The sequence below is a fragment of the Cryptomeria japonica genome, chromosome 8 (genome assembly GCF_030272615.1).
Source record: "Cryptomeria japonica chromosome 8, Sugi_1.0, whole genome shotgun sequence".
Taxonomy (NCBI): Eukaryota; Viridiplantae; Streptophyta; class Pinopsida; order Cupressales; family Cupressaceae; genus Cryptomeria; species Cryptomeria japonica.
The window spans coordinates 300,316,202-300,388,290 of NC_081412.1; the positions used below are offsets into that span (position 1 = coordinate 300,316,202).

Genomic DNA, 72,089 nt, shown 5'->3' on the forward strand with positions numbered 1-72,089 from the left:
CAGTTGTATAGACGGTTGCAAAATTTGAAACAAAAAGACATGGATGCGAAGACATACATAGAAAAGTTCTACAAACTAAGCATTAGATCAAGCCACATGGAAGAAGATGTTGACAAAGTTGCAAGGTATTTGAATGGGATAAAGTATAGCCTACAAAATGAACTAAGTCTCACAAGTCTAAGAACAATCAAAGAATGCTATCAGGTGGTATTGAAGGCTGAAGAAAAGTTGAAGATGAAACAAAAGAAAATGAGTAGAGGTAGGGAAAGGAAAAGTTTCACGAGAAGATGGACTTTTGTTGGTAGAGGACAATCCCAAAAGTCTCAAGGAGAGACAAGCAATACCCAAGAACAAATAGAAGATTCAAGAGGCAGTTTTAGGGGAAGAAGATCAAACTTTAGGTGTAGATTTGAGAGTAGAGAAGGATCAAGTGGATTCACTAGAAAGTGTTACAAATGTAATAAATTTGCAGGCCATCAAGCATGTCAATGCCCTGAAGAAAAGTCTACTACTTCAGTTAGAAGTGAAAGGAGGAATCAAATTGCACAATGTGAGGATAATGAAAGTGTCAATTCTCCATTAAACAACATTGATCCAAAAGTTGGAGAATCCTCGCTAATGAGAAGAACCTTGATCAAAGTGCCAATGGAGAAGGAACCACCTCAAAGAAAGTCACTCTTCAAGACTACATACAAATGCCAAGGTAAATGTTGTAAAATTGTCATTGATTCTAGTAGTACTAACAACTTGGTTTATGTTGAAATGGTAGATAATTTAAAGTTGAAAAGATTACCTCATGCCACTCTATACAAGGTCTCTTGGTTAAACAAAGGGTAGCAAGTGTTAGTGAATGAGAAAAGTTGGGTAGAATTCCATTTAGGGGGATATAAGGACAAGGTCTTGTGTGACATTATTGCTATGGATGTTTACCATATGTTACTTGGTAGGGCATGGCAGTATGATAGGAAAACATTCCATGATGGAAGGAAAAACACATATGTCATAGAGAAGGATGGAGTCTCATACACTCTAACACCATTGAAAAAAGAATACAAAACACCACAAGTGGGATCTAGTGTGATGTTGGTTGGAGAAAAGGAATTCATAAAGATCATGAAAGAGAAGGAGATAGGATTTGCAATCATGATCAAGCCAAGGACTATTATGACATCAAAAAAGGTTGATGATTTGCCTACGGAGGCCCAAGATTTGTTGAGAAAAAATGTTGACATTATGGTTGATGAACTCCCAAACTCCCTACCACCAATGAGGGATATTAGCCATCATATTAACTTCATGTCCAGTTAGGAGTTGGATGTGATTCGCTACGTTAAAGAAGGGACGTTAACCTGAACCTATTTCCAATAAATTATCCCATTCCAATGAAATATCTCAGATTTTGATTGAGAGTCAAGGTAGAGGAGAAAATAAGAGTGGATTGAGTCGTATGAGGTACTCTCAATTATGGGGCTAGGCAAAGAAAACTTCTCCAAGTTGACCTATCCCGACTGAGGAGAACATCCCATTCAACATGGATAGAAACCACAGAGACTTGGTTCATGTTGATGCAACACTAGTGCCTTGGATTTGTGGTAGCGCCCTACCAGCAAACCAACAACGGTAAATCAAAGGAAGAGAGAGATTCTCTTTCTTAGATGACCTCCACCCTATTGTTCTATATTGGGTCAACTCTGGGGCCAAATAAACTATAGGGCACTAGATAGATAGTTTCTGCACAATTATTTCACATCTTTCTAAACTACGACACAATATTTCTTTCTCTTGATCTTTCTTTAACCCTTTCTCAATTATGTACATAACATGCCCAAGAAAGAAACTACTTGAAATTGGGTGGGAGAACCGATAGGTGGGAGGACCCCTAAAATTCTATGGTAGCAACAAATTGGTTGGGGAGGAAAGAAGGGAATGCTATCAATGATCAATGGATCTTGTAAGCATTCGGTCTTGAAAGGAAACATACTAGATAGATGTAGAGGGATGGAAAGAAGGTCATAAGATATAGTTGCAGATGTTGGAGTATGGTCTTGTCGTTGTGTTCCCTTTTCCTCTCGAAAGGTACCCTACTATAAATTACTAACTAACTAGAATCTAGAATTCTCGGACCATAGAATTGAGTAGGGCCCTCCCACTACCATGCTATGCCCCCACCCAACCCCACACATGCCCCATAGCCTCTTCCTCCAACTCCCCCAAAGGCCCTCCTCCAATTATAGTTGGGGATTATAGCGGGGCCACAATCACAAGTTGGTATATTCCTCCACAAGTGATTCAGGTTTCCCATGTGTGGGGTTGGGTAGGTGGTATAGTGGCCCACCCTTCTCGTCTAAAGTCAATTGGCTGAAGTTAGTTACTTAGCTTGAAAAAGATGTGCACTAATTATAGAGACATAAACAAGGTTAAAATCATATATAGATTCCAAATCCCAAGAATAGAAGATTTGACGGATTGTCTAAGTGGAGCAAGCTACTTTTCCACGATAGACCTCAAGAGTGGGTATCACCAAATCAGGATCAGACAAGGGAATGAATGGAAGACAACCTTTAAAACAAATGAAGGGCTCTATGAATGGCTTGTAATTCCTTTTTGTCTCTCAAATGCACCTAGTACCTTCATGAGGCTCATGAATGAAGTCCTGAAGCCTTTTATTGGTAAGTTTGTAGTGGTTTATCTTGATGATATTTTGGTTTTCAGTTCTAGTAAGGAAGAACATTTCCATCATTTGGATTTGGTTTGAGAAGGTTAAATGAGGAGAAACTAATGATAAATGTGAAAAAGGGTGAGTTTATGAAGACATAGTTTCTTTTATCTTGGGTTTATAGTCACCAAAGACACATTGAAGATGGATCTTAGTAAGGTGGAAGCAATCCTAAATTGGCCTACACCAAAATCAGTTGCTGATGTGAGAAGTCTCCATGAATTGGCAAGTTTCTATAGGAAATTTATAAGGAGTTTCAGTCATGTGTGTGCACCCATCATTGACACCATAAAGGGAGAGAGAAGAAAGAAGTTTGTTTGGACTAATGAGGCTGAAAAAAGCTTTCAATACTCGAAAAAAAGAGTAGCAAAGCAGCCCATATTAGCCTTGCTAGATTTCAATAAGGTGTTTACTATTGAGTGTGATGCTAGTGGCTATGCAAGAGGAGCAATGTTGAGTCAAGAGGGTAGGCCCATTGCCTTCTTTAGTGAAAAACTCAATGAGGCTAAGAAGAAATATTCCTCATATGATCTATAGATGTATGCTATGGTTCAATCTTTGAAGAAATGTAGACACTACCTTCTTGGACTAAAGAATTTATGGTCTATATAGACAACCATGCTCTCCAATTCCTCAATAACCAAGAGAAACTCAGTCATAGGCATGTCAAATGGGTGGAGTACTTGCAAAGTTTCACCTTCACCATCAAACATAAGAAGGGGCAGTCAAACAAGGTGGTTGATGCATTGAGTAGAAGGACACTAATGGTGCAAGAGATCCAATTGCAAAGTGTGGGGGTTGAAGCACTAAAAGGTATGTATGTAGATGATGTTGATTTCAAGGAGATTTATGCAACTTGTAACCAATCTTATGGCGTTTCTCATGAAATAATTTTTTATTTTTTTATTCAAGAGGGTTTGTTATTTAAAGGGGCTTAATTTTGTTTGCCCAAATGCTCAATGAGAAGAAATTTGATAAAGGGAAAACATAGTGGTAGTTTTGCAGGTCATTTTGGTCTTGATAAGACCTTGGAGCAGTTAAGAAGACACTATTTTTGGCCTAAAATACAAACTGATGTAAGGAAATTTGTTGAAAAATGCACTATTTGTCAAAAGGCCAAGGGATTGAGCACTAATGCAAGATTGTATCAGCTTCTTCCTATTCCAAATAGGCCTTGGGAATCTATAGGCATGGATTTTGTCATGGGGTTAACTAAAAAACAAAGGGGCTTTGATTCAGTGTATGTTATGGTTGACAGGTTCTAAAAAATGGCTCATTTCATCCACTACAAAAGCACTAATGATGCATCATACATTGCAGGTTTATTCTTCAAGGAAGGTAAGAATTCATGGTTTACCTCTTAGTATTGTTTCAGATAGAGATAGTAAGTTTATTGGACATTTTTGGAGAAGTTTATGGAAGAAACTTGGCACTAACCTTAGTTTCAGTTCTACCTACCATCCTCAAACTGATGGGAGAACCGAGGTGGTTAATAGGAGCCTTGGCAACCTCCTAAGATGTCTAACCAAAGATAATTCTACTCAATAGGATCTAATCTTTCCTCAAGCCAAGTTTGCATACAATGCTTCAGTGAATAGGTGTGGGTAAGAGTCCTTCTAAAATTGTTTATGGTTTGCAACCTAGAGGGGTCTTTGAGTTGAGGGATATCAATGGAATGGAGAGGATGAGTGTTGGGGGTGAGAAATTCGTTGTGGCTATGAAGGAGATTCATCAACAAGTTAAGGATCACCTACAAATAAGTTTTAACAAATACAAGAAAAGGGTTGATGCACAAAGGAGAGAAGTCAATTTCCAGGTTGGAAATTTGGTTCCAGACCATCTCAGGAAGAAGAGATTTCCCAATGGAAAATACTCCAAGTTGCAAATGAAGAAGATAAGGCCTTGTAGGGTTGTTCACAAGTTTGGTCCCAATGCATATGAGATTGAATTGCCAAGTGGGATTGGTATTTCACCTATGTATCTGACTTGTACCCTTATAAAGGGGATGTTGTTGCAGGTATTGTAGTAGGTTCACAAGCATAATCAGATGAAGAATGGTTCCAAGACCTTCCACCTAGCAGACCTATGGAGTTGGAGTGCATTATTGACACTAAGGAACTTGAGAAGACAAGGAACAAGATATATCTTCAATATTTAATCAAGTGGCGAGGTCTCCCCATGGAAGATTGGCATAACCCTAAACTTCACTCACTATTTTAAATATTTATTTGAAGTTGAATTAGAATGATTAGGAATGAATTTCTTTACAAATACTAGATAAATTATTTTCTTGACAAAAAAGTTACATTTAAAACTAAATTTTAAAATATTTATTTTAACTATTATGTTTCAAAATCAAATGTTTTCTTTAGATATATAAAATAAAAATAAAAAGAACAATAATTTTAAAGTGTATATATTTTATACATATAGAAAATGCTTTTATGGAAAAAAAAAAAAAAATATATATATATATATATATATATATATATATATATATATCTTTTTATTTATAAACTAAATGTCTTCTTGAAAATGATATATTTTATTATAAAGTAATAATAAAGGGAATAATCATGCATTAAATGCATGAAGGGAATAATTATGAAATGCATGAAGGTAGGCTTTCTATTTAAAAAGGAGAGTTTTCCAAATCATGGTAAGAGGAGATAACATTTCATTATTTTTGCAACATTATTTTACCAACAAAAGAACTTAAATCCCTCTTCTTGATTTTTGGATTTTGAGGAATGAATTGGTTTGCGGGTGGATTTGAATGGCGTTTGTTGCATTGGAGTAGGAATTGGGAGGTCTTCAATGCTGTCCAAGAATTGTACAAATTAGTTTGGTATGTTGGGAGTTCCTTGCATTTTCATTTTGGATAAAAATGAGGTACAGCTTCCCATATCTTCATTTTTTTCATCTTTTGAATTAAAATTTGTTGAAAATTGATTGTAGTGTGGTTTTAAGCATTCTCCCTTCTTAAATATGTTAATTGAATGAGTATATTATTTGTATGTTGTATATTTGGAAAATCATGGATTTATATGGGAAAATGTTGCTAAACTTTCATTAGATTATGGTAAGGGAAATTTGAATGCATTTTGTGTTGTTGGTTGCATGGAGATCAATGGGTTCTCTTAGATTTTGGTTTTGAGTATATGGGATTTTTAATCTTTTTTGAGGTCCATCAATGGAGGTTGGCCTCTTGGATTGGTTTTCATTGAAAAAGTGAATTTTATTCAAAAAATGGAATTTGGGTGTTTTAATGACATAGTTTAAAGTGGATTTATATTATAAATTTTTTTTTACTTGATTTGAATTTGTCTTCATTTGGTTATGGTCATGCTAAGATAAACTTTTAATCAAGTGAAAGGGGTTAATCAAGTTTAGTAAAATGACGAGTAATTCATGTACCTTAAGTATATACTTTCAATATGAATGCAGTTAAATAAGTCATTATAGATGTTTAAATCTATCTAAAAATTTATGGAAAAGGGATCAATGTCAATCTAAGAAATTAGCTTCAATGTCATCTACACAATTATTGACATGAAATAGTTGATTTAGGCAACTATATAACATCTTCATTTAACAACCTACTTGTAGTGTGGATATTAAGAACAATGATAGATAAAAATAGAAGTACTTATGTCAAAGTTGTTCTTTAGTGTTTGATCAAGAGTTCCTCGTGATAGTTGATAATGAACAACTCATTTAGACTTTAAGGTAGGGGACATAGATTAATGTATCATTTCAATGGAAAATTATAATACCATGATTCATGATCTTGGACATTATCATATATAATCGAATATCTTTATCTTATCAAGTAGTTTTCTATTATTCACATATGAGGAGTTGAGAATGAATTATTGTTTGAATCTTGCATGGTCTCAAGTTATTTCATAAAGATTAATGCTTACCTATGGTTTTATATGCTTATGTATGCTTCCTCAAGATTTTATGCTCCCTCTCATGCATGTTTGGAATATGAATGTGACATTGTTTTGGATGATTAAACTCAAAGAAGAATGTAAAAATTGACATGTTAGAGTTGGTTTGATATTGTTTTAAATGCTTGACTTATATTGATTTGGATGCTTGATCCATGCCTTCTTGGGTGATCAAGGAATTGATGTTCATGTTGTGAGCAATTGAGAGAAATGCAAATGTGTGTAATGAAAATCAAATGTGATTGATGCCTTGTGTGTAATCATGTGATTGCATTTGATCTCTTAGCATATTCTTACTAATTGAACCACTATGTTCCACACTCTCTTCCATAATATAGTACAAGTACATTAGTATCTTAGAATGTAGACACAATATGTCACACTATATTCCATCACCCTACCAATTTCGAGTTGCTAGACAACCTCGTGCAGGGTCAACGATTCTTTGTGTCATGAAGAACTCTGAGGAAGCATAATTGCTTCGTGGTTGGGCGGAAAAGCGCTCTAGCAATGTTCTCGCCCATGGTGTACTCGTGGGAGATAGATGTCAAAATCTCTTATTATGATTATCATCAGCTATGTACATCATGTAGTATTATAATCAATTTTATAAATGAAATAACTTCCTCATGTTTGACTATCTCTTAGCTCATGTACTTTGACAATACGTCAAAATATAATTTTATGTCTTTGTCTTAATATATAGTTGAGCAAGATGTGTCAATGTGTTCTTAATTATGTGTGATATTAAGTGTAATTATGCAATTTAATATTTTAACTAAATGGAGGTCCATACAAAGGATACATGGATGTCTAAGGATGCCATTGTCCAATATGGATGTACTATTGCAGATCTACACTCAAGTGGGACTTGAGTTCTTTTCCTCCCCTTGGGTGTATGATGTTGGGGCATTAGATGCCTCATAGCATGCAATTTGTCACTTTTTGGTTTTTAGTGTGTTTAGGTGTTTTTGGATGTAATAAGGACATTTAAGACCATTTTGGAAGGTTTCATACCAAGTTGTAAAAGTTGCTCAAATGTTGTCAATCTTGTCACATTTGTTGTATTTGTTACCAACTTGGTTAGTTGGTTGGTTGGATAGTTGAAGGTGGTTGGAAATGTATAGATTTGGTATGCCAACTTGAATGGAGGGGTTGGAGGACTGGATTTTGTGAATTTGGTGAATAAAAAACTTCATTTATGTGCATTTCCTCACGTGTCTGTTATTTCCTCTTGTACGAATTGTACATTCCATTTAATGACTTGAGACCATTTGGAGAAGGTCCCCATGTGAATATACTTTATTTTTCTTTTCGTAAATCATTGAATTTCATCCAATATTGTGAAAGCTAGAGCCTTTTCTTTCAAAATTGGTAAAAACCCTACCTAGGGTAACTAGTGGGTGAAATAAATGTGTAACTTTTCCCTCCACTAGTGAAAAAATCCACAAATGGGTGGAGAGGCCTATCATGATATGTTGTATCATATGCCATGTTTACAGGGTTCCATGTTGATATTTGCGCGTGCTTTAAATTGACTATGGGTCTGGTTAGAGTGTATGAATCATACTGTCAAGACAACAAGAAGACAATTTGGGTGAGAACATGCCTAAAATGGTTGATTTGTCACAAGTTACGATAGAGGGAATCTATCAAGAGTCCTCATAGAATGTCTCATTGTGTTCTAGACCATGCTAGGGAATTTGAAACAAATTATTTATGTGACAGTCATAAGAATACAATTTTGATAGTGTTAGTGCAGTAATGGATATTTGAACCAAATAATTCAAGGGTGTTTGTTGAAACTCATGTTGTATGTGAATGAGTTGTGTCACAATGGCTTGTAGACCGAAACTAAGGGTTTAAGCCTCAAGTTGGGATTGTGTGCTACTAGTGTTTCCCAAAGAGAAGAGCCGAAGTATGTCATTATTGGAAACTTTGCCTCATTTCTCAGGTCTTTGTTTTGGGATTGTAAGGGGACCTACCACCAATAGTCAAAAGGCCTAGGAGAAGTTGTCATACACATGTTGTGAAGTCTCCAAGGAAGAGTGTCCAAGAAAGGTTGAGGGGTTATATGGGAATGGTCAAAACCCAATGAGTCCTACTGCACCCCATGTTGAGATTGGTGAAACCTTTTGTAAGTCATGAGTATTTGTCTTGGTAGAGATCCTTACTCTACATCAATTCTTCCGTGTCTCCATGCTTGGGGGGCAAGAATAATATTTCAATTCTCTCTCTTTTTCAAAGATTGCCTTTTCCTTTGAGTTGCATTTTCCATAACCTGAGGTCATTGCTTACATAGAGTGATTCTCCACCCGAGTACATTTTTGTCCCTTGGTTGGACTTGTTCTTTGTTTGCATTGGTGTATCTTATTATGAACAATCTCCCCTTAGCAAATGTGTGCAATCTTTTACTAAGAATCTACTTTTTCCTAGCAATGGGTGGTTTGTTTTCTTAGTTTCCTTCTCCTTTCCAAAGACATTATCTTTATCAAAGATCCCCTCTACTTTTGGAGGTGAATATCTTTGGATAAAGATCTCTTCCTCCGTGCATCCCTCAAAAGGATCCCTTTACATTTGTTGCAAGATATCTCTTTTACAAGTATATTTTCCTTACTTATTAGAGTTATGACTCTTTAGCTTGGAGTTATGTTGCGTAAAGGATATCTCCTTGGCGATGAAGGTGTGTATATGTGTTTCTATCTTGCTTAAGATATCAACATACAACTATGTTGACATCTTAAGGGGGGGCATACATCACGACCTCCTTGTAACATATGCTCGATTCAAGTTGTGGATTTCCTTGCATAATTCCTTGCTTGGTTATCCATTTTCAATTAAGTTGCATATATCCTTGCATAATGCCTTGCTTGATTATCCTCTTTCAATTTAGGTTGTGGATTTCATTGCATAATGCCTTGCTTGGTTATCCTTTTTTCAATTCAAGTTGCATATTGCCTTGCTTGGTTATCCTTTTTCAATTCAAGTTGTGGATTTCCTTCTTTCAATTAAATATTGTGGATTTCTTTGCATGATTCTTTGTTGGGTTATTTATTGCACATCTTATATAGGTTGTTGCATATGCAAAGCCAGACCAAAGTCCTAGATGAGATGTTTAACTCCTAAAACCAAACAATGACATATATAGCAGGATGAGTTGACTAGCATAACACAACTTGCTAGACCTTTCAACCCTCCCCTTTTCAACTTCTTTAAGGTAGGTTGACTAGTATAGCATAACTTGCTAGAACTATCAACCCTCCTTGTGTTGCATTTTCGAATGAGTGGAACTAGCATAACACAACTTGCTAGACTATCATGACTCTTCCTTCGTGCATGGATCACACAACATAACACAACTTTTTGTCCCATGAAAATTCATATTTTTCGTGGATCACCTAGCATAGCACAACTTGCTAGCCTATGGAAGCCATGTTCCTTCTTGTTCTCTCTCATGGATCACCTAGCATAACACAACTTGCTAGCTTGTGGAATATATGTTCTCTCCTTTCTCCTCCACATGAGCTCATAGCTTTGCTAGTTATTGGATCAAGGTTTATCACTCGATGCATGCTCTTGCTTTTTCCATGTGACCATTGGTGTTCCTGTAATTTAGTTTTCCAAGAATGAGATTAGTGGAGCTAGGACATTTTGACTATCGAGATCACTTCAACTAGTTGATTGAACCTTTTTGTTTTGGTACTAACCCCTTTTGTTGTGTGTCTTTTGTCTTTGATTGTCTTTTTTTGGCTTTTTTGTCTTTGTCTTGTTTTGTGTATACTTGCATGTGATTGTACGAGTTAAGATCCTATGATTGGGGGCTTGATTCCTTGAAATTAGTGGTGTCTTATCTCTTTGTGATCTTGCTCCTAGTTACTTATATACCTATCTCTCTATTTCTCATCTTTCTACTTTACCATGAGTATTTGCATAGGCCCATACTCTTGTTAAAGTGGGGGCTAAATGTGGTGTCATAAATTGTAACCTGGAACAATTCACACCTCATTCTTGTGCCTCTACTTTAGCGTGTCCCATCTTGGTTTTCCCCTAGGTCCATTTTAGCCCTTTTTACTTCGAATTTGATGTCACCTAGCTACATAATTAAGTGGATCCCATGTTGGGACTATGCCTTCCTGATTGTCTACTTTTTTGCCCTGTTTTGGGAGGACAAGGGTGCCCCAGATGCCATGGTCTTCCTTAAACAAGTCCTATTTCAAATAGGTCGAGGCACTTTCCCTCCCCAATGAGTTTTGGTTCATGTGGCTCAATTTGATCATTAAAGGTCAGCCCAATCGGTAAATTACCTAAGGAACCCTATATAAAGACATCTTATCAATTCATTTTGATATCACTTTCATACCATATCATCTGACATTCACATCTTGAAGTTCTCAAGCATTCAAGGTAGGATTTTATCCCACCATATCCTTTCAACATCTTCAAGCATCATGGAGCAAATCTACATCATTTTTTATGCAAGCATGTGTGTTTGATTAAGTCATTCATTTTCATGTCAAGTCATGTTATTGCATCAACACTTGTGATCATATCTAAAGAGCATTGCATCATCAACTTCAATCAACTATTGCAAATATAAGGTATATCATTCAACATTTACTTCATAATTTCATATTTCAATTCAAGGTTAATTCCTAAACCAAGGTTTGACCTAGGAAAACTCTCATCAACAAACCTATTTTGATCATTTTGTGTGCTAAAAATTGACAAGAGTTGCGAGTGAGGAATCTAGCAAAGTAGACAACGACAATTAGACTCGTCTTTTGAAGGCATGAAAAGTGGAGGACCAAGATGGTCACCCCCTTGGTCCTGAGAATTTCAAACGACCTTCTGACAATAGATTTTGTGTGTCATCTTGATCTAGAAAATATCAAGTTTGTCTACCTTTGATATTTGAAGGACCAAGGCTATTCGCTCCCTTTGGTCCCAACAATTCCGCTCAAACTTTTTGTCACAAGTACTAATCTATTTGTAATTCTCAAATCTAAGTTTACAAATCCTGTAGTTCTATTACTATATTTTAGATCAATTTCTCATTGTTTGTTCTCTATCTAGAATTGCAATATAACCCTAATTCAAATTCAATTGCAACTCATATAAGGAGGATTAATTTGATCTGTATTTAGTCCTTTTAGGATTGGATAATCTCAAAGCTCCAATTAGGTCGGCTAGAATAGGGGATAGGCAATAACCCCAATAAGTCAGTCCAAAACATTTAATTGCGATAAAAACAATCCAATCTAGGAGATAGAGAGGACCACGTTAGTGCACATCCTCCAAAGTCAGTAGTGGCCCAAAAATTTAACTTCCAAATGAATTTACTCAATGTACATCACCATGAGACATATTAGGTCCTAGAGACAACTCATCATAACCGCCAATATTGGCACAAAGCCCCAAATGCATGGCATAAGCAAGAATATAGATCCAGTTGGCTAGATAACCACAAATCACCCTAAAAAACAACATCAAACAATACATGTAACACCAAAAAAGATAAACCAATGTCATGTAAACCACATAGAGACATTCCTTGAACATCCAACAACATTCCCAAATACTCATTTCATAATGTCATTCTAAAACAAGCTAGCCCAACCAATCTGCTACAAGGTTCTTCAATCCCTAATGCCTGGACAACATAGTCATGAGATAGAACACTGTCAAACATACTTGTGGAACACTTCATCACCTAGAATTTTAACTGAGACACTACACAGACGTTATAAACATTTCCTCCAAGCAATAGTAGTAGAAACGTCAATGTAGAAAAATGTTCTACATTTCTCGAACCAATCCTAACAAACATCCAAATTACTAACTTATTGTATTTACCAACAATACCTATTTCAACACCAGGGACCTCAAAAGATAGGAGTGCAACGTCCACAACAAAACCAAGACAAATCCAAAATTGCAAGACCACATCTACAAACATAGAGGAATGCAATGCATTTTCCTAGACAATCTACAACACTCTTTCCTGCACTTACATACTTCACCAACCAACAACTTTCAGAATATCCTTGTGACATCATTTGCTCACTTGGGAGCACCAAGGAGAGAACACACCATCCTATAACATACACTATCTCATCAACATACTTCTAATCCTCACCTTAATACTTCTAATCCTCATCTTAATGCTTCCAATCTTCATCTCAATGCTTCTAATCCTCATCTTAATATAATATCATCATGATACCATCTTCACTAACAACCAACAAGATATGACATCCAACCATCAATGTTCTTCAACATACCACATCATCATAAGCACCATTACAACATAATGAGTATAGACATCAAACACCAAGAAGGTGGTCATCTGTAACAAAGAACATCTACAACCATCATCCATCTACTCTCTACATCAATTAACACAATCTCAACACAACAATGAGCATATCATAAACAAAGGGTTGACATCAATAACAACACATAGTCATCAATGACAACAATTGCCAATATACCTAGCTTCTTTAAAATAAGCAATATCAATATCATCAAACGTGGATTTAAAATCATATCTGAATTTGTTTCTATAATCACATTTTCCATATCATTGAAAGGTGGATATAACTGGATTTGTATCTATAGTTACATTTTTCATATCATCGAAAGGTAAATTTGAAGACAACCTGGATTTGTTTTTATAATCATATTTTCTTTCGTATTCACCTCTTGCACATTTACATCATCTACATTCATATCATCCTTCATGGTCCTTTGAATGTTCTTCTCTCCAATAGTCATGGAACTAAATGCTTCGACATTCTTCATTTCTCGAATCATTGTTATTCTATATCTTGGTTGTTTTGTCTCCTCTCTATTTGTTTCTTTTTATTCAATGTCACGAACTTCCCATGTTTCCTTTTTTGACATTGTTTTGATCCCATGATTCCAAACCCTCTTGATAAATAAAATTTGATTTTTTACCTATTTCTCAATTGAAATCTCTAAAATTCTCAGTACAAAATTATCTTTAACACTTAATCCCTTGTTCCATAAATTCTAAAGTACAAACTCATGTGAAAACCCTCCTTTTCTATTCCTCTTCAAAATAATTCATGATGTACTTCATTCCACTTCATATTTGATCCAATGATTAACTTCTTCTAAAACACAATAGAATATGACATGCCAAGAGGCTGCATAAGGCAACAATTAATAAAAAATTGCATAAAAAGTTGTTGTCAATCATACAATGGTAAAGAGCAAGTTGCAAATAGACAATCCTAAGTTGTTTTCTAAAAATTAAAAAAGGTCAAAAAGGAAACAAGTACCCATTTTAGAAATGGATAGATGAGTACTTGTTGTTTAAATAATGGGTACATGTTATGTTTAATTTGAAAATATAACAAGTACTCATTTTAGAAACAAGTACTTATTACTTAAAATTTGAAATCTTGACCTGCGCTTTGCTTTGGGTTTCAGAATGGGAAAAGCATAGAGAGTCGACCCTTAGCCTTGTACTTGCAAGTAGAAGGTCATGGCAGTCTAAACAAAAAATAGTGACTTTAGACATGTTTGATTACCTTTTCTAAAAGAATTCTACAAAATTAAAACCTATTACAAATGACAGTGTCTAAATTCAATAATGTAAACTTTTTTACAATTGGATTATTATTTTATTTTTTTCAATTTTTTTTAATGAAATCGATCCATGAACTTGAAATAACATGTTTTCTTATTTTTTAATAACTTTTCAATATTTTACTTCTTTTCAAAATGATTTTTTTATTTTTAAAAAATTATTAATTTAGGTTTAATTATGATGGTCATATACAAGGGACTTTCAAAACAATAACTAGAGCCAATAAAAAAATTCTCAAAACTATTAAAAAAAATTATAAACAATATCCTCATCAATATTTAGTTTCTGACACATCTTTCAAAAAGATTCAAAAAAATACTTTTATTTAGATCAAAATAAGATGGTTGTACATGTGCATAGTATAGTACTAAAAGGTAACTTTTAAATAGTAGTTTTTAGACCCACCTATTAAAAATCATTTTGTATCATCTGAGTATTAAAATAAATTACACATTTGAAAATTACACTCAAAGTGCTACATTTCATATTAGTGAACTTTTTAAAAATTCCATCTTTAAGTGCTTCAAATTTTTAGATCAACTGTGACAAATTTTGAAAATCAAGAAAAATAACCACTTTTTAGCCAAAAAGTGGACTCAACTTCTTGCACCTACCCTACACTTGCGGCATCTTTGTTGTGAAAGAATCACCCTACATGTAACAACTCTTTGATAAACTAAAACCACTTTGGGGATAATATATTCTCTGCTTGATCCTCCTCTTGATGGATTGTAATAACTATAGGAATCATACCATGATCAACCAACATCATGCTTAACTCAAATAATGATCCTCTACACCCTCTAGAATGAAGTAGAAATGGGTTATGTGCATTAGTTTTGTTGACTTAGTATGTAACTCTCCCTTTGAATTGAGTTTCATCCTTCTTCATGGACAATGCAACTTGCAAGCCCAACAAACTCATGTAGTTGCTACACCTCTATATGGGTTTTATTTTAGCACGCACTCTAGCTAAAATAACAACAAACATTAGCTCTTGGATTTCACTTTGATATTGGATCTTGACCGACAATTCAAACCTTAATATGTGTTTCTTGTCTCCAACCTTGTACCTTGTAGTTGATTAGAAAACCACTACACAACATTTGGATGTTAGCAAAGCATGCACAATGAAAGGACCTACTTGGTATCACTTCCCTCCAATCTTAGAAAATGAATGACTTTGATACCACTTTCTCATGATCTTGGGGTAGCTATGTTTGCACTCTAGTACATCACATAAAGTGAGATGCTTTACCACTATCTTTATGTGCATCTAACTCTAATGGTTGCCTATGACATATGCATTAAATGATTTTAAAAAACAAACATTTTAAATGAAGAAAAAATATTTGCATCACATTCATAATAATCTACAACACAACATTACTTTTGAAAACCCCTTCAGTGGCTAGAAAACTCTAGGAAGAGTAAGCTATTCTCCTTATGTCACTATTCTATATTCATTCGTGTTTACAATGCTAAGATGAGACATAAATTACATTCATAGAATCTCGACATGGAGCATGATTGATAACCCTGCTTGCAACAATGGAAAATGAAGGGCTTCTAGCTCAATGCACATGTTTTATTGTTCACTTGCAATAGTCCAAAATTGTTGCATCAATCCTAATTATTTACCATACAACTTCTATTGAAAAGGGATGTTGAAAAGGTGTTGCTCCAACACCCTTGTAGTAACATTCTTTGTCTTCTTCCATCATATTTTCTCCACCAACCACATTCAACTCTCCAATCAGCTACATGACCTTAATCCTCAACTTGGCTAACTAGTTCTACATGGCTTTGGCAATCTTTGCTAGCATATAGCATAGTTTCAATTAGTTATCAAGTTCTCTACCAGCCATGGATGACTTTGACAAATGCAACCATATCCACATGACTCCAATGCTTCCTAATTTCGTATCTTCACTTTGCCAATCCACCAACTTTTTGCTCATATGGCTTTCCATACTTCAATAACAATTAGTCTTCCCCCTTACCTAATCGTCATATTTTGCCTTATGTCTTCACCTTCCACCTCTAGACCTTTTGCCCTTTTAAATTTGCTATTTAGAATGTAACAACAACTACCCAAGCCATTACACTGAACAACACAATTGTGGCCAACAATTTGACAAGGTTGCATAGGAAGGAAATGGCCACCTAAAACACCTTCGAATTAGGCACATAGCAATATTTATTACATGCTTAGTAATGTAGTTTTGATGCACTCATGAATGAGAATGATGGACGCCTACCAAATACTAAATGCATGCCAAAATGACTGCTTAAGCTTCTTATGTGCCAAAAAAAGATAATTGCTGCCCTATTGTCTGTCATTTGGTAAGATGCAAATGGTTGCATAGAAATGAACAGTCGCCATGAACTTGCCACCTCCATACGTTAGCTATCACTAGGTACCTATCTCCATGTGGTATTCCATCCTTGTTGGATGATGTCAAAATGCTTGCATTGGGTCATATTTGGAACATCACTGCAAGTAATACCATTAAACTAATTGATGTATTCTTACCGGTAAATAGAAGTAAAGATAGATATAGAATGAAGCCTATCACCTCTATTATTGTTGTGTGTGACTTGGCAATAATTTAAAACACTTGTGACATTTTCTACTGGTGAACATGCAACACCACAAGGCCTTTGCAAGTTGCTACCAGTGACTTGTACTCGTGTTGCAGGGGTCAACTAGTTTCTTGTAACTGTCTTTCCTCCTTGCTATGGATGACTTACAACTTGCTTCTGGAATTTTGCAAATTGAACCTACTTGTCCACCTACATTAACCCACTTTTCATACCACCATTTAAATAAAAGATTCTTTCTGAAATAGCATTGCTTATTTGCATATTCAATTTCCTACCATACAACATGCTACAATTCTATGGCATGCACTTGAAAGAGTAAGAACTTTATTGTTACACAGATGGAACATAACCTATTAAGACAGTTAGAAATCACAAAAATTGCCAATGAGAAGAAGACAAATTCACCCATGATGCGTCAATTGTTGCAAAATTCGAATGAAACTAATTCTGATATTTGAAATAAAGTTAAAGAAAATCAAAATGAAGCAACCATATCACTTCTTTTAACGCATAAATATGGCTGCATTTAAAGGCAAGGTTATTTTTAAAATATATTGATTGCTCCCAACACCTCAAAGATTCAAAGTTTTTAACATAAAACATGCTTCAGTTCTACCATAACGTGTTGCAAAAACTTCCAAGAAAATCGGACAATCTTAATTGTTACAGAGAGGAGACAAAATTCAATCGAGGCAAACACAGAAATCACAAAAACAGGCCATGAAGAAGATAAATTAATAGATGATGCTTCTGATATGCAAAATACAAATGCTTTCATTATGATCTTGAAAAAACATGGTTTCAAGAACACATCACAAAGTAAAAGGAGCCACCAGTCGATTGCCAAATCTAGTAATCAAGGAACTTCCGTGTTAAGCACAAGTAATCAAAGGCATCAGCTTGCTAGCATAATACAATAGCAGTAGTCAGAAAACTTTTCTGCTTTTCCAACTGTGCTTAATAAATTGCTTGAACAAGAAGGCAAATCAATTCAAAATACAATCTGAAGTTCAGAAATCAAAGAGTTTATTCTATTCTGAATACTATGTTTAATTTGCTGTCAAGAAATCAAAGAGCTTATGCTATTTGATTGAAACTCTGTTTTTAATCTGACAGTTCAGAAATGAAGGAGCGAATGCTGGAGTGCTGTATTCAATGCGAGAACTCAGAAGTCAAAGAAAATATATATTCTAAACTCGATATTCAATCCTGAAGTTTCAAAATCAAAGAGCTTCAGCAATTCTGAAAATCATACGTGTAACTAGAGATGGTTAAGTCTTGCGGAATACAGAAGTTCTAAACTAAAGATAAACTTCTGGCATTCAATATATCGGCATTTTGACCCGAAAAATGCAGAGAAACATTTTGTGGATCAGACAAATAAGGTATAAATAAATTAGGCACCTTCAAGGGGAGGAGCTATACGCCTGTAAATGGCCTGAAATGTTTGGCCTTCATTTCTTGCTACCTTCTGTCCTTCCTCGGTGGCAGTGGTCAAGAGCTTCACCACAGGATCTATTTTCAGTTCCTCTTGACCAACCTCTTCAAATAGAGGGTGTGCATCCAAGCAACCTTTCATCCATTCACCGAGCTCTTCGACGTCGGTTATAGTATAAAGAATTCCTCCGACAGCCATGGCATATGCATATTCTGCAAGCAAAGGAACAGTAATAACTCTGCGCCGGTGATTCTTCTCCTTGAAGTGTGGATCCGGGAAGAGAAAAAACATTTTCTGCAGCTGCCCCTTATCAAAATAATTCGGCAGGAACTTCATGGAATTTGTTCTCACTACAGAGATATTCTCATAATGCCCCGGATTTGCTTTTCTCAAAGCTAAAATTCTTTCTTTAACATACTCACTTACCTTGTCGCGGAGCTCCATGCCTATCATCAGGGTCGATGGGAAAATGGGTGAAAGCTGCACCAGAAGCCCACCAAAGCCGCAGCCAATGTCTGCAAAACGTATTTTCATTTCTTCACCAGTTGAGGCAGAACATGCGTTCGCGGGTGTCAAATCCTTAAAGTCTGAGACTTTCTGTGCTTCTTTAGCTTCACCGTTAGGGTTAGGGGCCGGAGATTCGTTGTCTTGGTGATTTTTTTTGGAGAAATATGCGGGAAAATGGTCGGCATAATCGAATTGAGCCGGACCGAGAGGTACAGGAAAGTGCGAATCGCTGAGAGGGTTGCTGTGTGCTCGCGCTCTGTAAAAACGCTTCCTTGGATGCTTCACGGACGCGCCATGCTCTCCAACATGCGACATTGCTCAAATTCGAGGGTTTCCTTGGACAAATGTAACTAAATGTGACGATTCTGCGGGTAAAACTTTTTAAAACTTTAATATAAAAGGCTCTATTAGGCTCGTGCTCCGAAACACAAAGTAAACCCTAATTTCCTCATATTTATGTCAAAAAAGACAGCCATTCTCGTTTTAGCCAGACTAAATAACTCGAGAGCCGCATCTACACACGGGACCAATTTAAAGCGTAAAACTGGTACTCGTGAGCTATGGATAATACGTCTACCTCAAACCAAACTACGCCAAATTTGACGGGATTTCAAGCAGACAAAACAGAAGAGCTTAATGATATCACACCTGTACTGGACCAACAATGCACAGAAAGCCGAGAAGAAGAAGAAACTGATCAGATTACTCACCAAGTACCGAGATTTAACGATAGTTGCGCTAGAGACCCGGCAGAAGCGTTGTTTTCTCTGTGCCCCGCGGCTCATGAGCTTCCTTTACGTCCTCCTCCTGCAATAGAAGCGAACTATGTTCAATATTACGTCGTAGGTAAAATTCGTTCAAATATTTTACACAAAACTGCTTAGTTTCTTATAATATTAAAATTTGGAAGTTAATGGATCTTTGGTGTTGGATTTTGAGTAGATTTTCTGAAGCCCGAGCACGATCAGTATATTTACAGACATGCAAACGGGTAAAACTTTGGCACTTAGAGATAATCTCCAAATATTAAAAGTCGAAGATTGTTTATCAAAATTATAAGATGAAGATATTAGGAATATCAAATGTATCAAATTTATTCTATATAAAATATCTGTGTAAAAAATGTAGAGTTTAATCTATATCTCATTAGTTGTACCGTTTGATTCAAGGCTATGCGTAATTGGCCTGGCATCCACGCATGTTGCTCTGGGAAAAAAGCCGGAGGTTAAAGCTGTGGACTTTAATGTTGGAAAATCAAGCCGAAGCAATATTAAGGTCACTGGAAAGCGAAAAAAGGTATCTTCCGCGATTTTTCCCCATAAAGAGTAAAATTAGCCTTTGTATATTCAGGCGCTAGCTTTTCGGTTCTGGCCCTCCGATGACTCTCTTAACTTATTTTCTTTATTCTGCCACCGGATAAGCTGTTTGCTGTGTGAAATTTAGTCAACGCGGTTGCTTTTGCCATTTGGTTTCCATTTTTGATTAAAAAAATTTTGGCAACAAGAACTTCCAGGCATCTGAAATGTGCCCCAAAAATTCAGTAAAAGGCACGGACAAGACTCAAAAGCCTATGAATTCCACAAAACATGCCTGGAAGCTGGAGGTTAGCTTTATGGAGATTCCATAAGTTGTTGGAAGCTTACCAGTATGTCCCGACCATTTCCTTATGAAATCTACCTTAAAGCTGTTTCCCGCCGCAGTGGATTCCATTAATCTCTGGAAGCTTCCCGGCATATCACAAACATTTCCTCCTGCATTTTTCTAACCTAGCCATCTCTGCTTTATAGAAAGTCACATTTTTTAAGCTTCTGGCGTTTCTCGACCTAGCCATCTTCGCTTCGTTACACCCATTTCCAATGTTTTGAGTACCCATTTCCAATTCTTATTTCAACATAGCCTGTAACATTTTCTTGTCTAAGCTAAGGTAACCAACTTTCTTTCACAGCCTAGACTGTGTATTGCATCAAATAATCGTATCGATTACCAGGTTTGTCCTTTGACTTAAAAATGATATCTCGTTTTCTCTCATTGGAACCCTCAGATCACTTTGGTACTCTGTAAACTTAAAACTACTTTGCATTCACATTAAATTATCCATCTCTTAATTAAAGAATATGTGACTTCTAAATTCAGGCTTATGTGGTCTGCAATGGCAAACTTCCTATAAAGCCAGCAAATTATTAACCATCATAACTATTTAACTATGTCCTGATAGATCTCAGAACGATATATTGCAACTGTCGTGCATTTCAATTAACTTGACAACAATGCTGCACTTCTAGAGAGTATCATTGAGTAATTAGAGGACTCAGCTACTATAGTTGGTTATATTAGATCCTATTTTTAGTAGAAGGGACTTGGATTATTTTGCTCTAGATGCTTCTTGGGTTTTATTTATTTAGTGTTTCCATGGGGCATCCTTATCTAATATCATTTTTTCCAGAATTTACTGCATTTAATTGGAGTCAATCTTGATGACCCACATATCATGAGTGCCGGTTCAGAAGAACCTACCTCTCATGAGCACTTTTATTCATCATATTCAATCTCAACACATCATTTTCTTATTTCAAATCCATATATGGTAGTTATTTCAAAGGTCTCATGAGTGGAAATTGTAGTAGATTTTTGGAAACATAATCATGGAATAATTGTTGAAGTAACTTTTTGAAGTGTATGTGTGTGGCTATGTTACACCAAGTCTCTAGGATGGCGTTGGCAAGGGATGGGGGATGCATTTTTGGGAGGCCATTTTTTGGGGGACAGCAAGGGACGGCTATTCAAAAATGTTAGAAATTCCAAATATTTGTATAGTAATATTGATAAGGCATTCAAATATATGCATTATAAATCCTTAACTTGTAATATTAGAGTTCAATTGAGATTTCACTTCAGAGTCAACAAACAAATCAACAAAATTTAATTACTTTCATTGTCAATGTGCATATAAATTATATAAAAACTTTAACAAAATGCCCAAAGGCTGCAAGTTTCAACTAGAATATGACAAAAAAAGAGAAAATTTTCTGCTGCCCTATTCAACATCTGCTAACACTGCATCAAAGTCAGGGTCTGAATCTGAGTCACTGCCAAAAGAGGCTGCTTCATCCAATGGAACCCCAACCAATCTCTTCTATGTGACCTCCTTATCAACCTGTGTGGCATCTTCAAGATTTCATCCCAATGTACTGCTAAAGTTTGACAATACTTGGGAGTCTTGATCTTGAAGCCGCAAATTGGTTGATGAGATGTCATCCTCAAAGGGGAATGTCCTTGAAGAGGTCCGTACTTTGTAAAGGCATCCTAAGTGATGACTTTGAGTGGCAGCCTGAGTGCCAGGAATAACAGGGGGACATTTTATTCCCCTCTTGGCACACCTATGATGTCCTCATTATGGGAATACACCCCAAAATTAAAAACCTTATTCTCTTCCTTGAGGAATATTAAGACAATGGTTTTCAAAAGACAAAGAAGCATGGGGTTCAATCTAGCTGAGTTAGAAGAGGAGAATTGAACCTGCATGGCATGGCGAGAGCAAAGTAGGAGGATCAAAAATGGAGTGAAGGGAAATTCAAAAATCAGATTAGAGAAATAAAAAGATGGAGGATGACGGTATGCAGAATGAATATGAGTTCATTCAAGCATTATAATATCTTCTGGAAAGAGAACATGAAATTTGTGGTCTAATGGAAAATGAACACAAAAGCTTCTTAGCTGAAATGGAGGAGACAGATAGTGATCTGTCTACTTCTCCTAATGGATCCCACTATGAACAAGACATATTTGGTCTTGATAAAGAAGAAATGGAAATAGGAAAGACATGATGAGAAATAGATCTATCTTCTCCAGCAATCTGAGTAAAACCAAGGAACTCCAGCCCCATTGTGCAATTCCAAAAAGACAAAAGGCTTCTACATATGAGCTAGGGTAAGAGGGGACAAGATTCTAATCAAGTAAGAATTCAAAACGAAGCAATGGAAAGTAGTTAGAAAAGGCTCATAATCTCTCCTAGATGATATGACACAGATATCCAAAAAAAGATTCAATCAATGAATTTCATTTCCTGAAACATCAAGGACATGCATGCACAAGCTTTAAAGGGACTGATCAAAGGTATGAAATTTGAAAAAATAAATATTCTACTCTTGCAATAAACTTGACTATCTAAAGATTTAATAGATCTAACATGTTCCAAGGTTTGGAAAATGGCTGATTTTATTGGGAGAAGACACAAAAGGAAAACCTTACAGGTTAGCCATATTATGGAACCCTAATTTGATTATTGTTCTGATTTAGATTTTTCTACAAATGAAATCACTTAATATGTTTGTAGCATAGAATTGCCTCTAGAGTTATTACTCACAAACTTCTATGGTCCAAGAAGGGAGTTGCTTCAAAATTTGTAAAGAAGAAGAAGAATATGTAGAGCTCAAAAATGGATAATGGGAGGAGACTTATATCACTCTTAGAGATCGAGGATAAGAGAGGAGGTCCCCTAAGAAATAAACGCTGCTAGGACCTACAAGACTTTGTCAACAACCTTGATTTTTGGGTATTAAACCCTCTTTTGGGTACTTTGCCTAGAATAATGGTTGAAAAGGTAGAGATCCAAAAACAGAAAGGCTGGACGAGTTGTTGGCAAAGAATGAATGGCTTTGTCCAAAATTATTTTAAATTGCAAATCTTGAAATTGGAGCGATCTAATAGCTGGATCTCAAAGGATGTGGCTTCTTCCATCCTTTTCCTTCAAATTTGAAAAGATGTGATTTGAGTGTTCAAGATTTGATATCTTGATTACAAAATAGTGGAACCATGGTCCCAACTGGATGAGTTTGAATCTGTTCAAGTTCACGGAAAAGATAAAATTTCTTTCATCTCAAGAAATGGAAAGGTGAGGTCTTCACAAACTTATTTGAAAATCCAAACACAAATATGAGAAGAGAGTTAAAAAGATTTTAGCCTATAATGGAGAAATATGGCTTCATAGACAACCTTCTATGAGAGCAAGTGGACACTATACACCTCCTAGATGAGATTTACATCAAGAAGATTTCTTTTGGAAACAAAGATCTTGAATCAAATGGCTTCGAGAAGGGAATCAAAACAAGTTCTTCCATCATAGTATGAAACTCAGACGTCAAAAGAACAAAATCGTGCATCATGAGACTATCAATGAGGAAATCTTTGGATCTCAAAGGCACGTTAAGAATGAAGTGCTCTGTTTTTAAAAAGATCTCCTTTTAGAGGATGAAGTGGATTGGGAATCGACACAAAAATCTTTGTCTGATAACATCCCTAAGCTTATCTTTTCCTAATTAAAATCAATCTCAAAAGATGAAGTTGAATCCCATTTTGACCTCAAAGGAACAATGTTTTTTATCCTAACAATTTCTCAATGCGATTCATTTAGCATTTTTGGGAAATGGTTAAAGCGGATCTAGCGACAATATAGGAGTACTTGTGGAAATCCCAAAAGGTTTTGAAAGCCTTCAATTTTACTTTAATTGCCATCATCCCCAAATCTTAGTATGCTTCCTCTTTGGACAACATTAGACCAATTTTTCTTTGAAATACAAGTTTCAAGATCATATCCAAATTCATTGCCAATAGTGTAATGTCTTCTTCCCTTTGGTCATCTCTTATGAGCAAGAAGGTTTTGTTGAGGGAAGGCAGATCATGAATGGTGCGAATGTAATCCTTAAAATTAGTGAAACATTCACTCATTGGCTTCTAGCCATAATAAGGTGTCTCTACTCAAATTGGATACCAAAGGCATATGATTGGGTCAATGGGGAGTTCATAGATCAAGTACTAGACAATTTTGGGTTCTCTAGGGAATGGCAAATGAGGGTCGAAGAATGCTATTCTTTCCCTAAATCCTTGGTTTTGATAAATGCCATGTGACAAGGTTTCTTCCTCTCTTCCGTAGGTCTATATGGAGGAAGCCTCTCACGTTTCGTTTTCTACATCATTATGGTTGAAGCCATGGGAAAAAATCTTTTGCAAAGGTGAGGAAGAATGATTCTAGGAAATAATTCAACCCTTTTAGGAAACTTAGTGACTCTTGCTCAATTTTCGGACAATGCTATGTTGACTTTGAATCCATCAATTAGGGAATGTAATAGAGTCAATACATTCCTTAAAGAGTATGAAAAGTTTTTTGGATAGAGCAACAACATAAATTGAAAGCCATTTTATCAATGTCGCATCCCCCTTTTGTTTTTAACCAAGCTTTGAGAATGCTGGAAAGTTTCCCTCCTCAAGAAATATCTAGGCATTCCTCTTTTTCAAGAAATAATGAAAGAATCGTTATGGGAAGTATTAATAAGCAGGATAAAAAACAAAATCTCATGTTATAAGGTAAAATGGATATCCTCAAAATGATGTCTCACCCTAGCAATGACTCTAGCATACCAATGGTCTATTCTCCAAGCTCCAAACAAGATACATAAAGAAATAAATAGAATCTTGAGAAATTTCTTCTAGCAAGGAAAAGGAGAAAAGACAAAATTCCCACTAGTTTCAGAGTCAAATGTTTGTCTTCCAATGGAATTAGGTGGCGCGGGATTGTGTAATTTGGAATGGACCAACATTGTTCTCTTTGCTAAACAAAGTTGGAGGATATACAATAATTCAGAGGCACTTTGGAGCAAGGTTTGATAGGGTCACTATCTTGATAGGGATAATCCAAAACTTTTCTTTGCTACATCCCTTCTTCCTAGAAGCTTGGGAAAGCATGAAAATACCTGTTTTCCCTTATTGCCATACTGATGCTGACCAAAGTTGTGGCAAAAATTGAAACCATAACAGCCAACAAGAACATAACAAAATAACAAGAGAAAAGAGAAGGCGGATATCAAAGAAGAATAAAGGTCACTAATATTCATGTTTTGTAGTATGTTTGTATAAAAAATCAGCCATAAACTCTACATGCCCATGATTTTCCCAAAAAAAGATCAAAACAAACTTGACATAAAATCCAAGGCCATTCTCATGAATTATCATTTGGTTTGCTTAACTTGTAAAGAACCACCATTTTCTCCTTCAAGTCAGACGCATTTGTTGACAAGTGTTGATTGCTAACTCAGTGATTTTGGGAGAATTCAATCATAATTTTAGCAACAAACTGAAAAAATCTTTCTATGAGTTTATCTGATAGGCTATTGTATTAGTTTTCTCCTTAATGGCCTTTGTCCTAGTGTACACTAAAAGGGCTGGTTAACCAATGCTAACATTGGTAAGTTGCCTCCACAATTTGAGGAGGAATGTTGCTGATTGAAATGAGAATTGCTAGTCATTGGGGGAGAATATTAACCTACTTCCCAAGATAACATGATGCTGCTGCCATGGCCACCATTGGCATCAATGATTAGGTCTTCCATATCAGGTCTCTTAGCCAAATAGTACCGTTCACAACATTCTTTGCTACAGCATTATGGTGTTCGAAACCTATGGATTGATGGCCCAGTGTAATGCCCCCTTTTGTAAATGCCCTAGTTTTTGCCCTAAAATCACAAATTCCATTCAAAAGTGAGATGTAAGATGGTTAGAGGTATAACTTTACCAATTAGATCCTGATTGAGACCCCTCAATCATGTTCGATATAACGTCAATCATTCCTACTACAGTTAGGAACATTATCTTAATCATCATTGTAGTTTACATAATGTGCATGTGGATTCCCTAAATAGCAAATCAGTAAGATCATGGTCCATGCATTATGCATCAGACCCAAACACTCATATAATGCACAGGGACTGTATGCTGAATATTCATTATTAATTCAGATTTCTACTTGATCCCCTTTCTCTTCCCTTTGTAAACTAATCATAGCCTTTACTAGGATGAAGTCGATGCACATATAAATTCGCTCAAGTCTTCCAATGTAATCTTGTTTTACATATGCTCACATCTACTTATAGGTCTTCTCATAAGCTCTCATAGGTCTTCTCATTAATCTTTCTTAAGTCTGCTTCTTTCTGTCTACTCATAAATCTCTTTAAATCTGCTCATAGGTATCCTTTAAGTCTGAATCTTATTCACTTCACCTCTCATATATTCTTCTATTAGACATCTACTCTAAGACTGCTCCTGTCATCTAATGTTTTTCCTATTTGAACCCTCCAACTTTCCTTACCCCCATCGCACCTTTTCATGAAGAGATATGATTCTCCCAAGGGAGACGGTCTTTTCATGTTTTTATTTTGCTTTTTAAACACTTTACAAAGGATGCGCTATTTCATGGGGAGTCGGCCCATATGGTGTCATTTTAATTCAAAGTCAACCCATATGATATTTAATTTTCTTCCACAGTCAGCCTTAACAATACATAATTAAATTTATTTGAATTCTTTTTACATCTTCTCATGGGCTGGCCAGCAAGTGAATAATATTAGGGTCAGCCACAATGATCTTTTTTAACTTATTTTCATCAAACTACAGGAGGTTGGCCAGATATAAGAATAGTGATGTCTTATAAATAAGACAATTTTCTAATAAGTGATATATATTAGGTTTGAGGAGATATCAGGGCAGTGACATGACACCCAGATGAATGGAAGTGTCCCAAGGGTTGGAGTTACCTTCACTAGTGGGGTTCATTGGTTGAGAATGTGATTTGTAAATGGTTGAGATTGGGAAGAATGATGTGAGGGCAGTTAAGAGAGAAGATGAGATGAAGTTGGAATGGATATAAATGATATAGATATACATATACACATACATGTATGTATAGATATGTATATAGATATAAAGAAAGGAATATCGTGTCAATAAGTGAGCGAAGCTGAAAGTTAAAGCATAAATAAAATTCTGGTTTTCTGAGCTCATCATTCATTAATGGTAGGATTCCTTCGTCACCAAGAATTATTTAGTACCATTAAAGATTTGTGTTGAGGGAGACATTTTACCCCCCAAATTAATTTAGGCTTTTGTTCTAGTATAGAACTTTGTCTATGGTTTTCTCTAGTTGCTTCATTACAATATGCCAGCCTCCTTTTTTTCTCCCTAGAAATTGTTAGGAATGATTCTTCAATAATTTAGTCATATCTCTCCTTTGGAGTAGAAAAACGAACCCTTAGAGCATACTAGCTATATGTTTAAGGAAATCGAGGAACCAAAATCTCAAAGAGGCTCATCCTTGTCTTGTTCACATCCTTGCTTCCCTTCTCAAATGGTGATTCCCCCTCCATTCCCACTTCATCTCATTTTCTCTCTTCCTTAACTGCCCTCACATCATTCTTCCCAATCTCAACCATTCACCATCACATTCTCAACCCATGAACCCTACTAGTGAAGGTAACTCCAACCCTTGGGGCACTTGCATTCATCTAGGCCATCAATCCACAAGTTTTAAATGCCATAATGTTGTCTATAAAGAAGATTGATTGACAATAAATTGACCTTTTTAACAAGTTTTGTATGGTTTGAAATGTATATGAAAGATTAGCTCTTTCTCATTACACAAGAAAAAGACTCAAGTTCAATTTGTTGCTAGAACACCTTTGGGTTCTTCAAATACATCTCCATATTACTATAGCAAATTAACTTCTTGTGTTGAGCATGATATTGGGTGTGTTGTCAATGCTAGCTAACTTTGATGCTTTGTTATTTCTAGGTGGACCATGACTAACAAAAAATTCTATGCATGCAATACGAGCTTCTTACATTGCTTGGAAGATACAAAAGTAACTTTGGTCTTCAAAAGGGATATCAAGATGTTGTAGATGAAATTGTTGAATTTGATAGACTAACATTGTGGCTTAGTTTTCTAGGTGTCATCTTTTTTTGAAGTTATAGCTGCGATAGAGATCTAAAATGATATATATTCTCCTCTCCAACGTCTCTTATTTAATTCGTGGCTTTAGTTACTGTTTTCTTTCTTGCATCGCTTTGACTGTTACTGTTTTCTTTCTTGCATCGCTTTGACTGTTGTCGGTGAGATGTCTATGTGGATGTCAGTGGAATATTTATGTGGTTGTCGGTGACTCTTCCCCTTCCATCATGGAGCCTCTTCACTTGCCTTGCGATTCTTTATGTATATCGCTCTTCTATTTTCGTGGTTGTCTTCTTCTTCGGCAGATTGATAGTCATATTGCTGGCTTCCAATTTTGTCTCGTAGCAAGTTGAGAATAATGTGTATGGAGTCTGTCAGATCAGTAATATTTTATGTTTTCTGTGTTCAGAGTTTATAGACTTATGAAGGTTTATAGAATGTATATGTGATGTATCATTTGACTTCATTGTCATGATTGATTTGTAGAGAATCAAACTTATCTTATCTTATTGTGATTGATAGTAATCTGAAACTATCAACAGTTGTATTCATTTTCAGAGATATAATAAAGTTCATTTTTGAGTGGGCTGGGTTTTTCACCCTCAAGTGGAGGGTTTTCCCAGGATAAATTATGTGTATCTTGTTTCAGATTTCTGTGTTGCTAAAACATTAATATGGTATCAGAGCAAAGTTCCTTCTATTTAGCCTAACCGCCTGAAGGTAGATCCTGTGCTTTTAAGGGAGTTCGATCAACAGGTTGCAGATGTCCAATCAGCTACTTGTCAGAACTTATGCATGCAATTTGAGTCTTTCTAAATGAAAGAGTTGCTACAATCTTCTGAACACGTTTCATCCTTTGTTGAGCTGTTGCTTCAGAAGCTGAGTGTTTCTTCTACTCGTGTATTCTCTATTCTTCAAGGATTTTGAAATCAAAACAGCTTCGGTGAAGGAATTGGCTTTTTTTAGCGATTTTCTTTGAAGGTGTTTTCTGAGCGATCGGTGCATGTAAATACGATTGTCGTTGAACTGAAGATAGATAGTGAGTGATGACGAGGGCCAAAGGCCACGCAGTCATTATCACTAGATGCTTTAGTATGGTTGAAAATTCCAATGCTGAGCAAGATTAGGAAAGAACATTGGTGGAAGACTAACTTATAGAGAGATAAGCATTTTCTTTGTGGTTGAATGATGTTCATGAATTTTTCATGTTGTTATTAATTCATGCTATATCATTGGGATAGTGAATCATGTTAATGTTTTAGCAACACAGAAATCTGAAACAAGATACACAGAATTTATCCTAGGAAAACCCTCCACTTGAGGGTGAAAAACCCAGCCCACTCAAAAATGAACTTTATTATATCCCTGAAAATGAATACAACTGATGATATTTTCAGATTACTATCAATCACAATAAGATAAGTTTGATTCTCTACAAATCAATCATGACAATGAAATCAAATGATACATCTCATAAGACTGAAAACTTTGAGTACGTAAAACATAAAATATAACTAATCTGTCAGACTACACATGCACAATATTCTCAAATCGCTCTCAAAATGAGAAGCCACCAATATATCTATCAATCTGCTGTAGAGGAAGAAGACCACAAAACTGAAGGAGCGGTGAATATAAAGAATCGAATTACAAAATGAAGAGACTCCATGATGAAGGGGAAGAGTCACCAACAAAGGAATGAAGAGACTCCACGGTGGAGAGGAATAGTCACTGACAGAGACTTGAAGAGACTCCATGGTGGAGAGGAAGAGTTGTCGACAGCTACAAAGATAATTCACTGAAATCCTCATAACCATCTCATCGACAACAAACAATAACTAAAGTCACAAATTAAATAAAGGACAATGAAGATCTTCTATCGCAGCTATAAATTTAACACTCCCTCTTAGCGAGAGAGATCTTCATTTCATCATCTCATGACAGATACTTACAACTACAATCAAAGAAAGTCAACATAGTCTCATCACAGATTTTATTCAATAAAGTTGTTATCTCATCGTAACAATATTCACCATAGCTACTCCTAGAGGATGAATGAAAACATAAATAAAAATCATAAAGTCATACACATGACTTCCACCATAGCTACTCCGTGAGGGTGGATCAAGGGATTTCACCTCGAACTTCTCTCATAGAGAAGAACTCATTAATCAAGGGATTTCACCTCGAATGTCTCTAGTAGAGAAGAACAAATTAATCAAGGGATTTCACCTCGAACTTCTCTCATAGAGAAGAACTCATTAATCAAAGGATTTCACCTCGAACTTCTCTTGTAGAGAAGAACTCATTAACAAGGGATTGCACCTCGAACTTCTCTCTCACAGAGAACTCATTAATCAAGGGATTTCACCTCAAACTTCTCTCGCAGAGAAGAACTCATTAATCAAGGGATTTCACCTCGAACTTCTCTCGCAGAGAAGAACTCATTAATCAAGGGATTTCACCTCGAACTTCTCTATCACAGAGAAAAATGTTTTAACCAAATCTTCATGACGAGGTAGCTACCTTTGAAGCTGAAATGCCATGCTTCCTCTGATGCTGAAATCAATCTTCTGACCTCCTTGTCCAAGGTTACTTCTGACGATATGTCAGACTCCCTCTAAATGTTGATTCTTCCTCTGTGAAGAAATACAAGCAATCTTCCTTCCTTGAATGCAATCTTTGATTCGTCCTTTTATAATTTTGCTCAGCAATGGAATTTCCATTCACTTGGATTGATCACACCAAAGCACCTAGTGATGATCTGATGGCTGTGTGGCCTTTGGCCCTCAACCATCACTCATCATCTATCCACAATATCTGCCCCGTGCATAGTTTAAGCATCATCTGAAGAACTGTCTTTAATACCATCCACAGCAAAGTGATGGACCAACCACATAAATGCGACAAAAATCCACCTGTAGCAGGGTGTGCCAGAATGCTAGGTTGCAATGCCCATCCTAGGACAAAAACACAAGATCTACCTTCAAGCGGTTAGGCTCTATAGGAGGAACCCGCTCTGATACCATGTTAATGTTTTAGCAACACGGAAATCTGAAACAAGATACACAGAATTTATCCTAGGAAAACCCTCCACTTGAGGGTGAAAAACCCAGCCCACTCAAAAATGAACTTTATTATATCTCTGAAAATGAATACAACTGATGATAGTTTCAGATTACTATCAATCACAATAAGATAAGTTTGATTCTCTACAAATCAATCATGACAATGAAGTCAAATGATACATCTCATAAGACTGAAAACTTTGAACACAAAAAACATTAAATATAACTGATTTGTCAGACTACACATGCACAATATTCTCAACTCGCTCTCAAAATGAGAAGCCACCAATATATCTATCAATCTACTGAAGAGGAAGAAGACCATGAAACTGAAGGAACGGTGAATATAAAGAATTGAATTACAAAATGAAGAGACTCCACGATGAAGGGGAAGAGTCATCAACAAAGGAATGAAGAGACTCCACGGTGTAGAGGAATAATCACCAGCAGAGACATGAAGAGACTCCACGGTGGAGAGGAAGAGTCACCGACAGCTACAAAGACAATTCACCGAAATCCTCATAACCATCTCACCGGCAGCAAACAATAACTAGGACGATGAAGATCTTCTATCGCAGCTATAAATTCAACAAATCATGTATGATTCTAGCATTAATATTTCTCTTCGAGATAGTCTTGAACTATTAGTAATCTCTCTTAATGCTTTCAAGACAGACTAGAGAGCATAAGGATGATGAGAGATTGCATTCAAGGAAGGAAGACCTTGATGATGGTTGCTATGAGATTGAGTTGGTGACTGTAGAGGTTTTCTTGAAGAGGAGGAATTACCACTCAGAGGGAGCCTCACTTTACAGCTTTAGAGGGAACCTGTCACTTCAGCTTCAAAGGGAGCTTGACTTTCAACTTTAGAGGGAGCCTGATTCTTTTAGCTTCAGAGGAAGCCATATCTTTAGGTTAATGAGTTCTTCTCTACGAGAGAAGTTCGAGGTGAAATCCCTTGTTAAGGAGTTCTTCTCTACGAGAGAAGTTCGAGGTGAAATCCCTTGTTCCACCCTCTAAGAGTAGCTATGGTGGATCCACCCTCTAGGAGTAGCCATGGTGGAAGTCATGCATGTGACTCTATGACTTTATTTTTTGTTTTCTGATTCACCCTCTAGAAGTAGCTATGGTGAATATTGTTATGATGAGATAACAACTTTATTGAATAAAATTTGTGGTGAGACTTTGTTGACTTTCTTTGATTGCAATTGTATGTACCTGTCATGAGATGATGAAATGAAGATCTCTCTCTTGCTAAGAGGGAGTATTGAAGTTATAGCTGCGATAGAGATCTAAAATGATATCTATTCTCCTCTCCAACATCTCTTATTTAATTCGTGGCTTCAATTACTGTTTTCTTTCTTGCATCGCTTTGATTGTTGTCAGTGAGATGTCTATGTGGAGGTCAGTGGAATATTTATGTGGCTGTCGGTGACTAGCCCTTCCATCGTGGAGCCTCTTCACTTGTGTGGCTGTCAGTGACTCTTCCCCTTCCATTGTGGAGCCTCTTCACTTGCCTTGCGATTCTTTATGTATATCGCTCTTCTAATTTTGTGGTTGTCTTCTTCTTCGGCAGATTGATAGTCATATTGCTGGCTTCCAATTTTGTCTCGTAGCAAGTTGAGAATAATGTGTATGGAGTCTGTCAGATCAGTAAAATTTTATGTTTTCTGTGTTCAGAGTTTTTAGACTTGTGAAGGTTTATAGAATGTATATGTGATGTATCATTTGACTTCATTGTCATGATTGATTTGTAGAGAATCAAACTTATCTTATCTTAAAGTGATTGATAGTAATCTGAAACTATCAACAGTTGTATTCATTTTCAGAGATATAATAAAGTTCATTTTTAAGTGGGCTGGGTTTTTCACCCTCAAGTGGAGGGTTTTCCCAGGATAAATTATGTGTATCTTGTTTCAGATTTCTGTGTTGCTAAAACATTAACATCTTTGTCATAGACAAACGACTCATTGAATAAAATGTTATAGTGGCACTACGTTTTAAGTGAGTATATTGCATATGTGCTTGATTCTATGGTCAAATGTGCACTAGTGATGGGACTTTGATATCCTTACCTTGATGGTGCCCTCCAAGGGAATATGGATGATAATGTGCTTTTGTTACATGGCATGGGTGCTTAACTAGATCTTGTGCAACAATGTAACTTTGCTTCCCACTATTGATGATGACATGAAGAGGTTGCCTTGTGATGAAACACTTGGTGTGAACAAATGCTCTTATTCCTTGAATGTGTTAGAAGTGGAATTACTAGTGGGATGATAGGTGGCATCTCAATCAATGTCTTCTTCTTGCATAGGTTTGTATGTGAATTGCACAATTGAAAATTGTTTTGCAATGCATTCATAATCATTGTGGGTGCTGGTCATGTGGCCTCTTCACTTCTTCCCTTGATTCCTCCTGCTTTTTTTTTGGAGTGGGTAATATAGCCTTTCATTGTGTTGAGAGTTTCTTTTGCTAATCTCCTTGGCATGGGGTTTTCACCCTTGCATTAGAGGTTTTACTTGTACCATGTACGAGCTTTCTCTTGCACATGGTGTCATAAGGGAAGGCACTCTTTTGCTTAATCTTGGCCTTTGCTTCAACTTTGTGCAATGATAATAGGATTTCCCTAATGTGTTAGAGCTCAAAACTTGCATCTTTACATAGATAAAGGTTAGGGACCACTAATATTCTTTAGAAGCTTATTCTACTCTATCAATAACTCTCAAGTATGCAAGTCATGCAAGTCATCTATATGGTTTTGTACAAGCTGATCCTTCCTTTGTCATAGCTACTAGAACTTCATGCACACATTCTTGTAGTGCTTCAAAGTATAGTACTCTTTGTGGACATCATTGTAAAGCTTTTCCCAAGTGTTCCTATGTTCAAAGTCTTGCTTGCATTGGGCATTGTAGGTATTCCTCTAATGTGCAATTAATGTAGACATCTTTAGTGTGGAAAGTTTATCTTCTTTGTATCAGTGAAGTAGATTATGGACATGTATACCTTAAGTTGTCCAATTTAAATATCCAATTATTTAGCATTGATATTGCCTTGGAAATTTGTGATGTTGAGATTTATATGTACTTTGAAAGGACCTTGATGTTGAAATGGTTAGTCTTTTGGTTAATATGCCACTAAATCTTCTAGGTGTGTGTTGTGTGTTGTGGTTCTTAGATTTGACATGGACTATGTAGCAACAATAGGTGTGGTGCTATGTGGCATGAAGGTTTGTTGACTTGTGCTAATAACCTCTATGCCATGTTTCAACTTAAAAGTGTTGATTGGATGGATTTTAGACCAAGTTATTGTATGGAAGAATGTTGATGTGCTAGAACGATAGCTTTGATATTCATGGTCATGTGGTTTACCCCGGAGGTTTCCTTACACAACCAAGGGTAGGACATGGATTGAAGCCTAGCTTGGATTATTGAAGGTCTTTTAGTATGTGTTTTCAGTTGTTTCTTGCTCATAAGTCAAATCTAAGTCCTTGTTTCCTATAATTGTTAATGTTGCCTTTGCCAATTCAAGCTAACACCTTTGCAAGATGTACAAAGGAGAATTTCAAGTGCATTAGACAAGTTCAATATGACAAAATTGGATATGTGGAAAGGTAGTGAAGTGTTAAGGTAGAGAATTGGTCATTAGGGTTTCTAAAACTTGTCTTGACAAATATATACTTTTTTGGTGTTTCAAGTTAGGAAAAGGTATACAAGTGGTCTAGAGCATATTGAAGAGAGAATGTCACACTAAAAGGTTAAAGTGTCAAAAATGACATTTATGTGCTTGGGTGTGCTTGAGGGAGAGCAAATATAATCTTTGGAGAGAAAATCACCTGTGTGAAAAGTGTATGCATTTTTCAAGGTCAATAACAAGTATATCACTTAAGTCACTTAACTTGCACTTTTCGCCTATGTTACCCCAAGTTTCCGGGATGGGGGCGGCAGGGGACGGGGGTACGCGTTTCCAGGACAGTGATTTTTTTTGCCAATTTTGGGGACGACTAGGGGACGGCTATATAAAAGTAGGGAAAATTAAAATAACTAGGGAAATTTAAAATATTCATATGAAAACATGGATAAAACATGCACATATCCATTATAGAACCTTAACATATAAGAACTAGTAGAGTTCTTATGGCAAATTTGTGTTAAATTGAGAGTCAAAGTCAAATTGCTTATAGAATTCATTGTCTATATGCAGAATTTATGGGGATGTCCCCTAGGAGTCCCCTGTCCCTGGGACGTCCCCGAGACGGGGACGGCTGAAAAAAATACCGGGGACGCGTCCCCGGGTAACATAGCTTTTCGCTTAAAGAACAAATGTCAGTGAAGAATTAGAATGAAAAGTGAAAAATTGACATTTAAATGGCTAGGGGCATCCAAAATAACTATCTCAATGGAGAAACTTAACAAAAGTGTAACTCTATCCCTTCTACTTGTGACCTAGTGAACTAAATATCAAAATGTAAGTTGCAAATTAAGCAAAAGTATATCCAAGTTAAAATGGTGTCAAAATTCACTTTAAGGGTCAAATGTCAATATGAAAATACATGAAGAAGTGTTCTAATATCTCCGAGCAGAGGTTTTGATGTCAAGTTGTCAATGGTGAAACTGACCAAAAAGTGCAATAAGTTCCCCAAGAGCACCCTAGACGACCTTCATGTCAGAATGTCAATGGGAAAATAGAAGTCTCATGTGCTTTTGGTATGCTTTGCCTCAAGGCCAGTTTCATCATTGTCTGTCCTTAGTCTTTTCAAGAAATGGACCTCAGGGAAAAACCCCTTGTTCTAGTAGAACCTAAAGAAGGAGATATCCATCCTTATCCATTGTCCTCTCATGCTGTTGTCTGATCATAAGCCCTACCTTCCACTTTTGATAACACAACCCTAGCCTCAGTTGTTAGTGCAAGTCTTTAAGATAAGTGAAGCTACATGTCTGATCACCAATAACCATCACCTCATAAATCATGAGTCCAGGGCTTCATTGACAGATTGTAGAGGTTTGAGGGTATAGATTATGCTACTGCTCGTGCTGCACTAGGATTGTTTGGGACTGCTATAGACTAGCTATTTTTAGCTACCATTGTTTTCTGCTGGATCTGCTTTTTATCTCTTATATTTTCTGAGAAGCTATTTTGGGACGAGCTTCTAGATCATCCATTCTAGAACATGTTATTTTAGGTGAACTTTTAGAAGGTCTATTTTTTTACTTTAACATAAATCTATTTGAAGGTTTCTTGATTTAGACGTTAAGTTTGTGGGCCAATTTGTACTTAAGCTTTCTTTGAGTGCAAGCAAATTATTCTTAGTTTTAGCAAACAACTTTGTACTTTAATTTCTCTTGAATAAATCGCTTTCAAAATCTTTTAAATCTTATAAATAAGTGCCATTTGCACTTAGATTTTCAATAGTAATTTTATGCATAATTGCTGCTAAGTTTTTTGTTTAGGAGTTGTCTTGAGTTATCTTATGCTTTGTGGATTGAATAACTCGGTGAAACAATGCAAGCTTTGCATTGCCATGTTCATTGAGATAGATAATTGTAGATTCGTATGCAGTTGTCTTATTCAATTTTCTGATTCATGTGTGTGCTGCTCTAAATGAAATTTAATTGTGTACTCATCTCCTTAGTCTTTGATTCTTGCTAGAAGAATTGAGTGTCCTTGCTTTTTCTAGATTAACTATCCACATTAGATAATAAATCAACTACCTTTTCTCTTGTGCAGAAGAGTCTCAAAACAAAAAGACAGGTTTACCTTCAGTTTGTTTCCTTTACATGCTAAAAGGAAATACCACTAGGTCCAGGTATTATTGTAATTTTCTGTGTCAGGAAATTTAGCATTTTCTTCATTCTTGAAAATGACCTTATCTACAATTTTGGAGAACAGTTTGACCTTACATGTTCAATTTTGTATTGTACCAAAAGGTACTAATTAAAATGCTAACAATATGCAATAGAGTTTATCCTCTTAATAGGCTGAGCAAGCAATTATGCATGAGGATGTTATGTTGATTAGTTCTATGAGTACCTTCCTAAACCTCTAGTATCTCATGTATGTAATTAATCTCTTATCGTTGGTTTAGACTTTTAGTGAGGTGAAAAAAGTGCCACCTAAATCTTGGAATTTGCCAAATATCTTTAGGGTATGAGGTTCCATGACCCTAGGTACCTCTAGCAAGAAAAATATAGATTTATTAAATAATAATTAAACATTAATTAGAAAAATATCTTTTCAAGCAATGGTTTTGCACTCTTAAAATCCTTTTTCTAGCTATTGAAAACATTCTCTATAGAATCATTCTAGAAACTTAGAAAACCATTTTTTCTTTTTCTTTTTTTAAATTTTTATGATCACCATCTGGCAAGTTGCTTGCCGAGCTATGATAAGTTACAAGGAATTTGAATTCCCTATGCTCGTTTAACTTAGTTTTGTTAGTGACTTAGCCAGAGTCACAATTCTGGACAACTGCAACCTATCTCCTACAATACTTTCAGCATTTGGTCCTCTAGTAATATATAGATGGGTTCAGCCTCAAAAGGGCTTCTTGGCACAAAAGCCTTCCACAGCTCCTGACAGCTGTCTGTTGAATCTGTTTTGTCATTGATGTCACGCGGAGGTGTGCTGATTTAGTTCAGAACTTGCCATGTGTGCAAGGTTATGCAGTTTCCGGTTTCAGTTCTGGATTCGCCATGTGTGGGGTCTAGTCCTAAGATTCATTTTCAGTTATTTTCCCAGGTGGCCGATTACATGCCTTTGTTTCAGACTTCTGTGTAAGTCGAATGTTGTTCTCCAGTGCACTCGTACTAGTCAGGGCCGTTTATGTCTGCACACTGTCTTCTTCCTAACCTGCCGTTTGCTGCCTGCGAAGTGCCATGTAGTGGTGGCCGTTTTGAACAACGAGATATGGCGGACTTTCAAAAACCAAGCTGTGAGAACCTTTCATGAGATGCGTTGTATGGAGATGTTTGGCTTCGTTTTTAATCTTGCTGAGAACTGCAGATACTTAAATAATGGTTCAGATGTAACTGAAAAGAATATATATCTTCAGTTTTTGATAAAAAATAGGAGGACGTATGGGTGTAGATGGGTGTGATAAAGTTGTTCAATTTTTTTAAAAAAATTGATTGTCTTGGACCTGTTCATGTGGCGTCCTTTTCGTAGTGGATATCCTTTGTTGTAACGCATCTGTTTAGGCGATTACTTCTGCAGATTTTCAGATGGTTCGAATTATTCTTCTGGCTCGAATACTGTTTGTTGTGTGTGATTCTTGCTCAGAAAAGAAGTATTTTTTTATGAGCGTTGTTGAAGTTTAAAAAATGTATGGGCGTTCAATTCTGAATATGGTGAAGTCTCTTTTCATTGGAAGGAATTTTTTTTACGTGGATGTTTGCTGAAGGATTCGACTGTTGAATATTTTTTTTACGGTGCTGTTGAATTTTTTTTTTACGGTGCTGTTGAAGATGCTCAGGCGTTTTTTTTAATGCATTCTCTGCAATAGTGGTGGATCGATAGAAAATATAAACCGCATGGAATCTACTGAACTGGACAGTTACTACTTACAGCTAAGGCCGTTTTTGTTGGATGTCTGTTTTTCTAAAACCTGCTTCTTCGCAGGAAGTTGGTGTGGGTGCATAGCCTTCTGATTGGTCACCGTTTCTGAAGGATGAGGAGATCTAAGCACTTCAATTTTGAGTGAGAACATGTCAGATGAAGCCTGAATGTGTATATGAATCAACACAGTGCGTGTGCTATCTTTGAATAAGCTTGATTAATATTTGAAAAAGTTCGAGGGTGTATTTTTTTTTTTAAAAAAGGGGGTAGATAATGTTCGAGCTGTGAGTATATACAATTGAAGAAGTGGTTCGTTTAAAAATGAGAGAATCAGAGAGACATTCTACAGTGAGAAGTTGCTTAGTGTTTTGTAACTTGTGGTTTGTGTGAGAAGTAGCAGTTTTATCAGAACATTGACGTTGAAAGTTTTGTATTTCGACCACATCTGAGTTGAATTGTTCAGAATACAGTGTTCAAGTTCTTACATGTGAAGTGGAGTCTGCACTTAATGTACAACCTGTTTGAGCTATAAGAGTGTTACTAGAGTTCAAGTAACACAGGGATATTAAAAGTCTTAATCTTCATTTCTGTATCTTGTGCTTATGAGCTGGTGCTCAGTCTAAGGTAGGAGCCTTTGTGTAAATGAGTTGATACTTTGTAAAGAGTTGTAGCTCTGTGCGTGAGTTGGTGCTCACTCTTGTAAACTTGGGTTGGTGCCCATGTTCATCTAATTGAAGTTAATTGTGCCGTGGTTTTTACCCTGTTGGGGTTTTCCACGAGATAAAAATTTTCTGTCTTTGTCTCTTTAGTTTCAAGCTGTTATTTTCTGCTCCATGTTTTAATTGCGTTAAACACTGAAAACACTGATTCACCCCCCTCTCAGTGTTTTTTTGCTGTTTGTTTCTCACTGTCAACCTTCAATAATGTACAGTCATGGACATGTGTGCACTCAACATTTAATGAATATGTAACATCTCTATAAATACATATTCGAAATGTTTTGCTAATCAATCTGCTTTATTGTGTATGCATTATACACAACCTTTTCTTGCCCATCACTATGGAAGGATAGAATGATACCAGTATGTAAGCTTCTTTTGGAATGACGTCATATATATGTATTAGCCATAGAAATGACCTTTTAGCAGATTTCAAGTTAATTCTATTTTATCTATATAATGTGGGTGTGATGTACAAAAATCAAGTACAGTTGAGTTATTAAGCTGATTCATAATTCTACATGCAGAATGCTCACTTTTTGGAGGCTAATTCAGCACTATGTAAAGTAATTGCTAATGACACATTTTATATCATCAGGTATGATCTTACCAGCAACTTAGTCTTGAGCTATTATTTCTTATTATGGACATTTTTATTCTCTGGTCCATATCTAAACTGCTTGATTCCAAAGAATTTTGATTTTTATGGTTACAATGGTGGATACAGATGCTGTGTTAGAGGCTCTCTTCTTGAAGTTAATGAGAGACTTATCAAGGAACCTGAGCTACTGAACAAATCTGTAAGTTCAAAGAGTTTCATCGTTGGATTAAGTACATGCTCATTAGAAATGAAATGTGTTATATGTTGCACTTAAATAAGTCATCCTCGAGACACTGATTGGTGCTTAAAATGACAAACATATATCCATGACGTGTTTGAAAGAAAGGGAAAATAATGAATAGAAATCAGATTGATGAGACATTTATCCAGAAAAAATACAAAAGAAACCTATGGAACCCACTGGTTGCATTTACTTGAAGTTTGAAAGGCTGTGTTAACAGATCCATTTTGTGCAAATCCTACAATCAATGCAGTCCATGAGACCACATTTCTTCAAGGCATTTTATGCAATAGTTCATGTGCCTCATTTATGCATTGACTTTCGCAAACATATCAACCAAGGTACTTGCAACTTCAACATATGACAAAAAAGATCCACTTTCAATCGTGCTTTGATGTATGTCCATACCTTGTTCTAAAGTTCCCAATTCATACCTTGTTCTAAAGTTTCCAATTACATTCATGGAGTATCGACAAGGATCAGAGGAAAATATGTTGGGAATGGTCCAATAAGAAAAAAATGCAAGAAAAAAAGAGGTTGGAGTTTTGGTGTTTTGGTGCCATTCATACTTACATACTCTTTTTATTGGCTCCAATTCTCTGCCCCAATCCTTCAAAATGTAGCTAAGTGTTGTATTTTTCAAACCATCGGGTCGTCGATGATTCCCCTTTTTGTCTACCTCTTTGAAGTTCTCCCATTCCTAGATCAATGAAGTCTAATGTCTATAAGCCAAACTATTCCTTCATTAAAATTTTGGCTTGTCGGCCACTACTTTGCTCCCATGACTTTTAAGCACCCTTTCCTTAGCCTTCCCAACCCTTGATCCCCTATGATGACATCATGCTAATGTTGTCATCCCTAATGATCTTTTGAAGTCTTTCCTCTTGTCATGCTTTCCCATCTTCCTCTGATGGTCCGACTCCCCATCTCCATTGCTTGAAAATTGCCTAAGTGTTTTTTAAAGTTCAAATGTTTCAACATTTCCTTTATTCCTTTGGCTCCTTGTTACACTGTGATGTCTCCACTCTAGTCAGTTTCTATGACTGATGGGTTAGTCTATTATTTTGGACTCTCGTAGGATAACATTCTGGATAGAGAGTCTCAGTGGTAGTTCCTGTTGGTATTGGACATAAGCCACATCCGGACCGACGATGGACTGGTCCAAGAGGGGCCAGTAGCTCAGTGGTAGAGCACTCCAGCAGCGTATGGAAGGTCCTAGGTTTGAGTCCTAGCTGGTCCATGTCTCAACATGGTATCAGAGCCAGGTCCAACCTAGGAGCCCCAAGCACACGAGAGGTGTGGCTTAAGGGGCGGTGTTGGTGTTGGAAATAAGCCACACCCGGACCAACGATGGATTGGTCCAAGAGGGGCCAGTAGCTCAGTGGTAGAGCACTCCAGCAGCGTATAGAAGGTCCTAGGTTCGAGTCCTAGCTGGTCCATGTCTCAACAGTTCCACTTCTTCAGTTCAGTCTTGGGTTCAGTTCCAGGGCCTTAGCGGTTAGTGTGTGGGCTTAGTTGAGGGACTTACTATTTTTAGTAAAGTCAATTTGGCAATTGTGCTATTTTTAGTTAGGGCGCCTGGACACATGGGGGTCATTCAGAATTGACTCTTGCTTCAAACGGCACGTCAAAAGACTGAATAACGAAGGAGATATTAATATTCTAGTGGTTAAGCTATTTTAATTAACTTATATGATTATTATAAAGTCATAAAGTGACTTTATTAAATTTTAAGCCACTTAATATTATAAAGTGATTTTTTATTAAATCACTTAAGTGATTTAGGTGCCCAACTATTGAACTATGCAAGTTAATTAAATACATTTTAATGTATTTAAAATGCATTTGGGTGTACTTTTGAGAATCGTGCCATTTGGGGGTTATAAGGGAATTGAAAGCAATTCAAACTCATTATTGATTATTTGAAATTGCTTTGCTTTGCTCTGTGGATTTTCTGAGATAAGGGTTTTAGAGGTTTTTCTATTGAAGAACGTTCATTCTTCATGGATCTGTGATTCTGAGGCTGTGAAAGATCAGCTGAACTATTGCAAACTAGGAGGGCTCATTCAGGAGTCTTTATGTGCTTCATCAGAGGTAAATGTATTTAGTTATTTGCAGATTTTGAATAAGAAGAGGGGCGTTCAGGTTTAGACGTCCCTTTTGCAGCATTTTGGATTCAATAAAGCAGCTGTACACTTCTCCTTTGCTGGTCGTACACCTTTCAGCTTGCCACGTGGGGTTCCAGGAAGGACGTTTTTGACTGGAGGCTGAAATGCCTCCCTTATTTGCATTTTGGTGACACTATCCTCAACGCCTAGCCTTGATAGGTTGATTCATCTACTTTCTGGCTTGGAGAAATTGTTTTCTGGACTTGTACACCTATTTTGGTCAGTTGCCCAGTTTTGGCTAGCAAACACTAGAATTCTTCATTTAAAATAAGCTAAGGACCTGTGGGTATGCAATTAGCAATAGAATTTATTGTAGCAGTTATCTTATTCATAATATAGTTGCAGTTGCTCTCAATTTCATTTCTATTTGGTTCTATGTGCAATTCTTGCCTGGCACGTGTTATTTTTAGCTTTAAATCTATTCAAAAACCTTGAAAATCCAAAAACACATCAGCAATAGTATTTCAGGAGAGTTAGAACCAACAGGGTTCTTACATACACATTCCCAATTCCTAAAGTCCAACATGTATTCTTTTCTAAGTGTTGGATTTTTCAGTTCATTGGGTTGTCAGTGGTTCCCTTATTCCCCTTTCTCTTTAAGTATCCCTTTCGTGGTCTTCTCTATCCTTGAAGCTTGAAATGCTTTATCAAACTTTTAGACTTCTCCATCATTCCATCCCCCATCAGACTTGTCACTCTAGCATGACCACCCCTAAAAGTTCGACATCCCCTTATCTTCATTTCACTAAATCTTTTGAAGTTCGAAGTTTCCTGTTCCCTTCTACCACTTTTTTCATCAATCAAAAAATATCTCCAATTCCCAATCCCCAACATTTCTCTTTCCCTTTTTGGGATTCTTGTTAAGTCCTTCAAAATTTTGGACTTTTCCTTGCCTTTGCCTTTCTTCTGTTGGTGTCATTTCCCTTTGCTAATGTCATCCATCCCAAGGCAATCTCATCCATGATGAAATCACCTTGATGTCATGTTGATGCCATCCTTTACCCAATGACATCATTGATGGCGTGATCATCAAAGGTTAGACTTTCAAAGTATCTCTTTCCCTTCTTTTCCATGGCATGCTCATTGATGGCGTCATCATCAAAGGTTAGACTTTCAAAGTATCTCTTTCCCTTCTTTTCCATGGTATGCAATAAAGTGGATCCTCAACACCTAATGCCCGATGAAGGAGTGCCTCGTTGGGGCATCGAAGATAGATATGCCTGCATTCTAGTTTTGATCAGTAAGCAATCCAAAGGATGCCTTGTAATGTCCCCACTTTGAAATAGAATTTAATAATAAATAATAATAATAAAATTTAAATATTAAAAATTAAATTAATATATAAAAGAATATAATTAAATATAATTATTAAAATATAATTAAGTTAATGAATGGTCAAAAGGCATGGAAGGAAAAGTTGCGACTCCCTCAACGATGAGATATAAAAGGGAGAAGAGAACCTCATTTGGGAGGGGGATAAATTGGAAATCAGAAGTGCACAACTGATTTAAATAAGAAGTGTAGATCTGATTATGAAAGGTTATGTCCCTTTCAAAGGGCAGAAATAATGAAAGAGTTGCACTCTTTCAAAAGGTGCTAATGGTGAAAGGGTGTGTCTCTTGCCAAAGCACATGCATGATGAAGAGGTGTGACCTCTCCCTCACATTGAGAGATATAAAGGGAAGGAATCAAAGCATCTAGTGTCATCACCATCAATCAGATCAGATCAGAACTATTATTAAGTTACAGGCAGTAACACCCTTGTTCTTGGTGGTATGCATGGGGATGTGTTTAATAAGTATGCTTAATATATGAAGCCCAATAATGTTCTTATGCAGAATTAATAGTAATATTAATATGGACTGCAATATGTATGACAGTCATACTTAATTTCATATATATTTATAATACATAAGAAATTAGTAGACTTATAGTCTAAATCATGTTATTATTGTTAGTACTTAAGAAGATGAGAATGAGATGTTCCAAAGAGGAGCAGTCTAAATCCAAGCAATAGGTTAAGTCCCAAGATAGGGTGGAGATCAGCGACCCATAAGCCTTGAGGGTATAGACCTAAGATAGGTAAGGGCTTGGATCTGTAAACTTTGAGAGAACCTATTGTATTTGGTCTCTAAGCGCTTTGGTAACATACATAGACCCTTCTCCCTTAAAACTGAAGTAGTAGCAGGGTCTGATATCTATATTAAGAACTATGAATAATGAAATTAATCATCTAATGAGGAAGATAAATAAGCACTTGTTAATAACTAATTTGAAGAATTTCAATGATTGGCTTCATGATTAGTCTCTCAATTATTTTTTGTATATTGAAATAGATTAATTATGTTAATCAAGTAGGGGACATTACATGCCCGAAACCCAATGCCCAGTGGATAAAGGTTTCGTCGGGCATTGAAGGTTTCAATTCACTTCTACCAAGTCCAATGAACACGACGGTACACAAAGGTCCAAAACTCAATTGATAGCTATAGGGACACTTTGAATCATGTGTTTTCTCTCACTTACCAGTCATTAACACCAGTAACTACCAAATTTTGATCCTAGGAAGCCCCAAAAAGTCTTTAAATGCATTTGGCATGAATCCAAGGGGAAAAGGACAACACACATGCTTCATTTAATGCTATGGACACCCCCTCTCAGAAACACCATTCCCAGGGCATCTTTTCAACGCATTTCTTGGCCAGATTTGATCTACTAGCAGACCATTGATGACAGAATGCTTTCTCCACACCTCAATTGACCAAATTAGGTGTACACATGTTTGTATTTCATTGGCTATGGTGGCAACTAGGGTTTCTCTCTGGCCAACCACATTTTCTTTAGTTTTGGCACCTCTACCAAAATAAAAGGCCTGTCATGCTCATTTTGTAAAGGTTCCTCCCTTAGTATCTTACTAGAGACTCGGATGCTTTACGACTATGCTATTATAAACAAGCTCCATGCCATCGTTTTACCTCTTGTCAGTTCCCATATGTTGTGTATTTTCCTCTTACCTTCATATGTGAATAATTTTATTGCTTTCTGCACTTGTAAGTTGTGTATAAATGATTTGCAAGAATCAACAATGGATTTCATCCATCATGGTATCTGCTAAATCCCTTACCTCCATACCTACCTATAGGAGCTGCTAAATGGAGACCTATGTGATTTTAGGTGATTTTGTTGATCCTCTATGCTATCACGGTAGGAGAGAACTCGTTTAAATCTAGTTGCATCACCACCCTTTCCCTTTCATGCCTTCCTTCTTCCCTTTTTCTTTGGAAAATATGTAGAATAGGATTAAGTCTTTGGTTTAATGTTGGATTGGTCCAACAACAAGCATCTAGGTTTAGAAAGGAATTTGGCCTTCTCTAGAGGTTTGACCTCAATTGCAAGGCCCTGCACCTTGAGATCATTTCCATTGTGTCATTGGAATGCTAGGCTAGTTTTAATAGGGTGCAAGCTTCATTGAATATTCCTATGTCCATTGTGGCACTCTAATCTCCTCTACTTTTTGGATGCCACCTTTGTTTACACTCAAGCCACCTTTGCTAGGTGGACTCAATTACCACCTCAAGGAACCAAACATCCACTTTTGACTTATACCATTTTGACAATTGTTTAGTGCTTATGATCATACATGAACTTAATGGAATCATGACACCTTGTGTAACACGCCAATTATTAAGATTGCCATCAAAAACACATGATAAACACAATGCTTAAAACATTCTTCTAAATTATTAATAATCATTTAGTTTATTTAACGAATTCCAAGTCTGCCAATAGACTTACAACCTTATTCTTTTAACAAGTTTTGGCAAAACAAGGCTTCAAACAATAAGTCATTGCCTCTTGAGGCTCTTAATGACTAGAACAGCAGCGCTAACCATGTGGAATATGACATGGTTGCCTTCTTATGTGGATTACTCAGAAGCTTTGTAATTAATATACAGACATGTTTTCTTAATTTCAAGGATGAAGCATATGGATGCCATTTTATATTATGTTGGAAAAGAAGTGATTCATATAGTGAATTTGAATGATACCAAATATAGACATGAAGCTAGCTGTCCATATAAATGCATCAGTACAAATAAATGACACGTAATAAATGTGTGACAACAACTTTTAAATGTTTAGATATTTGAAGAATATGTATAGCCAAAAAAAGGGACAAACCTTTCAATAAGGCAGTACAATTTTTTTTGTTTTTAAAAAGAAGGCCAATGAGGAAGCATTTAAATTCTAATGTATAATTTTGTTAAAAAAGATTCAAACCCAAACATCTGATGTCTCTAAAAATAATCTTTGTTTTGACGGGCTTCCACTATTATAAGTGATTGCATCCATGAGATGGATAAGCAACCTTCCTGTCATTAGGAATCAATTAATACATTAAGTGGTGTGTGAGAGCTGTTGGTCACAAGATGAATTATTCTTATCAGAGCTGCAAAATACCTGTCAAAGTTCAAACAACAATTCCAAAATTGTTTATTCACTATGTCAAGAAACATTGACCCATAAGAAAAGAGATCTAAACATTTAAAGCCAGTCAATGTAAAATTGAATTTCGAAAACCATAGGTCATATCAACCATCTTCAAATTGATTTCATCCCATACGATTATTTGAGCTAATGTTACTAATAATGGGACAAAGATAGAAAATGAAGAGTATAATCGTGTAATTAATGCATTAGGGGATTGCAACATAAAGTGATCCAAGTATTGGATTAATTATGGTTCTGGTCTTTGTGCAGGCTTCAAGCGAAGGATACATTGCCATCATGATGCCAAGGGCTGAAGATTGGCTCAAATCTAAGAATTCCTTCCTTAGTCAAGAAGAGTATAAAAGACAGAGAGGTTCAAACTAGAGTTTTAAGCCTGAGGCTGTTATATTGTATAATCCCAAAATTCATGTACCATGTTGTCTGGAATTTTAAATATGCCTTTTCCTGTTTCTGTATCGACCTTGATAAACTGGCATAACTGAGTGATCACTTATGAAATTTAGTTTAAACTAACAATCCACGTGCTAATTTAAGGTGCCTAGCTTTCAAGATTTAATAGTTGTTATGTAGGCAATTATTGGTCACCTTGAAAATCTAGTACACTTTTTTTTGTCTTTTGTCTCGTCTTAGTGACAATTTAGTACCCTTGTCCAAAGGGTTTTTGTGATCGTATGATTTGTTTGGTACAGATGTGGAGTATTCTGCAAGGAAGATTCAAAATGTGATAAAGAAGTTTACTAAATAGGTTGCAAATTCTAAACTATTTCTATAGAATGTAAATCAATGGCATATACAATGTGGCATAAAATATATTATTAAAAGAATGATTATAATACAAATAGGTTTCACTTATGTCGATCTATTGTCTTCAATCTTGTGTTTTATCTAATTCTAAGATGTGCGTGGCACTAAAAACACTGTCTAAACACAATGCCAAGCACTTGATTCATAGGCACAAGATAAAAATAAAATAATAAATTGCTTTTCAAAATGGAAGACCAAAATTAATGCAAACCAAGCACTCTATTTTCATATATCATCAATGTCTTTTACACATGGTTATTTAGCCATTCAAAGATGTCTCTCTTCAATGCTTCTTTCTAACCCCAAAAGTAACCTTTATTCCAATGTAAATTTCGTGTTATAGATGATACTCAAGTGGTGAGATCAATGTTACAAGACGTTTCAAGATTTGTCTTCAATGTGGCACCCCATTCCATGAGGGCCCAACGATACAATAATATCAAAACAGTATTATGTAGAGTGTACAATTTTTCTTAACAAACTCCCAAGTTTTGTATATATTGGGTAAGGGTATCAATAAACAAACACAAACTATCAACTAGAGGTAGAAATGCCTATAGATTTCTTGCATCAACATAATTTTTAAGTGCTCACTAGCATCCAAAGAGAATATGCAACATTGACCAAAGTGTAAACATTTTCTATCAACACCTATGTCTTCTACCATATCTTGAACAAAATGATATCAAACATCAATATGCTTTGTCTTTGAATAAAAATAGGATCCTTGGCCAAATTAATTGTACTTTCACTATCACAATTGTAAGATTATGGCTCAAATTTCTTGCAAGATGGCTATCAAGATGCTTTTAGGCCATGTATCACTCAAAGTTCTTGTAGGATGGCTTCAAAATTGTTCTAATACAAGGTAATATTATTGATTCATTCTTGTAGAATGGTTTAAAAAAATGCTCTAATACCATGTAAGATTATGGCTCGAAGTTCTTGTAGGATGGTTGCAATGATGCTTGATATTAAAAATTTATGTATGTGTCAAATTAAATCAACTTAAGGAATGAAAAAAAATAGATCAAAATTACCAAGTATAAACATAAAGACTTACAAACATGAAAGGATGAATGAATAGAACACTATCTTATTCATCTTATAGAAAGTACAAGAGAAGATGAGACAACTCAATATATATATATATATAGACTTACAAATGTGAAATAATGAATGGATAAAGTATTATCTTATTGACCAATCTAAGCTATATGTTCTATAATATGCATTAAAATTGTATTTAGAGGTACAAGAAATGATGCGACCGCTATCCTAAAAATAACATGATTCTCATAAAGAAAATTTGTGAAAATGAAGAAAGAAAGCAAGCTAATCCTAAAATAATCTATCTAAACATAAGGTGCATGATGTTTTTAATCTCTGGGATATAATCTAGTGTGCGATGATGCATTAACTACTCCACTTTTTATAATGACCCAACTCATATGCTAATTTATACTTGCATTATGCTAACTTATAGATCATATGGATCATTGATTTATAGTGTAGATAAACTATTGTTGAATCACTTATATTTATCATAGATAATAAATTAGATTTATGTTAGTTTTCTTCATTGGATGATATGAACTAATTCAAGTAGATCAACATAATGAGATGCCTTAATCATAATTGGAAAATGAGTTAATTTTGGAAATCAAACTTTGTTTAGGGGATTACATTACTTAGTAACTAAATTATTCAATCAACTTAATTTTTCTTTCTTTATTTATCTTCAATAAATTAGTGATGCAAGAACGTCCAAATCAAAAACAATCGTGCATCACGAAAACAATTTTATTATTTTAAATTTTTTTCTTGTTTTTATGTAAGTTTGAGATTTAGGAGCATCATTTTTGTAAAGGGTAAATGAAGCTATGAACCAATGGTGTTAGAAATAGAAGACACCATCTCTGACATAAACACTCGACAATAGCACCCCAATAGGGTTCTAACCTTAGCAGCAAGAACCACAACACCCCAATTTAACCATCACATTACACCAATACAACTATAGGAGCATCTTATGAAGTGTTGAAAGGATAAAATATTTCTTTATCAAGACTTAGATTCCATTTCAAAAAATTACAAGCAATCAAGATGTTTAATATAATTTTCAAGAATTGTTATTTTGCATAAAGGATTGAAGGGTTGCAGGGGTCCATTGTAATGTCCCCACTTTGAAATAGAATTTAATGGTAAATAATAATAATAAAATTAAAATATTAAAGAATATAATTAAATATAATTAAAATTTAATAAAGTTAATGAATGGTCAAAAGACAAAATCAAAAGTTGTGTCTCCCTCAAACATGAGATATAAGAGGGAGAAGATAACCTCATTTGAAGGGGGATTATTTGGGAATCAGAAGTGCACATTTGATTTATAAGAAGTGGAGATCTGATTATGAAAGGTTGTGCCCCTTTCAAAGGGCAAAAATAATAAAGAGATGCACTCTTTGAAAGGATGCTAATGGTGAAAGGGTGTGTCTCTTGCCAAAGGGCATACATGATGAAGAGGTGTGGCCTCTCCCTCACATTGAGAGATATAAAGGAAAGGAATCAAAAGCCTCTAGTGACATCACCATCGATCAAATCAGATTAGAACTGTTATTAAGTTACAGGCGGTAACATCCTTGTTCTTGGTGGTATGTATGGGGATTTGCTTAGTTTGTATGCTTAATATATGATGTCTGATAATGTTCTTATGCAGAATTTAATAGTAATATTAATATAGACTACAATATGTATGACAGTGTAATAATGCCTTTCTATCACTAACTGCTCATATGACGATTGAGTAAATTATATGGAGTCTATAATACCTTTCAATCTTGCCATCCAATTATGGAGGGAGAATACAAGGAAGCAAGAGCACTAGGCTCCAATAGGTACACCAACCCCAAGTGTGAGCCAAGAGGCCAAGTTGACGAGTTCATTGGTGCTCTTGGGCTTGTTGGAGGGATAGACTTGAGGTACCTTGTGTGATTCGCCTTGAGCTCCATAATGATGGTGCAAGAGCATGAGGTACAAGTGGGTCACTTTGTTGAGAACATGGTCTAATGTTAGGGTTTAGTTTGTTTGTGTCTTGTTGGGTCTAATAAGGTCATAATAGACCATTCATGATGTGATAAGATTCAATTGGAGTCAAATTGTCCTATTTTGCAAAAGTTGTCAAGTTGCAAGAAAAGTTGTCAAGCACTTTTTCCTACAACCAATTTTTTAATAAGGGCCATAAGTGCCTAAGTTGTTGTTTAAGTGTTCATTTTGATGTAATAAGGCCTAAGAAGGTCATTTGTCATGTAATTGGGTCATGTAGGGTCCATTGGTCTAGTTTTGTCCATATTGTCAAAAAGGATGTAAAAGATACAATGTTACATTATGTCTTTATGATGTATTTGGGAGAACCAACAGTGATAAATTCAAATTTTGGTTATGAACATTGGTTCCCAAGTTGGTTGGAGGCAAAGCATATATGTATCTGCCTCTCAGACTCAAGGTGGTTGTTGTTGAAGTTTATTTGGAGGAGAAATACTAAAAACAAGCATTGTTTCCTACACTTTTCTTGTTTTATGCTCTATTGCAGCTTGAATCACATGCCTGTATGGACGATTTGCACTCCCAGAATAGATGCATTTGAAAGTGCTCTGAGTCTTCTTTCATTTGGCACTTATTTCACTCATTTTCATAAAGTTTTGAGCATTTTGTAGGTGTTTTTTTTTTCTTAAAATTGTCCAGAAACCCTAGTTCCAAGGGTTTGAAGAGAAAAATGTGAATAAAACCTCCATTGCACCTTTGTGAATTTCCAAAATTGGTGGAATGGATGGGTTAGGGGTACTACAGATGGGTTTAGAAGCATTTTTGGAGGAAGTGAAGTTTGGAGCACTTTTGAAGCAAACTTAGCCTAACATCTCCATGTGTTAGGCCTAGTGATCATAAGTAGAGTTGAGGGTTTGGTGTTTAATACTTGGATAGTGCAAATAGATGTTGTATCCTCCACATTTGGACCCTATGTGATGTGTCTCAACCTGTGGAGTTTATTTTTGAAGTTTGGCATTTGAGTTGTTGGCACTTGCTTTGGAAAATTGGCCTAATTAGGCCTAATTGGCAAATTACCGGTCCAAAACAGACGTATACTTTCTAAAACAGCCCTTAGATCAAAGTTTATATGTTGTAGGAAAGCCAAATAGGTATCCATAAATGCCCTTATTTTTTTCATGATTTTGTATGTACAAAAATTTATTCTTGGAAAACCCTCTAAGTAGGGCTACTAAGAGATTAGTCCAATTTTGAGGCAACTCATCAAAGAATTTATTAGAGGTTTGTACCAATGCATGGAAGGTGTTTGTCTTGATGTCATGAGGTGTTTCAAAAGCTTGCCCTTGATGTATTTAGTCAATTGGAAGCCTACACCAAGTTTATGCCCAAACCAATCAATGCCTAAGAGACTAGTGAGGAAGATAGCTGAGTTGGGAGAAAGATCTCCATTTAAGGGTCACATGTGCCTTTGTAAGTGATTGGTTCAAGTTGTTTTGTGAATTGGGTGACCTGCTCTGCATCAAGTGGTATCAGATCTTAGGTTTTGGTTGAAGTTGAAGAAAATTTGAAGTGTGAAGAGAAATAGTTGAAGTTGTGAGGACAAGATGCCTCCAAAAGGTGGGTCAACAATTGCTAGGGATTTGAGAGACCTAAGAGAAAAGGTGGAAGCATTAGAAGCCAAAGATAGAAGGAGCAAGGGGACTACAGATGAGAGTGACCCCGAAGAAGAAGAAGAAGAGGGTGAAAGTGGGAACCCTCTTGAAGGACCTCATGAAAAAGAGATGGCTCCTAAAGAGAGAATGTTTCTAAATGCATTGAGGACTGTGAGGGAAGAGACTATTGATGTCATGATATAGCTACCTATATATGGGGGAAAAGTGGATGGTGAAGAAGTGATAGAATGGGTGGATTATTTGAACAATTACTTTGAATACAAAGAGATAGCAGAAGACAAGAAAGTCAAATTTGCTAAAACTAAGTTGAAGGGACTTGCTTTGACATGGTGGAACTACACCCAAGAATAAAGGGTAAAGAAGAACAAGCCAAAGATCACGTCATGGGACCGAATGGTGGACAAAGTGAAAGCACAATTCTTACTTGTAGACTATGAAATCCAAGTGTTTAGGAGATTGCAGAATTTGAAGCAAAGGGATTTGGATGTTGCAGCATAACTGAGGAATTCCATAGACTTAGTATAAGGTCTGGTCATGTGGAGAATGAGGGGGAAAAGGTGGCCAGGTACTTGAATGGCCTAAGATTTAATATCCAAGATGAGATAAGCCTAGTCACTCCTAAGACAGTTGAGGAGTTTTTTCAAGTGGCATGTAGAGCAGAAGAGAAGTTAAAAAGAAGGCAAGAAAGACAAGGAAGAGGCAAAGGTAGCACTAGTAGAGGAAGATGATCAAAATAGTCCTTGCAAGACCAAGAAGAGACAAACAAAGGAAAGGATCAAGGTGCAGATTCAAGAGGTGGATTCAAAGGTTCCAGAGGTAAATTTGGTGGTGGCAGAAGTTCAAACACATTTTTAGGTAGGTGTTATCATTGTAATGAGTTTGGTCATCCAACATTCAAGTACCCTGAAAAACAAGGTTCTACTTCAAGTCGAGGCGAAAGGAGAAGTGAAAAGAGAGTGCAATTGGTGAAAGAAGATGAAGATGAGAGTGTAAAATCTCCAATGCAATATGTTGCTCCTAAAGTGGGAGAATCATTGATGGTGAGAAGACAACTCCTGAGAGCATCCAAGGAGAAGGAGCCAACTCAAAGGATAACACTTTTCAAGACCACTTACAAATGTAAAGACAAGGTATGTAAGGTAGTGGTAGATTCAGACTATACTGATAATATGGTGTCTATTGAATTGGTAGAAAAAAATTGGAAAATACCTCATGAAGCACTCTACAAGGTATCTTGGTTGAATGATGATCAATCCATTTTGGTGAATGAACAAGCTTTAGTTGAGTTTAGCATTGGTGGATATAGAGATAAGGTTCTTTGTGATGTACTACCCATGGATTGTTGTCATTTATTACTTGGGAGACCATGGCAATTTGCCAAACATGTCATATATGATGGTAGGGATAATAATTACATTGAAAAGGATGGAAAAACCTTTGTATTAACTTCATTGCAGGGAGATACCAAGGAGCAGTACAAGTCAACCAAAGTGATCATGTTTGGCAAGAAGGAATTTGTAAAGTTTGAGGAAAGGAAGGATGAAGAAGGTGCAACCATTACAAAGACAGAGGGTGTTAAGACAACGAGTTTAGGAAATGGTTCAGTATTTGAGGGCAAGGATGATGGTTTGGTGTCAAAGACAAAAAAAGAAAAGGTTAATGATGCTTTGCTTGTGGCAGGGCAAGATTGGTTAGTGAACCGTGATATGATCTTGATAGGAACAATACCTTGTTCCTTGGTTCCAAAGAAGATCAATGAATAGTCATTTTTTGTCAAGAAAGAGGTATGTGTAGTTGATGAAGCTCTAAAGCAAGGGATGAAGGCAAAAGGTGGAGTGAGAAAGAGTGTTTGGCAAGCACAAATGAGGGAGTTTGAGTGTGATTCAAGAACAAAGAAGAGAACAATCCAACACAAGAATGCCAAAGACATGGTTGCAGGTTTAGAGGCAAGTTATCCATTAGTTGAAGATGAAGGAAAGGTTAGAGAACATATCTCAAGACAGTTTGCAAAGTTGGAGCAATGTATAGGTGGCGCCAAGGTCACTAGTGCAAAGAATGATGCAAGACTTCAATACTTGATCCAATGGAAATGTGTAACAGGAAAAGCTATTATTTGGAGGCCAGAGCAAGATGACATCAAACATGGTTTGGTGCAGCATAGTCCTCAAGGGACTTGAGTCAATTTCTACCTGGGGTGTATGGTGTAGGAGCGCCGAGTACAAGTGGGTCACTCTATTGAGAACATGGTCTAATGTTAGAGTTTAGTTTTTTTGTGTCTTGTTGGGTCTAATAAGGTCATAATAGACCATTCATGATGTAATAAGATTCAGTTGGAGTCAAATTGTCCTATTTTGCAAAAGTTGTCAAGTTGCAAGAAAAGTTGTCAAGAACTTTTTCTTGCAACCAATTTGTCAATAAGGGCCATAAGTGTCTAAGTTGGTGTTTAAGTGTTCATTTTGATGTAATAAGGCCTACGAAGGCCATTTGTCATGTAATTGGGTCATGTAGGGTCCATTGGTCTAGTTTTGTCCATATTGTCAAAAAAGATGTAAAAGATGCAATGTTACATTATGTCTTTATGATGTATTTGGGAGAACCAACGGTGATAAATTCAAATTTTGGTTATGAACGTTGGCTCCCAAGTTGGGTGGAGGCCAAGAATATATGTATCTGCCTGTCAGACTCGAGGTGGTTGTTATTGAAGTTTATTTGGAGGAGAAATAATAAAAACAACCATTGTTTCCTACACTTTTCTTGTTTTATGCTTTGTTGTAGCATGAATCACATGCTTGTACGGATGAGTTACACTCTTAGAATAGATGCATTTGAAAGTGCTCTGAGTCTTCTTTCATTTGGCACTGATTTCACTTAGTTTCATAAAGTTTTGAGCATTTTGTATGTGTTTTTTTTTTAAATTGTCCAAAAACCCTAGTTCCCAGGGTTTGAAGAGAAAAATGTGAATAAAACCTCCATTCCACCTTTGTGAATTTCCAAAATTGGTGGAATAGATGGGCTAGGGGTACTCTAGATGGGTTTAGAAGCATTTTTGCAGGAAGTGAAGTTTGGAGCACATTTGGAGCAAACTTATCCTAACATCTCCATGTGTTAGGCCTAGTGATCATAAGTAGAGTTGAGGGTTTGGTGTTTAATACTTGGATAGTACAAATAGATTTTTTATCCTATACATTTGGACCCTATGTGATGTTTCTTAACTTGTGGAGTTGATTTTTGAAGTTTGGCATTTGAATTGTTGGCACTTGCTTTGGAAAAGTGGCCTAATTAGGCCTAATTAGCAAATTACCAATCCAAAAAAAAGGTATACTCTCTAAAAAAAACCCTAGATCCAAGTTGATATGTTGTAGGCAAGCCAAATGGGTATCCATAAATTCCCTTGTTTTGTCATGATCCTCTATGTACAAAAAGTTATGCTTGGAAAACCCTCTAAGTAGGGCTACTAGGAGATTAGTTCGGTTGTGAAGCAACTCATCAAAGAATTTGTTAGAGGCTCATACCAATGGATGGAAGGTGTCTATCGTGATGTCATAAGGTTTTTAATAATCTTTCCCTTGAGGTATTGAATCATTTGGAAGCCTACACCAAGTTTGTGCCCATACCGATCTGTGCCTAATAGACCTAGTGAGGAAGATAGGTGAATTGGGAGAAAGATCTCCATTTAAGGGTCACATGTGCCTTTGTAGGTGATTGGCCCAAGTTGTTTTGTGAATTGGGTGACCTACTCTGCATCAAATGGGGACAGGTGTAGGGAGAGAAAGGGTTGTTGAATCCTTCATATAAATTGTGCAATATATAAAGAATGTTGAATATATGATCTATCGTAACATAATGGAAATGTTGACTAACATGTTGTGCAAGTTCCAGTTAAGTTTTAGTTGACAATATTTTTCCTCTATTGTATTTACTATGCACTAAAATTGTGCTTGTAGGTCAGAATATAAGAGGGTCCCATTGGGGGACATTACATCCATTGCCATGGTAGAGGAAACTTGTAAATTTAATTAAAATTAGTTAATTTATTCAACTTTGATACCTAGGAAAGGGTGCATAAGAAAAGTGACATTTGGCATTCCATTCTTGTCTAATTCTTTCAATGTGGGTATCTAGAATGGAGAACAAATCTAGTGATTTTTGACAAACAATTAATGAGTAGTTTCCAACTTGAGGTAAATGAGCATGACTTGGTTTATGGTGTTATTCATTTTTTTAGGCATCCACAACATCAAAGCATTGGAAATGGTGCAACAAGCTTGGGTGCCATATTTGGAAGCATTTGATGATGAATTTTTAACATATACAAAAGAATTTTAGAAAGCAATTTATGGAAAAGAAAGAAAATTTGGGTGCCACTTTTTGATGTCTCGCATGGAGAAAATCATATAAAAATATAACCTTTAACAATGTTAAGAAGTGGTAATTAACAACAACAAAGTTGAAGAAGAAAATTTATAGGATGAAGAAACAAACATACTTATACTGAGAGGGGGGTGAATTAGTTCACAACAATTTTCACTTAATTAAACTTTAGCTATCATAGAGCAATAATAACAAGTAAGATCTAATGATGAAGAACACAAGATGCACATACAATTTTACGTGGAAACCTTTGTAGCAGAAAACCTTGACAAAACATTTCTTTATATATGAATCCTTTTACAAGCTTCATAGGCACCAACCCACAAGAGACACCAATCCCCTCCATAGAGCACCAACTCAGCAAGAGACACCAATCTCTTTGAGTGAGAAATACCAACCTCCCAATCTCAAAAAATAGAAGGGACCAACCTTTGAAATGAAATATGATAATAATTTTGTTGGATCTGCTCTAGATACCTTCACGAACTTCAACAAAATCTACCTCAAACTCTTCTTTTAAATTTGCAAAATGCTCCCACTCAGATCTGCAAAAATATCTTCAATAAATGCTCTCAAATCTGAAATTTATCTTCACCAAATTTTTGCATTAGTTCTACTGAAGTTTGATCCCTGTTGTAGAGTCAAAAATATCACCCTCATCGCCCTTAGTGGCAATTGCAACATGTGGCGCCTCCCCCATGCTGCTTGGAGGACAAGTTCGCCAACTTGTCCTTTTGTCCATCGAAGAAGTCCATGTCAGCTTCCTCGGAGATGTTACCAACTCTGCTGATATGACAGATTCGCAGACACAAGCGCGACGCGAAGACGTCTGTGTGGCGTGCTACCGTCCTGCCAACCTGCCAGCCAGCAAGTGGTCATTGGGACGTTACGACCCACGCCAGGAAGGAATCGTAACACCTCCCTGTGCAACCACTGATATTCAAACTCATCCCTTAGCCTATATCCTGGGTTTTGGGGGACATTTTCAGAGGATCTTTTGGTAGATTGGAGACTTGCTCTTGGAAATTGAAGCTCTTGGAGACACCGCCACTATTGTTGCAACATCGTCGAGCTACCAAGCATACCAACACTTGCCAAGCATTAGGGGAGTAATCTAACTCTATCTTGCATTTCCAATATCTCTTTTATTTTTCAATTACCAAATAGCATAGCATTGTCTTTGTATTTGTCTTTGCATTTCTTCTTTATCAACTTCTTCCTCCTCTTCCTTTCTTGTGGCTTTTTGGGTTGTCCGTGGAGGTGGAAACACCAAAACGGGGGTCTGACTAGGCAGACTCCAAAACACAACCCCCAACATTTTCTCTCTTGCATATGTGTAGGGATTACGTTGCAGGATTGAGTGTCATATTGCGGAAGTAAACATCACAGCGAGCATCTTGGTGAGTTCGTTCCTAACTTCCTCTTCTATTTAGCTATTCTTTTTCATAGTTAACATTTTGTACATTGTGTTTTGTCTATTTAGTTAGCATCCGTCAAAATCTACATTTTTTCAATATGAACTGGACGTCTTTATCTAGCTTTGTACTTTTTCTAACCTGGACACTAGCGCGTCGCGCTATAGTCCGCTAACCGCGCTGCAGTCGCAGACAAACGTTGTCTTCTTGGCCACAGAGCCTTGCAGAGTTTGTCAAATGTCTATCTCGATCCCCCGACGGGTCCAGAACATTTTGTTATCCCCTGGCCCAACCTTGCACCAGTTCGCAGAGGTGTTGAAAGGACCATTTTCTCTCTGAGGACTCATCATTCCCGAGGTGTCGAATTCCCTTTGGTACATTTTGGTGAACCCAACGTGAAGGGGGATTCGTGTGTGTTTTCTTTTTCTAGTATAGCTTAGCTGCTTTATTTCATTTCATTTTCTAGTTTTGTATAGTTGTTTTAATTTTCATCACATTCTTTTAAAAACTTTAAAAAATAAAAATTAAAAGAAAGAACAAAACAAAAACCGAAAATAGCAAACACCTTTTTCCCTTTCATGCTTTTATCTTAAACACATCAAAACAAAACGGTTCTGCATCTTTTTGCAAAGAATTGCATAGGTGTCCCTGTAGTGTGGTCCTTAACGTCATGTAGCTTGTCTATAAGCTTTACAACTCAGACTGCAATAGGAGCCACAGTCAGGAGGTTGTCCAGACGGATTTTTCCCCCTGATCGCTACAGTCCTCCTCTACCTAGTGCCATGCAGGGTGAGAAGTCATCTGATCCCAATGAGTTCTTGACCTCTCACAGTTTGAATTATATTCTGACTGGGGGGGCTTCTCCTTCTAATTTGTAACCTAACTCTCCTAGAAGTTCTACCATGTCTTCCCCTCCTGCTATCGATCACGATTTTGTTGTCTCTATCGATTTTGAGCAGATCAATTCTTTAGAGCAAAATCTGAGAGATTTTGAGGGATTCCTGAACCGAGAGAACGCCCTCCCTCAAGCTGAGAATTTCATCAACACGTTGAGAGACATGTTGATATCTGACAGGAGAGGCCTGGAGATGTTGAGGGCCCTATCCATGACTGTTAAAATCCATGTACCCCTAGCCGAGGTACCCCCTGTGGACAACTAATTTGGTCTATTTGGGTCCCAGGTCAATGTTAGCATATCGAGGTGGGGAGCCCGCATGGTGGATTCCACCATCCCGAGTATTAGTGCCTCCTTTGTTCCTTTAGGTTACACGGGTATGACTAGTGACTTGACTGCTATTTTCGTTGCTGCCCATATTGCAATTGTCTCTGCCAATGCCATGTTAGTCAGCATATTGTCTGGTGGGGGAGGTGGTGCAGCTCCACCACCTCCTCCTCTACCTACAAACCCAGTTCTAAATACTATACTGCAGAACATGTGTCGGCTTCAGTTGCAACTTACTTATCTGGCTTTTCTTCTGGCCAATCATCTGCACTCACGTACTATAAAAAAAGCCCTTTAGCCATCACTATCCTGAATACCATCCTTCTGACGGCCACCGAGTCATTGAAGTTTGATAGGTTCAATGGCGATGGTGATCCAAACACTCACATCGATTCATTTATGACCATGTGTAGTGACTATCACAACCTGGACTTTGTTCTCCTTAAGTTGTTTGCTCGTTCCCTCAAAGGGACTGTGTTGGAGTGGTACAATTCTTTGCCTAACCACTCCATCCGCACCTTTGACCAGCTGATGGATCTCCTTCTCAAGGGGTTTCAGGCTAACATAGGCAGCAAGGTCACACTATATCCAACCTTGTTCATTGTAAGCAGAAACCAAATGAGAAGGTGACGGATTTTATCTCACGATACCAAGCGATCTCAACTAAGATCCTCTTTGCCCTGTCGGATAACAACTTGTAGCGTATGTTCATAGGCAACCTATAGCCGACATTGAGGGATAAGTTATCCTTGAATCTTATCAAAACTTTGCCAACATGTGCTCTGCCTTGACCAATTATTAGCACACCATGATGCAGTTCGGAGACTCTTCTTCGAACCCTTGTGGTGGGTATTTTCCTAGCACGTCCTCAGATGGGTCTCGGAGGAATAAAGTCATGGCTAATATAGCGGCTACTCCTCTGATAGCTACCTCTCAATCTTCACAAAACTGAGTCTTTAGAAAATTGAACGACTCTTATTTGAGTATCATGCAGCGGTTGTTGCGAGACAACCTGATCACCCTACCTGAGCCTAAACCTTTGTCAGATAGCCAACCCTACCCCTGTTGGTTCGACAGGTCAAAGTATTGTCATTTCCATCATGTGCCTGGTCATGAAACTGAGAGATGTTATCGTCTTAGACACATTGTCCAAGACCACATCGACAGTGGGGCTATCAAAATTGACGCAAGGAAACACAAGTAAAACAGGTCAATGGATAAAACCAACAGTGACTTATAAACACAATAATCATAATGGTGAAAGAAGAACTAACAATGGGGATATTACAATAAGTCAGACACTATGGGAGATACGGGAGGAGCGGGAGGAGAGGGAGGAGCGGGAGCTCAAATTTCAAATTTCCATCAAGGCAGGAACCCTGGTTCCAATGGTGAGAGCGGCCAAATCAATGGTGCTGGTCCTATGGAAGATAAGGACAAGCCCCCGGACCTCCTAGTTCCGGTTGCTGACTCACAGTCTGATGGTACTCTGTTTGCCGTGACAGCAGATTCTTCAGGTCATCTGGGGGTAGGGTCCAATGGGGGGCCTATGCCACTTGTAGACTCCGTGGATAACGGGAGGGAGGGAAAAAAGTGGTCTTCCCTTTTTGGATCTAGACCAATTGGTAAATCCTCCCTTCCTCCTGTTAAGAACATTTCTGACCCTTCTGGTGGTAAGTTTGCTATCTCCATCCCTGACCAAGTTCTGGACCATAATATTAACAGTATGTCGAACTCCTTGGTAGGGAAGTTTATGAGTCCGCGCCCAAATATTGAAGTTGTTAGGGCCTTTGTTAATCGAAAATGGGCACTAAAAGGAAATGTAGAGGTCTCGGCTCTTCCCAAAGGTCTTCTGTCTTTCTCTTTTTCGTGTGAAGAAGATAAGGTTAAGATCTTGTGCGGGAGTCCCTGGATGGTGGTAAAGACAGCCCTGGTTCTAAGAAAATGGCATCCAAAATTAAATATGAATGATTCTATTCTGGCGCAGGTTCCAGTATGGATAAAACTCCCAGGATTGCCTCTCGGGTATTGGGCAGAAAGCATCTTCTCTGGAATAGCAAGTTCTTTTGGTGAGCTACTCTCTATTGACCCAGTCACTGCTTCAAAAAGAAGATTAACCCATGCAAGGTTCTGTGTTGGAGCAGCCCCTGAGGCAGATATGTCGGAACAGATTGATCTAGTTTCAAAACTGGGAACCTGGAAGCAACATATAGAATATGAAACTATTCCTTTTGCTTGTTTCCATTGTAAGAAGGTAGGTCATTGGGAAAAATCTTGTCTGAGAAAGCAAAAGCCAGAGCCTAATCAGTTAAAACCTCAGATTGAAAGCCAGAATATGCCAGAGAAAAGGGTGTGGCAAGTTAAAAACACAGAAAATAAGGAAAAAAATCCAAATCGCTTTTCTCCTTTGGGGGAACAAAAGGAAGCCTCAAACTCTATCCTCAGTCCCACTGTTCAGGAGGCAGATAGGAATGAAACAACCAAAGCTAGTCCCATAAAAACTACACAGAAAATGGATTTGAACGATCAGAATGATCCTCCAAAAGCAAAAGATGAAGTGGTGGATGACACATATGAAAATCAGGCAGTAGAAGCTAGAGACTATCAACCGAAGGAAGGTGAGATCCCAGATCCACAAGTTGAAAGGACAGACTCTTCTGTAGCCATACCTAGTTTTGAAATACAAGAAGCCCAAAAGTGTGCAATTTTGGGATTGAGTCTTTTGGATTCGGATCAGCATTCAAGAACAGCAAACATTATTTCAACTGAGTCCAGAAATCCTAAATGGGGTAATGAAGATGAAATTTCCAAAATCCTAACCAATCCGGAAGTGGCTCCTGTGTCAGAAACAGAATGGAAGCAGCCTAAACACAGGAGTAAGAAAGCAGCAACACCCTCGATATCCTTGATTAGGAAATCCAGCAGAATAGCTCAAGTTGATGTGGGATACGTCTCCTCTTCCCCAGGGCAACCATCTAATCACAAAGTTAGAGACATGGAGGCCAGCAAGAACATAGCAGATGGAACTCAGAAAACTCTCAAGGAGCTGGGAATTGGTAAGTAACTATGAAGACAATCTCTTGGAATTTAAGGGGTCTAAACAATCCCCATAAACATGATATTATTAGGAATATGATAAGAGATAGCAATCCTAACATTTTTCTCATTCAAGAAACCAAAATGAGTAGAGAAAAAGTTGAATCTTTGAAGTTTTTCAAAAATGGTAGAATTAGTGGGGGAAGTTCTGAGGGTGCTTCTGGAGGCATTGCTACCATCTGGAATCTTAACACTGTTAAAGGCCAGGTCATTATTCAGGAAGGTAATTTTTCTTGTATCAAATTTGAGCATCTTAAAGATGGTTTTTCATGGGTTCTCACAAACATTTATGCTCCTAATACCTTAAAGGCTAGAAACTCTTTTTGGAAAAGGATAAAACGGGCTAGGGAAAGTTTCAAAAATCTAAGTTGGATGGTTATGGGGGATTTCAATACGCCTTTAAAAGAGGAGGAAAAATTTGGAGGCAGCTCGCCTCAGTTGGAAAGTAGAATGGCTCTCATGGATTTTATTAATTCTCTAGCTCTTAATGATTTGGAGATACAGGGTTGTAATTTTACATGGACAAATAGAAGAAATGGTAATGACCTTATTCAAGTGTGCCTTGACCGAACTCTTATTTCTGATGATTGGTACAGTCAGTATTTCTATTCTTTATCTACACATATTCGGGTTGGTTCCGATCACTTTCCAATTACTTTTAATGCTGATTTGATCAACAGAAGAAAAAACTATCCCTTTAGATTTGAAAAAATGTGGACTCTTCATCCTGATATTAAAAAGTATATTCAAAAATGGAGTATCCAAGTTGAGGGAACGACAATGTTCAAGGTGGTTAAGAAGCTCAAAAGTGTGAAGGACAACATCCGAATCTGGAATAAGAACAGCTTTGGGAATATATTTGAGGCTAAGAGTAAAATTCAGGAAAACCTAAAAGAGATACAGGACCAGATCCAAAAGGATGGTTTTAGTACTGTTTCTATTGCTGAGGAGAATGAGATTCTTAAGAAATACCATGATATTATTACTAAAGAGGAAATGTTCTGGAAGCAGAGATCGAGATGCAAATGGCTCAAGGAAGGAGACAGGAATACAAGATTCTTCCATATGTCAACTATCAAACATAAAGCTGCCAACAGGCTGAACAAGTTAGTTGTGGACAGTGGGGAGTTGGTCAAGGAAGATGAAATAAGGAATGAAGCTAAGAGGTATTTCTCGGACCTCCTTTCGAGGGATCAAAGTCTGGATGTTGAAGCTCAGTCCTCTTTTCTTCAGAACATTCCTCGTCTCATTGATGCCCAAAATAATGTTTTTCTCACTTCCATTCCTTCCACCTTAGAAATAAAAAATGTTGTTTTCTCCTTTGATGGAAACAAAGCTCCTGGTCTTGACGGCTTCCCAATGCTCTTTTTTCAAGAGTTTTGGGACATTATCGGGACTGATGTTGCTAATGGGGTTAAGGAATTCTTTGGGGCTAGAAAACTCTTGAAGGAAATAAATGGTACTTTTATTGCTCTTATCCCCAAGATTCAAGGTGCAGATTCTCTGGACAAGTTCAGACCTATTAGCCTCTGCAATTCCTTTTACAAGATCATATCTAAGGTCCTGACCTCTAGACTCGTGTCTATTCTCTCAGCTTTTATTAAACACCAGTAGAATGGGTTTGTTCCTGGAAGACAAATTCTCGATTCCATTATTACTGTTCATGAGAATATTCACTCTCTTGTTAAAGCGAAGAAGCAGGGTCTCATCCTTAAGCTAGATCTCTCCAAAGCCTATGATAAGGTGGACTGGTCTCTTCTACAGAAAGTCCTTACTGCTTTTGGGTTTGCCCCAAGAATTGTGGATCTTTTATCCCAACTTACCACTACTGCGTCCTTTGTTGTTCTTGTCAATGGTTCTCTTTCAACCTTTTTCCAAGCTTCGAGAGGTCTTAGGCAAGGAGATCCTATCTCCCCCATCCTATTCATTATTATGGCAAAATGCTTTGGACGGACCATGGAAAATTTGGTGCAGATAGGATCCTTTAAGGGTCTCCAACCTTCTTCTGTTGACCTTATTTGTTCACACCAGCAGTTTGTTGATGATACAATAATTATGGGGGATTCAATCATCTCAGAAGCTAAAGTTCTGAAGAATACCTTGTGTAAATATGCTTTTGCGACGGGGCAGCTTATTAACTGGGCCAAAAGTGATGTCTTTTTCATTAACACTCCGGAGAGAAGACAACAAAGGATCAGCAGAATTCTGGAGTGTAAGATTGTTGACCTTCCTGCTACCTACCTTGGTCTCCCCATGGGGATTGCCCCTCCTGACTCCTATTGGAGTTCGCTGGTTGATAAATTTCACAAAAAACTTGCAGGTTGGAAAGGGGCTCTCTTAAGTCAAGCTAGTAAGCTCCTTCTTCTTAAGGGTACTCTTCAAAGTATCCCCATTTATTCTCTTAGCTTATTTAGAATTCCAGTCAAGTATGTTGAAGCTATTGAGAAAATTCAAAGAAGATTCCTATGGTCTAGGGTGGAGGAAAAGCAAAGAATGTCCTTGGTGGCATGGGATCAAGTCTACAAGCCAAAAAACAAAGGTGGTCTGGGGCTTAGGAGGATTCGCACTTTAAATGAAGCTCTCTTGTCAAAACAAGTTTGGAGATGGTTTAACTTTGATTCTGAATGGTGCAAAATTTGGAGAAGTAAGTATTCTCTTTTGTCCTCTTCTCTATCTTCTTTTCTTAATTCAGATCTTAGTATAAATGGATCTCATATCTGGAACCATGTTTCTAAAAGTAAAGAGGTGTTTGCTAAAGGTGTGACATGGAAACTTGGAAATGGTAGAAAAGTGAGATTCTGGGAGGATCCCTAGCTTTTTGACAAACCCCTAATGGATTTCTATGAGTGGGCTTCCCATGCCCCCTCTTGTATTGGCTCTTTTGGTACCTTAGTGGCAGATTACTGGGATGGGAACAACTGGCAGAACATTGATAGTATTCATCCCAGTCTCTCCAAGCTCAAAACCCAACTGTCTGCTATCTGGCTGAATAAGGAAGAGGATTCCTTGATCTGGAGATATAACCCCAAAGGTACCTTTACTGTATCTTCGATGTATTGTATCCTCTCCCCCTCCCCTCCTATGAATCCTTTCTGGTCTAAAGCTTGGTTAAAAGGGATAACTCCTAAAATCAATATGTTCTTCTGGACTATTCTCCAGAATAAGATCCTTACTATTGACAACCTTAAATGTAGAGGTTTTGCCCTTCCAAATAGGTGTGTGTTGTGCTTTCAAGAGGAAGAGTCAGTGGACCATCTTGCCCTCCACTGTTCTTTCTCAACCTCTGTTTGGGAAAGCTTCCTCAAAAGCTTTAGTCTATCTTGGGTGTTTCCTAGTAACATCAGAGATTTGTTCTCTTCCTGGCAAATTCATTGGACCAACTCCTTTCTGAGGTGTATCTGGCAGCTCTCTCTGCCTCACATTCTGTGGGGTCTCTAGAAGGAAAGAAACAACCGAATTTTCAGGGATGTGTCCTTAAATCAAGACATTATTTTTCAGAAAATTCAAAGGGCTATTCAGGAAAATATGGGAACTATGGAGGTCTCTTGTTACTCAAACAACTCTTTGGAGTCAAATATCTTAAGAGCCTGGAATATGAAGATCACTGATGGTCATAATATCAGCCACAATAAAAGGCTTGAAGTTAAATGGCAAACCCCTCCCCATGGCTGGCTTAAAATCAATTTTGATGGAGCAGCCAAAGGAAATCCAGGTCCTTCAGGCTGTGGAGCTATTCTCAGAGATGACGGAGGCATTTGCAAAGGTATGGTTGTTGTCCCTATTGGCATTCAAACCAATCATAAGGCGGAAGCTATGGTAGCCCTTCAAGGCATTATTCTAGCCAAAAAATGGAACTGTACCCATCTCTGGATCGAAGGGGATTCCAACAATATTATTAAGTGTCTCAATGGGACCTCTTAGCCCTCTTGGTCGATCCACAATATAATTTTTTCTGCCATTGACATCATCAGAACCTTCAAAAAATGCCACATATCCCATATATATCGGGAGGCCAACTGTTCTGTTGATTGGGCTGCAAACGTGGCGGTGAAGAATGATACAATAACCACGTGGATAGGTGAGAGCGGTCTTCCCGGAGATGTAAGACAAATCATAATAAATGAAAGATATCGAAGTACCCCAAAGAATCTTGATTGACAAGGCAATTATGATATGTACTGAAGTAAGCACTTCGAGTTACTTCGATAATGAGGGAATTACTCATTATAACATCAAAATTAGTAGAACGTGCATTATAACTTGTCAAATCAATAATGCTACGCACGCTTTCTGGGCTTTTATTTTAGCTTCGAAAAGCTTTCTGTTTCACCAACTCTGTAACCTGAACTTGACTGTGAGAAACGACACCATGGGCAGAAATAGGAGAAGATATGAGCTAGGAAGTTGCAAGGAGTGGAAACAGAAAGAAGAGGTGTGGGAAATTTTGCAGAAGGGTGGTCTTTCGAGCTTCCTTGAGAGACTCCATGGCTGTGATGGAAAGATAACCAGCTTCTTCTGCAAAAATTGGAAGAAGGGCAAGCTTAAAATGGGCGACCAACTGGTGGAAATTGACGAAGAGTTAATAGCTAAAGCTACGGGACTCAAAAGGGAGGGCTGCAATTTCTACAGAGACAGGAAGGTCAACAGGGAAGCCATTGAAAGGTACCCGGTCACAGGGAAAGAGAAGAAAAGACTGGTAAAGTTGAGCAAAACCTATTACCCGCCTAGGGCTTTTGCAAAGCCCTGGCGGGAAATTCTCTTTGTTTTAATGAGGTATATAACTCTAGATGGCAGGTTTACGAAATAATATGGATATCACTTTGTCCTCTTAAATCATTTTAGGCATAACGATAAGGTGAATTTCCCTTATTTCTTGCTCTGTTCTATGAATGCATCCCTAAAAGCATATAAAGAAAATCCTCGGGGTGACACTGCAATGCACCAGGGACTTATGGTCCTCATTTATGATCATCTAAAGGCCAGTAAAATCAATCGAATGCAGCTCTCTGTGGATTCGGAAGAAGAAATGTTTGATTCTGATTTCTCGGAGGAGGAGGATTCAGATAATGATTCCTTGACTGAAAATGAGGAAAGCTCTGACGACTCAGAGTATGAGAGGAGCAAAAAGAGGAAATCAAGACCCTCTTCTTCTAAGAGTAAAAAACCCCAAAGCAAACCCTTGATTAGTATTTATTTGGAAGAAGAGGACTCTGATTTCCCTGAGGAGAAGAAGAACCCTAAGGGAGTGTTGAAGGAAAAAAGTAAAATCCAAGCCCAACCTAGGAAGAAGCAAAAGAAAATAAAGGAGACTGGAAAAGATCCGGAGGACACAGGCAAGGAACCGGAAGAGGACAAGCAAACAAGAACCCTAGAAGCTTAACAAAGCCTGGAGATGGAGACTATGGAGGAGACCCTCAGGGCCGCTGACACTATTTTTGCCCTCCATATTGCTAAAGATGAACAGATAACCCTTGGTAAAGTTACTCCTTCTGGTCCTCACCCCGAGGCCTTGAAGGGTTTTATGAAAACTATTGAATGGCTTATTGACGGGAATAAGAATACTGTGGATGAATACAAAAAACTCTGCAACAGAGTCATGATCCTGGAGACCATTAACATTGGAGAGGGGAACACTATGGCCAATTATATTGAAGATTTGAAGAACACAATTGCCAAAGAGGAAGACATCAGAGATGCCTTTAATCCCCGATTTGAGAAAATTGAAAAGGAGATACAGGATAGAAAAACCCTGGAGGAAACTAATGAAAAAACGCTCTCAGATACAGTTGCCAAAGTGGACAAGATAGAGGAGTGCCTCAAGAACATTGCAAAGCAGAGTCTCAGCATTCTGAAAATCTCAGCCAACAACACCCATACCCTCATCAGCAAGCTCGATGATGAAAAGGAAACCCAGGAAACTGACCTGGATGCAGAAGGAACCGGGGAAGCCCAAGGTCCCAGAACTCGCACTCGTGCAAAGAGGAAGGAAAAGAAAGTGAATAAGGACCTGGAGGAGCTAAAAGCAGTTGGGGCGACCTATGATGAGCTGGTGACTAAGGCAGAGGATCTGCTGAAGAAAATTACTATGTAGTGTCTCCTTGGGTTCTTTGTTATTTTTTGTTGTTTAGCTATTTTTTCTGTTCGCTGGTTTTTTGGACCAGTCGCTTTGTATGAGGACTTTGTTTTCTCAGCTTTTTATTTTATCTATGTTGTAATGGTTTCTGGTCCGTAAAACCTGTTTTTCATTCAATCAGAACAGTGACTTATAGATCTATACCAACTTGTTTCCTCCACACTCGACAAATGCGATTTCTACATCTGATCCAGCCTTGGATGGTGGTCCATATGTCAATATGGTGACCATCTCCCCCCTGCCCAAAAGGGGAAGGTGTCTGACATTCTTATCTCATTCACACCGCTTGATGCTCCATATTGTGGAGAGCCTGCTCCTCTCTATATCCCTGCTCGATTGAACAATCAAATTATCACAGGTGTGATGGTTGACCCCTCCAGCAAAGTTGATGTCATCACAAAGGAGACACTCTTCGTGAATGGATAGCATAAGCTGGTCTATGACGAGTGTCGCACTACCTTGCGGACCCACCATGGATTCTCTATTAGCGCATTGGGAAACATCACCTTGACGATCATGGTAGGTCCCAAGGCGGTATCCTCGGTTTTTACTATCATCCCTGAGTCTAACCTCTTCTGAGTCAGACTCGGGATCTCGTGGTTGATCGCCATGGAGGCAGTTCCTTCTGTAGTTCACAAGTGCTTAAATTTTCCTCACGAGAGTGCAGTGCATGTCATCTAGGACACTAGCTATCGACCGTTGATTTCCCATGGGGACTTCTCTTTGGATCACTTCTGGCCTACCTTGATTGGGCCAATTCTTCCCCGCAGTGACCTTTTATACCGTACGTATTATAAATACAAGACGGGGGAGTCGGCTTCTACATCGACACAGCCTGCCATACCTTTGTCGCCTCTCACATCAACTTCTGCACCCGAGATCCCAGTCTTGGAACAGGTTGTGCCACATGTCCCCCCATTCATAGGGGGTAGGGGCTAAACTTGCTCCCACACCGAGACCTCCTCATCCGCCTAGGACCATGAAGACCCTAGTGGTGTCCTTTGCTCTTGTGACTACACCTAGTGCAGCCAAATGAAAGGCACCTTCACTGCCGAAGTCCATGACCCTCCCACCCTTCGAGCTTCCCATCATGGCTGATATCCCTAGGCCATCTCTCTATGCGAAGGGGAAGTGCTCGTCTCGGGTTCCTTCGTCTTCGTCTGCATCTACATCACAGACCACGCTGGCGCCTCCTATCCCTCCACCCGCTCCTCGAGCAAAGCGAGGTCGGGCACCCGTCATTGTGAATGTGGTGCCCGTTCAGGATGTCCCTCTTGTTTCATCGGTTAGGCCTTCTCCTATCCTTGAACCGATCCCAAATGCCTCTCCTATGGATCATGATGCTCATGATACATATCAGACTACAGTTGGTGGTCCCCACCTTCATCAGAACTAGCGTAAACGTTTCTGACGGGCCTAGGCTCGAGCACGGGACGCTGCCTTCCAGTTCGCTGGTGCATCCTCCAACATTGCTGTTTCAAATCCTGTTCCTTCGGTGGCTCCCACTTCTGCATCAATTTTGATTTTGCTTCTCGTTGCTCCAGGAACCTTTGATGACCCTCCCCCTAAGTGGGTGCAGGTCTTCATCGCTTCTTTCTTGGAGCCTCCACTTATCACTTCTTCATCTGACATGCCTCCCTTGTCTCGGCCCCTTAACATGTCACATACACAGGTGGTGCCTAGTGCAACTTTGTCTACCTCGCCTGCTTCACCACCGCTCCAGCATCCGAGTTATATTGGGGTCCTTCAGCCTGCTATGGTTGATAGGAGGCCTGACACTCCTATCCCGTGTAAACACAAGTTTGAGCTGGGCCCTGTTTCGGAGTTTTGATGGTGCAAGTCTTCACAGGTATGTTCTTCATCCATTCCTTTGCATGTCTTAGTGCTTGTTGGTTTGCCTTTTTTTGTTTGCATGATCGAGAAGGCCCCACCTTCTCCCGAGTTCGTCATTGCCCCTGTTCCAGAGACCTGTAGTCTTGTTCTTGTTTCATCTTCTCCAAGTGGGTTAGTCGCTTCCTCCACGGAGGCCTGCATGTTCGGCTCCTTGGAGGACATTCTGGCCTTGTCTACGATCTTCACACGATCGTTGACCCTCTCCCCCTCTGAGCTTGTAGACGAAGACGTTGTTGTTGCTTCGTGTCTTTCTCTCGTTGTTGGTGAGGCACCCGAAGCGACCCTTGCAATATTCCCTCTCTAAGCTCGGCCCCCCTCTCCCTATGACCTAGATTGGGAGGACGAGCCTCTTCTTGAGGACGATGATCCCCTGTAGTACGATCCCTTCCTAAGGGTTGATCGTTAGGACTTTTATTTTTCATCTCCATCTTCTTGCATGTGTGTGTGGTTGTGCTCCCCCATGCTTTCTTTATCTATTTGTCCCCTCCCGGAGGACCCAAGTCACTCCGTATGTACTTGGATGCGAGAGGTTGACTGTTTTTATCCGTTGTGCTCTCCTGAAGGACCCGAGTTACTCCATAGGTTCTCGGATATAGGGGATTTTTTGTTATACACATTTGTCTATTTGTTTACCTCCTCCTATTTGTCGTATCTTGCTTTTCGACGTTCGGGGACGATGCAAAGCGTTGGGGAATTCTTTGCTTTCTTCCATGTTGGCCCAAATTTTTATTTTATCTTTGTCTTCTTGTGCCCTTCTTCAGATCTGATAAATTTGGCACTATGATGATACAACCATCTCGCAATGATACTATATGTCTTTTTGACACTGCTATGGGTTCTAATGCCAAAACTATCAGACCCCCTTGTCCTCTTGCATTACATATTTTGATGTTGTGGGCATTTATGTGTCACTATCTCTTGGTGGCATTCCACGGAAACATCTTGTTATGTTGACATGCC

The 72,089-nt window shown here is 37.5% G+C and overlaps 2 protein-coding genes across 2 annotated transcripts; one reads left to right on the plus strand and one right to left on the minus strand.

The window, feature by feature from the left end:
- Positions 1-17,947: 17,947 nt before the first annotated feature.
- LOC131035886 (tRNA (guanine-N(7)-)-methyltransferase) lies at positions 17,948-19,154 on the minus strand. Its single transcript, XM_057967646.2, has one exon. The coding sequence runs from the start codon at positions 19,152-19,154 to the stop codon at positions 18,291-18,293; it is 864 nt and encodes a 287-aa protein (XP_057823629.1). The 3' UTR covers positions 17,948-18,290.
- Positions 19,155-19,203: 49 nt separating this feature from the next.
- On the plus strand, positions 19,204-48,337 carry LOC131035887 (uncharacterized). Its single transcript, XM_057967647.2, has 6 exons — positions 19,204-19,685; positions 19,782-19,830; positions 20,009-20,135; positions 40,483-40,553; positions 40,683-40,755; positions 47,727-48,337. The coding sequence occupies exons 1-6, from the start codon at positions 19,400-19,402 to the stop codon at positions 47,838-47,840; spliced, it is 720 nt and encodes a 239-aa protein (XP_057823630.2). The 5' UTR covers positions 19,204-19,399; the 3' UTR covers positions 47,841-48,337.
- The last annotated feature ends 23,752 nt before the right edge of the window (positions 48,338-72,089 follow it).

Excerpts from the sequence above, each read along its gene's own strand:
- LOC131035886 (XM_057967646.2), bottom strand. The coding sequence starts at position 19,154 with ATGTCGCATGTTGGAGAGCATGGCGCGTCCGTGAAGCATCCAAGGAAG.
- LOC131035887 (XM_057967647.2), top strand. The coding sequence starts at position 19,400 with ATGGATAATACGTCTACCTCAAACCAAACTACGCCAAATTTGACGGGA. Across the intron at positions 19,831-20,008 it reads ATTTACAGACATGCAAACGG|GCTATGCGTAATTGGCCTGG; the intron begins GTAAAACTTTGG and ends GTTTGATTCAAG. Across the intron at positions 40,554-40,682 it reads GACACATTTTATATCATCAG|ATGCTGTGTTAGAGGCTCTC; the intron begins GTATGATCTTAC and ends TGGTGGATACAG.